Source organism: Rutidosis leptorrhynchoides, chromosome 2 (assembly GCF_046630445.1).
Source record: "Rutidosis leptorrhynchoides isolate AG116_Rl617_1_P2 chromosome 2, CSIRO_AGI_Rlap_v1, whole genome shotgun sequence".
Lineage (NCBI taxonomy): Eukaryota > Viridiplantae > Streptophyta > Magnoliopsida > Asterales > Asteraceae > Rutidosis > Rutidosis leptorrhynchoides.
Window position 1 is genome coordinate 496,314,658 of NC_092334.1, and position 72,089 is coordinate 496,386,746.

Here is a 72,089-nt window from a genome sequence, read left to right on the forward strand (position 1 = left end):
TCCAATGAGGAATTTCTAACTGTCGTAAAGACCCATACGGTTTCTGATGTTCTGCTTTAACTTGTGCACAAATATGACATTTTTCAACGAAACTTGCAACATCTGTCTTCATTGTCGGCCACCAATACAACGTTTTCAAGTCTCTATACATCTTTGTACTACCTGGATGAACGGTCAATCGAGATTTATGCGCTTCAGTAAGGATTAAATCCCTCAAATCTCCAAGCATAGGCACCCAAATTCGGTCTTTATAGGTCTTTAATCCTCTAGAATCATTGCATAGGTCAAATTTTCTTTTCTTCATTAGCTCAGTCTTTAGGTTTTCATCATTTAATGCTACTAACTGAACGGTTTTCAAACAATCGATCAAGTCTGAAACTAGCTCAATTCTCATAAATCTGACATTTTCGACTGTTTTCTTGCGACTCAGAGCATCTGCAACCACATTTGCTTTACCCGGATGGTATTTAATCTCACAATCATAGTCTTTAATCAATTCTAAACCTCGTAGTTGACGCATATTGACTTCCTTCTGCGAAAAGAGATATTGAAGGCTGTGATGATCTGTATAAATTTCACAATGTGTACCATAGAAATAGTGTCTCCAAAGCTTCAAAGCAAACACAACTGCAGTTAACTCTAAATCATGAGTAGGGTAGTTTCGTTCATGATTCTTTAACTGTCGTGAAGCATACGCTATAACTTTATTTCTTTGCATCAAAACACATCCCAGACCTGCACGTGACGCATCGCAATAGACTACAAAATCTTCTGTTCCTTCTGGTAAAGCTAAAACTGGCGCTTGACATAACAACTGTTTGAGAGTCTGAAAAGCCTTTTCTTGTTCATCAGTCCATCGAAAGGCTACATCTTTTCTGGTTAACTTAGTCAACGGACCTGCTATTTTAGAAAAGTCTTTGATAAATCTGCGGTAATAACCTGCTAAACCCAGAAAACTCTTAATTTCTGTTGGCGTTTTCGGCGAGTTCCAATTCATTACAGCTTCTATTTTTGACTGATCTACTTTGATACCCTGCTCACAAATCACATGACCCAGAAACTGTACTTCTCGTAACCAAAATTCACACTTGGAGAACTTAGCGTACAATTGTTCCTGTTTCAAAAGCTCTAATACTAACCTCAGATGCGTAGCATGATCTTTCTCGGTTTTCGAATATATCAAGATATCATCTATGAAGACAATCACAAATTTGTCAAGATACTGACGACACACCCTGTTCATTAAATCCATAAACACTGCTGGCGCGTTTGTTAACCCGAATGGCATAACTAAAAACTCATAATGACTATATCTAGTTCTGAACGCTGTTTTCGGTATATCGTTCTCTGCAACACGTACCTGATGATACCCTGAACGTAGATCAATCTTTGAAAAGTAGGAAGCACCCTGTAACTGATCAAATAAATCATCTATTCTTGGTATCGGATACTTATTCTTTATCGTTCTCTTATTCAAATCACGGTTATCTATACACATACGAAGCGACCCATCTTTCTTTTTCACAAACAGAACAGGAGCACCCCATGGTGAAGAACTTGGTCGGATAAACCCCTTATCTAACAGTTCCTGAATCTGAGACATCATTTCTCGGATTTCTGACGGAGCTAATCTGTAAGGAGCTTTTGCAACTGGCGTAGCACCTGGAACCAAATCGATTTTATACTCTACTTCACGTACTGGAGGTAACCCGGGTAGATCATCTGGAAACACTTCGGGAAATTCTGACACAACGGGAATATCGGTCACCTGTTTCTTTTCTTTCTTAACATCAATCACATAAGCTAAAAACGTATCACACCCTTTCGATATCGCCTTCTGAGCTTTCATTAGGGAAACCATAGGGAAGTTAAATCCACTGCGCTCTCCCCTAGCTATCACTCGGGATCCGTCGGCCAAACGGAAAGAAAGCATCTTCTTATCACACTTAATATTAGCCCTATTAGCTCTTAACCAATTCATGCCTATGACTACATCAAAGCTAGGTATAGGCATCAACAAACAGGTTAAAGGAAAAGAATGGCCGTCAATCTCGATGGTAAGTCCAGACACAGATGATGTGCATGGAACCCTCTTACCATCAGCTACTTCTATTCCCAAAGGTTCATCTAACTTCCTAACAGGCAACTTCAACTTATCACAGAAGCCTAAGGACATAAAAGAACGATTCGCTCCTGAATCAAACAACACACGAGCTGGCAAGGAGTTAACCAAGAACATACCGGTAATGACGTCATCGGTAGCGGTTGCAGCGTCTACCGTCATCTGAAACGCCCTCGCCTCTGCTGTTGGAGGATTCTTTCTCTTCTGCCCGGCAGTAAAAGCAGAAGATCCCCCAGAAGTAGCCGACCTCGCCCCTGACCCTGCCCCAGAACCGGATCTTGACGCAGTTGGACAATTTGCTGATCTATGCCCCTCTTGATGGCAACTCCAACAAATATTTGACTTAAAGGAACAAGCTGTTGATTCATGACCTAACACTCCGCATTTCAAACACTTTCTAGTCATTGGAGAACACGGGCCTGTATGGGTTGACTTACAAACATTGCACCAACCAGACTGAGTAGAACCCGATCCACTCATACCAGATTTACTTTTCTGTTTAAACCCACCTGACTTTTTACCACGAAAACCAGATTGTTTACTTGATTGTTGAACAGACTGACCACCTGATTGACTTTCTGATTTTCCCCCAATAGATCCACTTTGTGAACTTTCTCTTCTTGCTGCCATTACATCACCTTCCGTAACCTTAGCCATTTCATGAGCCTGTGCCAAGGTTGTTGCAAATCTCGCAACTGTTCTATATTCTGGTTTAATTGCCCGCATGAAATGCTGAATCTTATCCTTCTCAGTTGGTACCCATTACTGAACAAACCTTAACTTAGATGTGAAGTCTCTGAAAACTTCATCAATCGTCATACTTTCTGTCATCCTCATATTCAAAAACTCAGTTTTCAACCTTTCCATTTCATACTCAGAACAATACTGCTCACGAACTTTAGCAGCAAATTGTTCCCAGGTAATCTGACTGATCTGTTCCCTAGGCAAGTATGCTGTAATAGAATCCCACCACTCCATCGCTTCACCCTTGAGAAGTCTACTTGCAAACAGTACCATAGATTCAGGTTCACAGAAACACGCTTCTAATGCTCTTTCTACTTCTCTTAGCCAATTAAGTGTCACGGTAGGGTTTGTGTGACCATGATATTCTGGAGGTTTGCAATCAATAAACTGTTTATAAGTACACTTCTTTCTTGTTTCAGGAACTTGGAATGGGTACATCATTTGGTTTGGAAATGCCTGGTTAAACGGGAATGGCATTTGGAGATTTTGGTAAGTGTTTTGTGGAAACTGGGATTGGAAACTACCACCAGCTTGGTTATAATAGTTTGGAGGAAAAGTTGTGTTTAATGCAGTGGTATTAGGGTTCCATTGCGCCCGTTCTTGTTCTAGTTCCTTTATTTTCTCCTGAGCTTCTAATAATCGACTCTGTAGGTTTATAACTTCTTGGGAGGTTTCTTCCTCTGATGAAACGTGCCCATCTTCGTCAGGGGCTCTGAATGTACCAGTTTCGGGGGCGGTAGGGCCAGTAGCGTTAGCTTCATTATCTGCCATTACTGCACTACCACAACACTCACACCAAAGCTTAGTATAAACTCGGTTAGTAGTACCAACTAACACACAACCTGTCCTAGTACTCACTTAACCCATCCCCGGCATGTTATGTTTGACATGACTTTACTAAGTTTGGGAACATGACATTCAGATCACAATGCACATGCTGCCAAACTCAGCTCTGATACCAACTTGTGACACCGCTGATTTTTTTTTTTATAAATACGTGGCGGAAGCATTAACGTTAATTAAACCATTATAATAATATAAACATATCATAATTACATAACCAAAATAGTTGACAGCTAGCATTTAACTAATACATATGGTGTCACGTGACGTTTCAACAAAAGTTTAGTTTTATAGGAAAAGACACATCAGAGTTGGCTCCTGTCAAACATAACATCAGCATGCCCTGTCTTCTCCCCAAAAGCATCATCTCTACAAAAGCTAATAACCTACAGGGAGGAGATGGAGGAGAATTAGCACGAAGTTAAGTGAGTACGACTAACCACAGGCAATAGTATACAGAACAGTTATACTAATCATGTCACAAAGAGCTAACACACAAACATCACCCAAGTGCCGTCTACAGAGACTCTGGCGGCTCGGCCAAACCATTAACCACCAGTTGATCGGGCTGGGGCTTACCAGAAGTTCCTCCACCACCGTATGTATATATATAATCCACACGCGACGGACGCGTCATTCACATATATATACACCACGGTTGTCTAGGCTACCACAGAGGAACCCAACCCGCAGGTTGATCTCTCCTACCGAGGCTACCACACAATAGGGACGCACTGGGCTCCAGCAGACAAGCATCAACTAACATGCAGTCATCACAGCATACTAACTAACTGTATCAATAAGTACAACTAACTAGCATGGCAGTCATAATATAACATGCTACTCTATACTATATTCCACAGTCAGTCCCACTCACCGATTACCAGCAAACGAGAAGGTGTTCACCTATCTAATCACTGAACCTTCTCTTTCTCCTTTTCTCCTGAGAAATACATATACACGAGTTAGTTTATGTCCATAAACACCAAATAACACAAATATAGAAATTTTGTCGGAAAATCTGTCCGCTAAAATTTTTCTGTTTAACACTTATGCACGAGAAGGTGTTCAGCTATCTAATCACTTAACACTTATGGACTACACCATCGGTCGATCGTTAAATTTTCAACCGTTCGTCGAAGGACTTCCACCATCGGTCGATCGTCTAGTCCGTCGACCGATCGTCTCACTCCATCGGTAGATGGTCAGAGACCATCGGCCGAGGGTAGTTCATCTACAGTAGCAGCTACCAAAGTGACGGGTTTCAACCAAATTCATCCAATTCTCGATCTAGAGCTCGTTTTTAACCTCAAAACTTACCAAATCTGATACACTAATCATTTAGAAACACAAACCCACAAGATTTTGACACTAACAACACCAAATCAACCCATTTTGACCCAATTTATACTTTTAATAAAAACTAACACAAAAGCTTCAATTTCTCAAAGATTAGATCAAGAAATGATACAAACCTTACCTTAAAAGAATCAATAAATCGTAGAGAACACAAAGCTATGAACGATTTGAGCTCTAGTACAAGAATTTGGAATTAGGGTTTGATAGGTGGAGAAGGTAAAGTACGGGTTATTTTGGGAAGGATCTGGAAATGAGAAGAGAGAGACAGCACACTAGTCACTTAATGGGTTTAATTCCTACACTGTGTGGCACACGGGTATTTATCAGTTATCTAATATCTTTCGTACATCATTTGGCGACCCAAACGAAGTCCAAATTAAATAAACAAACCTGTTCTGTGACCCTTGTCACAAACTGGTCCTAACCTCATCATTAATTAATAATAAACATTAAATAAAAATAAAAGCATATAATAACGCAACACCAACTTAAGGGCAATCTAGTAATCTTACATCTAGGCCCACTTGAGGATGTTACATAAGTATTTCGGGATGAGAATACATGTATTTTATGTTTTACGTTATGGACACAAGTAACTGAAAAATATATTCTACGTTGAGTTGTACCACTGGCATACTTCCCTGTAGCTTGGTAACTATTATTTACAGCGGTATTGTAAACGCGAATCCTGTTGATAGATCTATCGGGCCTGACAACCCCAACCGGACTGGACGACCAGTATTCAACGGTTGCACAGTACTTCGTTTCGTGACTACACTTGGTACGGTGTAGTAAGATTTCATAATAAAGGGAATATGCGACGTGATTAAATGTTAAGTATGGTTACCAAGTGCTCAACCACTTAGAATATTTTTATTAAAATGTTTACATATGAAATCTTGTGGTCTATATTTATACCGCTGCCGGCATTAAACCTATATCTCACCAACTTTATGTTGACGTTTTAAACATGTCTATTCTCAGGTGATAACTAAAAGCTTCCGCTGCAACATGTTGAATTTAAGCAAGATCTTGAGTGTGCATATTTGTGTCAAAAATAAAACTGCATATCCGTGGAATTGTAATGTAAAATATGCTAGAAATCGTATTGTTATCATCACATGTAAAGTTTGTAAGTCTAAGATTATCGCTAAACGATAATCATCTTTATATTGTCTAAAGCTTGTATTAACATAAGAGTTATGGTTTGTAATGTAAAATAAATGCAGTTGTTCTTTTAAAAATGTCGCATATAGAGGTCAATACCTCGCAATGAAATCATACGTTATCTAACTCGTTCTTATGGTTAAGGACGGGTTATGACATGTGGTATCAGAGCGGTGGTCTTAGCGAACCAGGTTTGCATTAGTGTGTCTAACCGATAAGTCGTTAGGATACATTAGTAAGTCTGGACTTTGACCGGGTCTGATTTAAAAACCATTGCTTATCATTGTTGGTTAAAATTTATATGTAAATATTATGTAGTACTAATGGGTTAGTTGTTGTGTGATAGATGTCGGGCTCAAAACTTGTTATCACATTCAGCGACTCCGAACCAGAATCTTCAGATGGTGTTCCAGTCATTAACCTATCCGATGACGAAAATGATATCTTTGGGGAAGACTCACAAATTCCGAATGAACCAACTATAGGGAACCCGAGGAGGAAAGTGAACCCGAGGAGGAAAGTGAACCCGAGGAGGAAAGTGAACCCGAGGAAGAAATACAGGAAATTACGAAAGACAAGTTCGAACTAGGAAAGAAACGAAAGGCTAATGAATTAGAAAATTCAAATCCCGAGTTTAGTAAGGATGATGTGGCACCAACTCCACTAGACACTACCACCCCTTTTCCCGCTATTCCTATTCGTTCTATCCCGGCATCCAGTTCTTCAGTCCCACAGCCAAAATATAGGCAGACAGCTAGGATAAGTGTTAGGCGATTCATTGAACCTAAACGTCCTAGAAAATAGACCAAACGATGCGCTGCCGTATTAAACCATGGGATCATATAATGTTTTGTATAATATTATTAGTGTGGTTTGCTTAATGTTCGATGTAAGATAAGCATATGTAAAATAGTGAAGTATGAAATGCAATAATTTTCCATGGTTAAGTATTATTTAGATTGTAGTAATTGGTTCTGTACTAAGCTATTAAGTATGAACATTAACGGGTAGGTACTACCCTAGATATAATTATAAAACGCTAATAAGAAGAAAAGGCTTTTATAATAATACCTGGTTCATATTATTAACAAGCTATAATGTACTATAAATACACACTACATCTATAATATTCCATGTGAATAATTATTTTCTTTCATTAGGAAATGGCGCGATTGAATCGAATGACGGAACAAGAAGTCGAAGAATTCATCAACCAGCGAGTGAATGACCGAATGTTATGGGTCGAAGCTGCAAGAGCTGCTGCAGTTAACCCAAATCCTCGTGTAGGATGCACCTACAAGACTTTTCAAGCTTGCAAGCCCTCATCATTCAGTGGAACGGAAGGACCGGTCAGTTTAACCCGGTGGATAGAAAAGATGGAGACTGTGTTTAAAATCAGTGGTTGTATTGAAAAGGACATGACCAAGTATGCATCGTGCACTTTACAAGATAGTGCACTCACGTGGTGGAAAAATTATGTGAAGGCTGTAGGAGGAGATGTAGCTTATGATACTCCATGGGAAGAATTCAAAATAATGTTAATCAACGAGTATTGTCCAAGGAACGAGGTTAGGAAGTTGGAAGATGAGTTACGAAGCCTGAAGGTTGTTGGTACTGAAATCACCAACTACAATCAGCGATTCATGGAATTAGTTTTGCTATGTCCTGAATTGGTTCCAACCGAAGAACGGAAGATTGAAATGTATAAAGATGGTTTGCCCAAAAAGGTCAAGGCAAATGTTACAGCATCGAAACCTAAGACAATTCATGAAGCTATAACCATGGCAAACGAGCTAATGGATCAGGTCATCATGGATAAGAAAGTATCCAATACTGATGTGAAGGTATCAGGTAACAAAAGAAAGTGGAATGGAAATTATGATCGAGGTAACCAACAACAATCTTTTAAGAAACAAGAAATCACGCAAGGTGCGGGTAGTGGTTTAAGCTTTGGTTACAAAGGACAAAATCCTTTATGTAACCGATACCACAAATATCACTCTGGCTACTGTAATGTGGTATGCAACAAATGTAATCGAAAGGGTCATCTTGCTGAAGATTGTAGGGCTCTCGTTACAAATACAAATGGTACCAAGACTCCTACCACCAATGCAAATAGAACTGCTTTGGCTACCATTACTTGTTATGGGTGTGGAAAACAAGGTCACTATAAGAGCCAGTGTCCGAATCCAGAGAAGAATAATGGATCTGCACGTGGAAGAGCATTTGTTATTAATGCTAGAGAGGCGTATGAAGACCCGGAGCTTGTTACGGGTACGTTTACCATTAATAACTTATCCGCATCTATTATATTTGATACTGGTGCCGATAGAAGTTACGTGAGTGGAGGCTTTTACGCTAAATTGAATTGTTCATCATTACCTCTAGATGCTAAGTACATGATTAAGTTAGCTAATGGTAAACTAATTAAAGCCGATAAAATTTGTCGTGATTGTAAAATAAATTTAGCCGGAGAAACGTTTAAAATTGACTTGATACCCGTAGAATTAGGAAGTTTTGATGTAATAGTCGGCATGGACTGGATGTCCAAAGTAGGAGCTGAAGTTGTGTGTGCCAAGAAGGCAATTCGCATTCCTTGTAAGGATAAAATGCCGGTGATGATTTATGGAGAGAAGGGTAACTCAAAGCTAAAACTCATTAGCGGTTTGAAAGCCAAGAAGTGTTTAGAAAAGGGATGTTATGCTATTCTAGCACATGTTAATAAAGTCGAAAAGAAAGAAAAAGAGAAGTGCATCAACGACGTGCCTGTGGCAAGAGATTTTCCTGAAGTTTTTTCGGAAGAGTTGCCGGGATTACCTCCATTTAGATCTGTAGAATTTCAAATAGATTTAGTACCAGGAGCTGCACCAGTTGCCCGTGCTCCATATAGACTTGCACCGTCCGAGTTAAAAGAACTTCAGAGTCAGTTAAAAGAATTACTGGATCGTGGATTCATACGACCAAGTACTTCACCATGGGGAGCTCCGATTCTATTTGTTAAAAAGAAAGATGGATCTTTTAGGATGTGTATAGATTATCGTGAATTAAATAAGTTAACTATCAAAAATCGGTATCCACTACCGAGAATTGATGACTTATTTGATCAACTCCAAGGATCATGTGTGTCCTCGAAAATTGACCTAAGATCGGGCTATCATCAATTACGCGTCAAAGAAGAAGATATACCGAAAACTGCTTTTCGGACACGTTACGGTCATTACGAATTTTTGGTCATGCCGTTTGGATTGACGAATGCGGCAGCTGTATTCATGGACCTCATGAATCGAGTTTGTAGTCCATATTTAGATAAGTTTGTTATTGTTTTCATTGATGACATTCTTATCTATTCCAAGAGTGAGCAAGAGCATGAGCAGCATTTAAGGTTAATATTAGAGTTGTTGAGAAAAGAACAGCTATACGCTAAATTTTCTAAGTGTACTTTCTGGTTGAAAGAAGTGCAATTTCTTGGTCACGTTGTTAGTAGCAAAGGAATTCAGGTTGATCCAGCTAAAATTGAGGCCATTGAAAAATGGGAGACTCCTAAAACACCAATGCAGATACGCCAATTTTTGGGTTTAGCCGGTTATTATAGAAGGTTTATTCAAGATTTTTCCCGAATAGCTAAGCCGTTGACAGCATTAACGCAAAAAGGGAAGAAATACGAATGGACGTTGGAGCAGGAGAACGCATTTCAATTACTGAAGAAGAAGTTAACTACGGCGCCTATTTTATCGTTACCTGAAGGGAACGATGATTTCGAAATATATTGTGACGCTTCGCGACAAGGTTTTGGTTGTGTTCTTATGCAACGAAAGAAAGTTATTACATACGCATCCCGACAATTGAAGATTCACGAGCGGAATTATACGACGCATGATCTAGAACTGGGAGCAGTCGTGTTTGCATTGAAGATATGGAGACACTACTTATATGGGGTAAAACACACTGTGTTTACTGATCATAAAAGCCTTCAACACATTTTTGATCAGAAACAATTGAACATGAGGCAACGTAGGTGGGTCGAACTGATAAATGACTATGATTGTGAAATTCGCTATCATCCCGGAAAAGCGAACGTGGTGGCCGATGCTCTAAGAAGAAAAGAACGAGAACCAATTCGAGTACGAGCGATGAACATAAAAATTCGCATGAATCTCAACTCACAAATCAAAGAAGTTCAACGAGAAGCACTTACTAAAGAAAACACAGGAAATGAAATAATGAAGAAGTATGAGAAGCAACTCGTTATACGGGAAGATGGAATTCGATATTTTGCAAATCGTATTTGGGTACCGAAGTTGGGTGGATTAAGGAAGTTGATATTGAACGAGGCACATAAGACAAGATACTCGATACATCCTGGAGTTGGAAAGATGTATCAAGATCTTAAGACACATTATTGGTGGCCTAATTTAAATACAGACGTTGCAACATATGTTGGGGAGTGTTTAACTTGTTCCAAGGTCAAAGCAGAACACCAGAAGCCGTCAGGGTTACTTCAACAACCAGAAATCCCAGAATGGAAATGGGATGGTATTACCATGGATTTCATCACGAAATTACCAAAGACTGCCTGGGGATACGACACCATTTGGGTGATTGTTGATCGTCTCACCAAGTCTGCACATTTCTTGCCTATAAAGGAAACGGATAGAATGGAGAAACTATTACGATTGTATATAAAGGAAATTGTTTCAAGGCATGGAATACCTATTTCCATTATATCCGATCGTGATAGTAGATTTACATCAAAGTTCTGGCAATCGCTACAAGAGGCCCTAGGAACTCGTTTGGATATGAGCACCACATATCATCCGCAAACTGACGGGCAGAGTGAAAGAACAATTCAGACTCTTGAAGACATGCTCAGGGCATATGTGATCGATTTTGGAAACGGATGGGATAAGTATTTACCGTTAGCAGAATTCTCGTATAATAATAGTTATCATGCGATCATTAAAGCTGCACCATTCGAAGCACTGTATGGAAGGAAGTGTAGATCTCCTATCTGTTGGAATGAAGTAGGAGATCGACAATTAACTGGTCCCGAGATCATACATGAAACTACTGAAAAGATAGTACAAATTAAGGAGAGATTGAAAACAGACCGTAGTCGCCAAAAGAGCTACGCCGATGTTCGAAGGAAACCATTAGAGTTTCAGATCGGTGACATGGTTATGTTAAAGGTGTCACCATGGAAAGGTGTAATACGTTTCGGCAAAAGGGGTAAACTGAACCCAAGGTACGTAGGCCCGTTCAAGATCATCGAACGCATTGGACCGGTAGCTTATCGACTCGAGTTACCGCAACAACTCGCCGGAGTACATAATACCTTTCACGTCTCAAACCTTAAAAAGTGTCTTGCAAAGGAAGACCTCACCATTCCTCTTGAAGAAATCCATGTCGACAAGAAACTACAATTCATCGAAGAACCAATCGAAATCATGGATCGTGAAATTAAACGGCTCAAGCAGAGCAATATACCGATCGTTAAGGTTCGTTGGAATGCTCGAAGGGGTCCTGAGTTTACTTGGGAACGAGAGGATCAGATGAAACAAAAGTATCCACACTTGTTTCCCGATGACGCAAAATAGGTACAATTTTAAAATTTCGGGACGAAATTTATTTAACGGGTAGGTACTGTAATGACCCGGACTTTTTCGATCAATCTATACTTATAAGATTAATATTTACATAAATTAAACCTTACCAACATGATAAGCAATCCAAATTGTCGAAACTTATGTTTTCGAAAAGAGTTTTACACAACGTTTGACCGTCTAGTTTGACCGATGATATCACGAACTATATAATATATGATAATTATACGTTTATGTATATATATGTATATATACATATTTAACATGATTTATGGATGTTTTAATATCTCATTTTGTATTAATAACAATAAGTTATAAGTATATTTTGAAACTACTAACTTAAGTTTTCAAAACAATAACCATACGTAACGTTTTTTTTGATATAAATACTTATGACCTATAATGTTTATACATATATCGTATATATAATGTATTTAATCACTTTTTAAGGACTTAAATACATAAAACAATATAAGTGTATTCACAAAAGATAGCTATATTTGAATTCTCATTCCATTTTTCACAAGATTTCTATACGTATATCTAGAGTATATGTACTCGTATCATACCTAGCTTCTATACGTATTTACTATTAGTATATACACATAAAATCACCACCTAACTAGCCATTATTACTGCCCTAGATGAGAGGTAATTAGAGTTTGGATGCATGCATGAATTATTACACAAAAATACAACAAAGATCATGTCTTTGTTCCTCATCATTCACGCCACCACCACCACCTTAAGTACTCCATCCATCTTCAACTTTGCTACATCATTTTGCTAGTTAGGAACACCCTTTCATAACCCTTAAACACCTTAACCATCTCAGCCTATCACCATGAAAATCTAGCTTCAAGAACATCACTTAAACACCATAAGAAAACCCTTACAAAAACACTTCAAGAATCCTTCCAAGAACACAAGTTTACTTCCAATCTTTCATCCAACTCCACCACTCTTTTGGTTCTAGGTTTTTACTCCACTTTTACAGAAATCTTGTCCAAGTAACTTGAGGTAGTAACTTTGTTCATAACCTTATTCGATTCATATATATATAGCTATCTTATTTTATGGTATACAATTTTAACAACAAGAACATAGTTTGAATGATTTCAAACTTGTTTGCAAACTAAATAGATCCTTCTAACTTAACTTTTAAAATACTTAAAGACCTGTAATATATCATAAATATATGCTAACTTAACAAGGTAAAACTTGGTTTTTCAAAGAACACCTTAAAAACTGAATTTATGACGTCGGAGTGCAACCGGGGGCTGTTTTGGGTTGGATAATTAAAAACCATCTTGAAATTTGAATTGGAGGTTTATATTCTGGAAAAATGATATTTCTTATGAATATGTTAACACATAAAAATTTCATGATTTAACTCAAAGTATAAGTATTTTTAGAAAAATAATCATTTAAGGTTGTTTACATGATGGAAAATGATTAACTTCATAAGTTTCACCAAAGTTTGACCTATGACCTGTGATTTCGAATACAAACTAAGGTATTTACAGTTCATATTCTTAAAGAGGGACTCGATCCAAGGAAGTGGCAAGTTGAACCAACGAAAACGGAGTTGTAACGAAGAAACTATGACCAAAACAAAATCGGATATCCAAAACTAGTTTAGCCACGAAAATAATTGGAGAAAAATTAAATAAATCACATCTTTCTAAAATAACATGATATTTTATATATATGTACTCATAATTTAATTTTATATATTTCAGGATCACCCGTAAACAATACGAGAAGATTAATCATAAGATCCCATGATTGTACGCAACACGTCATTTGACAACACCGGTACTTTATGTACGCAACACGTCATTTGACAACACCGGTACCGTGGGTCAAGATTAATCCCGACCAATACGAATACGATGGGGTTTTATTTATTTCGAGGGGGGGTTTTATTTATTTATTAAACACCTAAATATGAACTATTAAAATTGAATTGCTAACTACGGACTAAGAAGACATTAAAAGTATTATAAGTATATATATGTGACGATTGTTTAAAATGAAAATATATTGATATATTATATATGGATAGGTTCGTGATATCAATCGGAGACCAAGTCAAAATATATATATCTTCAAGGCAAAAGTGAGTATATAGTCCCACTTTTAAACTCTAAGTATTTCGGGATGAGAATACATGTATTTTATGTTTTACGTTATGGACACAAGTAACTGAAAAATATATTCTACGTTGAGTTGTACCACTGGCATACTTCCCTGTAGCTTGGTAACTATTATTTACAGCGGTATTGTAAACGCGAATCCTGTTGATAGATCTATCGGGCCTGACAACCCCAACCGGACTGGACGACCAGTATTCAACGGTTGCACAGTACTTCGTTTCGTGACTACACTTGGTACGGTGTAGTAAGATTTCATAATAAAGGGAATATGCGACGTGATTAAATGTTAAGTATGGTTACCAAGTGCTCAACCACTTAGAATATTTTTATTAAAATGTTTACATATGAAATCTTGTGGTCTATATTTATACCGCTGCCGGCATTAAACCTATATCTCACCAACTTTATGTTGACGTTTTAAACATGTCTATTCTCAGGTGATAACTAAAAGCTTCCGCTGCAACATGTTGAATTTAAGCAAGATCTTGAGTGTGCATATTTGTGTCAAAAATAAAACTGCATATCCGAGGAATTGTAATGTAAAATATGCTAGAAATCGTATTGTTATCATCACATGTAAAGTTTGTAAGTCTAAGATTATCGCTAAACGATAATCATCTTTATATTTTCTAAAGCTTGTATTAACATAAGAGTTATGGTTTGTAATGTAAAATAAATGCAGTTGTTCTTTTAAAAATGTCGCATATAGAGGTCAATACCTCGCAATGAAATCATACGTTATCTAACTCGTTCTTATGGTTAAGGACGGGTTATGACATAGGCCGTATTCCATACAGGCAGGCCGTATGGCAGACCGTATGGCAGGCCGGTTCTGATGATGGTCAGCCTTGATTCCCTGGATCGTAACTTGATTTATTGTCTTTCACCTTTTTCGCTCTAGAATCTTCATTTTAGCTCCGATTCTCTTGATTCTTTTTGCACCGCCTTCGTAATTACTTGTTCTTCAATTCTAACCGACGAAGTAGGTATTTTTCTGACAAAGATCGAATCTTTCTTGTTTTTGGGCCTCAATACCGGGGTGAAAACTTGACTTTTTAGCCGATATCAAATATCCCACACTTAGACTTTGCTTATCCTCAAGCAAACTCTCATTCTTAAGAATCTTTTTGGTGTTTCTTTTCTAATAACCTAAACGGTTTGCTTTTATTATAAGAGCAAAAAGATAAGGTGAGTTATCTATGTTATGATTGAAATTATCTCTGCAAACATGCGAGGAGGTTACATGACATAGGCTAGCTTTCACGGGTTACTCAAATCACTCTAGTGTTTAGGGTTCCCTATAGATCTAATAAATGAATACCCTCATAGCCAGTCATGCTGCACCCATCGTCATAGGCTTGATAAAGACTCAAATCCTTGCTGCTAATGCGAGAACGGTAGTAATCTCAGCTTTACAGGTCATTTGTCAAAATGGGAAAAGAATTTTGGAGTGGTAGGGAAGTTCTTTTTGAGAGGTGAGAAAAAGGGTAATGTAGTCTTTATACAGACTTTTATTCGGATAGATAGGAGTGCTAAAGTATTTTGAGAAGCACTTTTGAACTTTTCTTCATTTGATAATCATTTTCGGTCGAGTTCTCTTCGGCATTTCTCTTATTTAGGTTCTACTCCTTTTTTCAGAACTATAATTTTTTTTTTTAAGATAAAGGATACTTCATCTCGAGAAATTTTTAGCCGGTAAACTTTTTCAAGACCTTTGCCATGATACTTGAGAGGTTTATAACATCGGGTTTTCGAAAGGAATCTCATTTTCTGGATTTTTCGAGAAATAGTAAAGGTGATATGGATGTGGTGGTGTAGTAGAAGTAGTGGATGTGCGGAAGGTTTATGTTTGACAAATGGCTAGCTATTTTGATTATAACTGAATCCCGCTTCTGCTGCTTGGAGATGTAGATCTAAAGCAAGTTCTGATTCTAGGTACAGACATCGGCACTCTCAACGGAAAATAGTGAAGCATTAAGGATGAATGCTGGTCTTATTTGGGGTGCCTCACCATAATCAATTTAGGTCGATAATAACTTAGTCATGCAATGCTCTATTAGAGATTTCAATCTAACAAGAATTCCACCTTACTTAAGCCTTATTTTTATTGACAAACGTTTTAGGTTTTCAAAAATACTCTTTCGAAAAGGGTTTCTTTTGCAATTTTTTTTTTAAGATAAAGGATACTTCATCTCGAGAAACTTTTAGCCGGTAAACTTTTTCAAGACCTTTGCCATGATACTTGAGAGGTTTAAAACATCGGGTTTTCGGAAGGAATCTCATTTTCTGGATTTTTCGAGAAATAGTAAAGGTGATATGGATGTGGTGGTGGAGTAGAACTAGTGGATGTGCGGAAGGTTTATGTTTGACAAATGGCTAGCTATTTTGATTATAACCGAATCACGCTTCTGCTGCTTAGAGATGTAGATCTAAAGCAAGTTCTGATTCTAGGTACAGACATCGGCACTCTCAACGGAAAATAGTGAACCATTAAGGATGAATGCTGGTCTTATTTGGGGTGCCTCACCATAATCAATTTAGGTCGATAATGCCTTAGTCATGCAATGCTCTATTATAGATTTCAATCTAACAAGAATTCCACCTTACTTAAGCCTTATATTTATTAACAAACATTTTAGGTTTTCAAAAATACTCTTTCGAAAAGGGTTTCTATTGCAAAAATTTTGAAATTTGGCTTAAGGACTTGGAATCTTCGTAATGGGTTATTATAATTCAGCGTAAAAAGATACCAACATCCCACACTTAGACGAACATTGTCCTCAATGTTCCTAGTGTATCCCACACTTAGGAGTTTTAGTTGAAGATTTGGGAGTATTTGTCTAGTGTTTATATTGGGTGTTATCCCACACTTAGTGATAAGCTAGGATGTGGCATAGTTTGAATCTTGAGCTAGTAGCGAAAAGAAAGAAATACCCCTAGCAGATGCGGCTGGCTTCCTTGCTTCTTTATCGGCTCATTTGTCATCCTTTTTTCTTCTACTCTACTTTATTGCACGGGTTGCCTCCCGAGAAGCGCTTTTGTTTAAGGTCGTTGGCTCGACCGTAGTGATGCTTCAAAAAGAAAACATTCCTTGCTGATGGTTGTGATCTTAGTCTTCTCGAGGGAATGTGTGTCTTGGTGGATAAATCCTGAGAAAGTCTCGGACCAATAGTGGTAACAGATCCGGCACTTCTCTTGAAGATCTTCTGAAAGATAAGTAGTGCGCAGTTTCGGCTCTTGATAAGTCTTGAAGTCCGGTGAGGATATGATCCACCACCCATTGGTTGACCCATGAATGTCAATAATAGAAGCAGTGCTGGTGTTGATGATTTCTCTGATGGGATGCTCATTTCGGAGGTCTTCAAACAATGTTAGAAATTGTATCTTTAGAATTTCGAAATCTTCAGAACGGTGATCCCCGCAGTAAGAGTCAGTAGCTTTGCATAGATTTACTAAGAGGCGAAGCTGAAAAGAAGTGAACAGCAACCCTGATCCGAGCATTAATTTCACCGTCTTTGAGTATATCTACCTACATCCAGCTTTAAATGTGAAACTAGGATCCGTAGATTCTTGGAAGATACGTGATAGCTGCTTCGTAACGTAGGTGGCAATATTGACTCTATCTGGTTCAAGATGAGAGAACGGATTGTTTCGCCTTGCTTCCTCCATAACAGCGTCTTGTAACTCTTTGATAATCAGATTAGCGTGGTGATCAATTGTTACGTAAATCACTAGTCTGTCTGGTGTGCTTTCGAAATTATCTCTATCCAAAAGAGCGAAAAGACTGTGAATATCCTCGATCATTTGCAAATCAGAATGATAAGTTGGGCGGCCGGTGGAAAGATCCATATGCTTCTGGATGAGAGTCAGTAGTGCTCGTTGGTTTCGTGAGAACGGAAGTGCAGATCCGGCTAAGGCATTATAAACCTTAGAGTAAATGATCTTCTGATCTCAACAGAATCTTGTTTCGAGAATAGTGCGAACCACTGAATTATGCTCTCATTGCCTTTCTTCGTGATAGATACGATCGTGAAGAGAATTGATAAAGTCTTGAATGCATTCTTCTAGGATTTCAACATCATTGTCTTCTCTTTGGAGATAGAGGTGGTGTTCTTTTTTGATAGCCATGATTCGTGCTGTTAAGCGTAGCGAAAAATCAATGGTTGACTTCTGGATGGCTTCGAGAATGTCTTCAAATTCATCGTTATCATTGATGAAGGTTATCATGTCTGCGTGTGTGGATATAACCGGAATTCGATCTGAAGAAGAGTCCGGCTCCCCTTGATCTGGTTCGGTTGGAGAGTGTGAGTTATTCAGAATGTTTTCATGATGCTCTTCCTCATCATCATCGGTATCTGGTTCCTCTGAGGATGCGTCTGATGAACGGGTTTCTTCAGTATTCTAATTCTCCACTTTGATACTTACAGTATCAATTTCTATATCCTGAACCTCAGCCTTATCGGTCTTTTTCTTGAAGCGAATGATTAAACTGTGATCTGTCATCTCAAGCCTCATTATTTCTTCATGACGCTCAGTGCTTGGAACGGGTATTGTCGCAGTTTCTTTTACGTCTTCCATTTCCTCTTCCTCCTCAGATTCCTCCTCTTCCTTTATTTCTTCGCTGGGATCCTCTTCATCCATTTCTGGGTCGCCTACAGGCTGTGATTCGACACCCATCTCGATATCATTGGCTGGTGGTGAAGACTCATCATCGGAAGTGATCTGTCTGGTGGAAATAGCAAACATCTCTGCATGTCCAGAAAGATCGGTTGGTCGGTCAATTTTGAAGGTAACGCTCTCCCCATGTGATCGTAAGATCAAGGTTTGATTGTACACATCAATGACAGTCCCAGCCGTATTCATGAAAGGTCTTCCTAACACTACTGAGGTGTGTAGGTCTTCCTTGATATCCATTACTACGAAATCCTTAGGGTACAAGAATTTGTCGACTTTCACCAAGATGTTCTCAACTATGCCCTTAGGATATCGAATTGTATGATCGGCAAGTTGGATTGTAATTTTGGTTGGTGACAAGTCTCCTAACTCTAGTCTCTTGTAGAGAGAATAAGGGATTAGGTTGATACTTGCTCCTAAATCTGCTAGCGCATAAATGGTTCCAGATTGGTAGATTGAACACGGAAAAATGAATCGGCCCGTATCTCCTAGCTTTTGTGACGACCCGGGAATTTTCGACCAAATTTTAAACTTATTCTTTGTATGATTTCGACACGATAAGCAAAGTCTGTAATACTGAGTCTCACAGATTACACAAATGCATTTGACCTTTGTCTATACCCGATGATTCACGAACAATTGTGTGTAAATAAATATGTAAAAATAAATATAAAAATAAATATAAATATAAGTGTATATATTTGATGTTTTAAATTAATAATGTACACATTAATTATTTGAATTAAAATGTAAAATCATATATACAATAATTAAGTTACTACCATATGAAATTATACATACATATATACTTTGTTATATTATTATTGCTACTAATAATATTATTATCTGTAATAATATAGATATTACTATAATTAGGATGGTGTTAGGATTTTTATCATTTATAGTATTTTTTTTTATCATTTTTATTAGTATTAAATATCATTATTATTGGTATCATTCTTAATATTATTATTTTGGTATTATTATTTATTTTAAATATTAATATTTCTATTTTTATCCCTACTAACAAAAACTATTTATATATATATATATATATATATATATATATATATATATATATATATATATATATATATATATATATATATATATATATATATATATATATATATATATATATATATATATATATATATATTTTATTAGTAATATTGTTTATTATTATTAATATTAAAAGTATTACCATTATTTATATATAATAATTATAAATTTAATAAATTCAGAAAAGGGAATGCATTTGTTTTAAATTACTATCATCCTATTAATGATTTAGCAAATTCGTACGATTTATACTCCATCCAAAACAGAAAATCCAAAATTCAGTTAGAAGTCTTTTCCTCCTTTTAATTGTTTATATTTTTGTGTGTACTGGGTCCTTAAATCTGTCGACACCAAATTCTCATCTACCACCTTTCTTAATCTTTCTTTTTGGTGAACCATAACCAATAACCTCATCTTCACAAACACCCAGTTGTTACTCATTAGAAATCCAGTTCATTTATTCTTGTTCTTCTTTTGCTATCGATCACTTTTCATAAATTTTTGTTACTCGATCACCGCAAATACCATCACCTAAACCCACTTATAATTCTATTAGTCTTCTTTTCTGTTTTAGATTCAAAACCTCACAAACCACTACTAGCTATTCGTTTTGCTTTGTTGTTGTTGCTTCTACTGCGAGTAAACCCAAGAACCACTTTTCTGTTTCAAATTCGAATTAGTAAACCACCTTTTAATCACCACTAAACCACCATGAATATCACCACCATGCATCACTCTCTTGAAACCCACAACAAACCCATTCCACTGCTACTCGAATTAATCTTGTTGCTCGCACCTATTTCCTGTTCAACCAAACCAAACCCACGAAACTAAGCTGCACCTGCTACGCTTACTCCTTCTGTTTCATATTTTTTTTCTTTTTATTGTCGACAAAACTGCCTGCAAACCGTCACCTAAACCACTTCATTTTTTTTTTTGCCGACAGCTATTTAACCAAACAAACCACCTGCTACTCGTATTCTGATTCATTTTCGGTCAGGAGGAAGTATTTAAGGAAGTCAAGAATGATGGAAGTGGTCGACAAAAATGAAGAATGACAATTATAAACCAAAAACCCCACCTTTTGTCTCCCACTAAATTAGTAAAGAAAGACTAAATGATTAAAACTAGTGAATGGGTAGTGAGCTGTAAAGGAGAAAACATTTGCTTTTATTGTTTCTGAAAACCAGACGAACCCCACCCAGTATATTTTTTTTTCCAGCGACCCACTTGTTTTTGTTTTTCTTCTGTGAACCGTTGAGTTTTAAGAAAACATAAAAGTAATCGAATTATCTCAGCTTTTGTTAGTCTGCCGTGTCCAGCTGTTTTGTTGGGTCATCTAACATAGTTTTCGGTTGGGCGTAGATTGGGTCATTGTTGCTTTAAACGAGTTTAGGGAGTACATATTGAGCTGAATGAATAATGATGAGGAACGATGATAATGGAATAGTTTAAGGTGATTTTATGTTGTTAATATATAAGGGATATTGTGATTTCATGTGTATGAGGTAGATGATGATGCCGAGTTAGATGATATGATTATATGAAGATGAATAAATAAGATGATAATGATTCTAGGGTTAGATTCAGTAGATTAAATTGAAGAAGAAAGAAGAATACAGATTGAATGAGTTATAAAAAGTGAAAGGTATAATAAATCAGAAATGCATGGATAGTGGAATGGTTATGAGAGTAGTGTGTTAACGAGGGGTCCTGAGTTCAATTCCCACCTGGTGCAGTCATATTTTTTTTCTATGTTCCAGCAAGAATTAATTATTCAAGTCAGGCCCATGGAGCTTAAGTAATTATTTATTGGGCCGAATCCTTATCCCATTGCTTGTTGGGTCGAAGAATTGTTGGGTTGAGCTGAGATTAGACGAGTTAAATAAAATCATGGTTATAATAATTTCAATAAATCGTGTTGGATCAAATGGTTATGGGTGCTTGTGAGATAATAGGAGGTCGCGGGTTCGAGTCTCGCCCTGGGTAGCTTATTTCTTTTTACTACTCCTAAGGTATTATTTGTTATTATTATGATTATTATTAACATCATTGATATTATTGTTGTTATCTTTATTGTTAAAGAATATCATTTCTATAAATATCATTTAGGAAAAGTATTATTATTATTATTATTATTATTATTATTATTATTATTATTATTATTATTATTATTATTATTATTATTATTATTATTATTAAATGTTTTGATATTGGTTATAACTTTAAATTATTGGAACTATAGATATAGATTACAAATTTAACATGATGTTATGATAAAATTTATTATTACTAACACTGTTATTATTATTATCATCATTATATTATCAAAGTAAAGTATCATTATATTTTAAAGATTTGAAAGTTATTACTTTTATTAAAACTATCATTTACAGTAAAAATTAATATTTTTACAGTTATAATTATTAATATTATTATTATTATCATTAATAGAATTATTAACATTATCATATTAAGTATTATAATTATAATTATTACCATTTTTTACCACTATTAATATTATTTTGACTACTATTATAATTAATATATAAATGATATATATAAATGATATATATATATATATATATATATATATATATATATATATATATATATATATATATATATATATATATATATATATATATATATATAAAATAGATTTAATACATATAATATAACAAAATTTAATATTTTTATATATATACAAAATGAACATATATATGTATATATATTATTAACATAAAAATGATATAACTAATACATTTATATATATATATATATATATATATATATATATATATATATATATATATATATATATATATATATATATATATATATATATATATATATATATATATATATATATGCGTTCAATTACAACTAAGAATATTAATAAATATACAAATGATATAGGTTCGTGAATCCGAGGCCAACCCTGCATTGTTCGGTTGTTCAAATGACGTCATATGTATTTTTACTACAAAATACAGTATTGTGAGTTTCATTTGCCCTTTTTACTCTTTATATTTTTGGGCTGAGAATACATGCGCAATTTTTATAAATGTTTTTACGAAATAGACACAAGTAATCAAAACTACATTATATGGTTGAATGATCGAAATCGAATATGCCCCTTTGTATTAAGTCTGGTAATCTAAGAATTAGGGAACAGACACCCTAATTGACGCGAACTCTAAAGATAGATCTATCGGGCCCAACAAGCCCCATCCAAAGTACCGGATGCTTTAGTAATTCGAAATTTATATCATGTCCTAAGGAGGATCCCGGAATGATGGGAATATTCTTATACGTATATTGTGAATGTCGGTTACTAGGTGTTCAATCCATATGAATGATATTTTTGTCTCTATGCATGGGACGTATGTTTATGAGAAATGGAAATACGAAATCTTGTGGTCTATTAAAATTATGAAATGATTATTTATGTTAAACTAATGAACTCACCAACCTTTTGGTTGACATTTTAAAGCATGTTTATTCTCAGGTACGAAAGAAATCTTCCGCTGTGCATTTGCTCATTTTATAGATATTACTTGGAGTCATTCATGGCATATTTTGAAAGACGTTGCATTCGAGTTGTTGAGTTCATCAAGATTATTATTAAGTCAATTATAGTTAGATATTTTATGAAATGGTATGCATGCCGTCAACTTTCGATGTAATGAAAGTATGTCTTTTAAAAACGAATGCAATGTTTGTAAAATGTATCATATAGAGGTCAAATACCTCGCGATGTAATCAACTATTGTGAATCGTTTATAATCGATATGGACTTTGTCCGGATGGATTAGGACGGGTCCTTTCAGCTTTGGTATCAGAGCGGTGGTCTTAGCGAATCGGGTCTGCATTATTGTGTCTAACTGATAAGTCGTTAGGATGCATTAGTGAGTCTGGACTTTGACCATGTCTGCATGTCAAAAGTTTTGCTAATCATTTTTGTCAGAAATCATTTGTTTATCATCTTTAGTAAATTACCTGCATACTATTCTCAGTCTAGACACATCTTATTGCATTGACTGCATGAATAGTGTATAGACAAAATTCATATCTTATCATATCTGCTAATTCATATCTTAGCGTATCTGTTATTGTTATCTTTACCTGACAGCTTCCGTAGATTCCTCCGTAACTTATGAGATTTTAGTATTACATATGCATATGTAAATTATGTATTGCAGGATACTAATCTACATCCTATAATCTATTTCTTATCGAAAATCCTTCATCTAATCGTACGGGATGAATTCTTCAACCAGTTCGAGTCCCTCGAATTCCGATAACTATTCTAATAGTTATTCCGACAGCTATTCTGACGTGGACGTTCACCTAAGCTCCGAAAGCAGCGTCACCAGAATGAATCAACCAACCAACCATCCCCAATTCATATGATGAGTTCGTAGTCTACTTAATCATTGGAGACAAGAAGAATCGATCCCTTTCACCCACCATATTGTTCGCTGGACGAAGAACTTGAAACATTCACTGGCGAACCAATCCGAAACACCATCTTCACCCTCATTTCCAGAGTAGCTCGACATGATTATATTCTATCCACAATTTGAAACCTTACTCATCTGCTCGTTTCAACCGACAATTATTCCGGAGTAATATAAGAAGTCAACGAACTTCGCGATCGAGTAATCAATTTGAAAAATATGGTGCAAAATGTACCAGCTTCAGCGACATCATCAACATCAACGGTACCACCAACAACAGCATCCGCATCCCAAGCCTCAATTTCACAATCTGTTCCACGAACATCAACATCATACGCGCCATAGATACCAAGGAGTACCAACAGCAATTAACAATGAAGTATTGATCCATAACTTCATCAATATTCTGCGAAGAATATATGGATCCTAATAGTTTTATAGATTACTTATTCTAGCTCAAACCAAAAATCAAATGAGTCTAATATTATATTGACTCATTAAATCCATGATTACACCTGAAGAAAATATATATGTATATATATATATTTTCATAGGGATTGTGATTAAAAAGTCTTTCGTACAAACTATTAATGATGAAAATATTTTAACGGGTAGGTAATACCCGAGGAATATTTATATTTCACATTAATAAGTTACAATGTACATTCTTCGAATCTGATTTAACAGTCATTTACTATCCTACTTACTCCACAGATATACGTATTTGTTCACCAAAGAAAAATCACTTTCATTCCAACTAAATTTCACATACGAGTTTCTGCCGATCAAAACCCAAGTCAAGATTTGACAAGTGGCATAATGAAGAAAATAATGAACAAAATAAAATTTATTAGTAACCAATTAATTAACTACGTAAAACTTTAAAACTATGTTAACTGTTCCTAGATAATTGTTACTATATGACTATTTCCTTAAAATATACTAGTTTTGGTGGAGCTATTGAACTATTGGACTATTGGACTACTATTATGGACAATTAAAAATTATTAAAAGAGTAGGAAATATTAAATACAACACATTTCGACTTAAAAGATTGTAAATAAAGTTCATCTTCTACAGTTAAATATTTCCTCAAGTTGCCACTTGATTTCATCTTAAACCTCATTTGTATCTTGACGATTTCAATATGCGTTCAAACCTTTCATGATTCTTGAAAACACCTCAATCAATAGGATGAATCAACCGCACTTTATTTATGGAAGGAAAGATTTATGCCTATAGTTATGCACCTGAGAAATTCTCGGCAACTGAGTAAAAGTTTAACACGTAGCCGCGTTAGATCCTTTGGCATTTAGTAGCAAAAATAATTTTGCGATTCCTTTTCAAAGTAGCCAATTTTGTCACAGCTCCAACAAGTCAACTTTGACTTTTCATTCGAAGTAGCCTTACTAAAATCCTGATATATATACAATTACCCTTTTTATACCAGAGAATTCTTTTATATTCCACCATATTACCAGCAGACGTACCAGCAACCTCGTTGCTTCTTGGCCTAAATCTCTCTAACAAATCATTATATTTATTCATTGAAATCCTATCATATACTCATCCGCATCTTGTAACGAGAACTGCCATACCAATTACCGGGAATCAGCAATCAGTATTTTGAAAACTCACATCATATCTACATCAACAGTTATATGTATGACATTTATCTCTTAGAATTATGATCTCTCATTCTGAAATTCTGAAAGGCACTCAGTCACAAATCAATACTATGAATGTTGAAAAAGTTGAATGAAGCAGCAAAAACCATAGACAACCGTAAAAGACCTTAATCATCGGAAGTTTGATGATAAAGAATAGTATGTTGGAAAAGCTCAGAAAAGTTGGAACTGAAAAACGGATTGAGCTAACCACGAAGGAGACCAAGGAAAAATACAAGGACCAAACCCTATATTCAAAGAATCCAGGTAATTCTGGATCTGATGAAATCTTTAGAGAATATCTTGCTATGAAGTCATGTTAAAATCTTACGGAAAATCTTTCTCCATCAACCATCGAACTTAGAAATTTCAAAATATCATCATCAATATCTTAGATATTTCTGAGGATATTTTCAAAAATATTCTCGTCCGAAATTATATACCTCTTCGTGCTCCCTGTGTATCATTATATTGGAAACATTCAAGAGAAAATTTAGTACCGAAAAGCAGATTATGCGAAACTATGAAGAAAGCCCTGGACAAATCACAAAGAATAAGTTTGACTTCAAAGAATCTAAATGATTCAATGTCTGCTGAAATCTTTAGCAAATATCTTGCTCGTTACTCTAAACCTTTGCAGACAATAGTCTCCATCATTCTCTGATTTTAGATATTCAAAGATATTATCGTATCTTTCATTATAAATATCCTCCATATTTCTGAAGATATTTTTATAACTATTCTTATCTGAAATCATTAATCTATTCGTGTTACCAGTGTTACATCATATAGAAACTGTTAGTTTCTATATTCTGTAAACTTTCGAGCTTAAAATATGAATGTTATTGAAGTAATGTTGGGAACTGATGCATGAGATAGTATAATATAATGACACTTGATCAACGTGATTATATTACAGTAAGTCATGCTGAGTTTCTAATGGGACGTGATGATTCACAGATCATAACGTCATCTTGTGCCATGTTACATAACTCTGTCATTCTGCTTAACTTCTGAACATATCAAGAAAATATATTCTTGATAGTTCTAATCTCAGTGAATCTGGTAATTTGACAAATCAAATCGTGCTATTACGTTCCTTCTTATTTAGAACATTAATAATGTTCATTCTGAAACTTATATCTGCGAATTCTGGACCATTACAAGAGATGCCAAATCGCCAGAAGAAGAAACGAAGGGACAAAGCTCTGAAATAGAAATTGGAGTATAAATCGCAGCAAATAGGAGGGGGTATTAACTGTGGATGTTAATGAATATAGGAAACAGAAATGGGGACATTGAAATATAAGGGAGATATAAAGCACGATAACAGCGCATAAATTACAAATCGTGTATATCAATGTTTATCGCAACATAAAGACACGAGAGAATTAAAAGCACTATAACCCCAAGAGCAAAATAGAAGTAAGCAGATTCCTCGGGTAGAAGTTGGAAAAAGAGAATGATTGTTACGATAGTAAGAATAAGGATAAGGATTAGAACTGGAATAAGCATTTCCACAATCTTTTGGATGTATGAACTAAGGAAGGGAGTATGGGAATGGTGAGAATAATGGAACGGAAGAGTTTAATTTATAATGAAAATATCAGACAGAGTAATCGAGGCAGATCATCGTATTTAATTATAGAGATCTTAATTTCCTTATTCGCTGAAGAATCAAATCTTTTAGATTTCAAAGATTTTCTTTAAATTCCTTGAATTCCGGAATTCAACCGAGACAACGTCAAAAGTTAAGACGCACCTTATTTTCTAAAATCAGCAGTGACTACGTCAAAAGTTAAAAACGAACCTCTATTTACTTTATTTCACTATTTAGTGATATCTTCACTCGTACTCTTCGAGTAATCGAATTATCTTGTCCATATTACTCAAAAGTGATAAAACTCTATCTATCAACTCATATTCGTCATGAAAACATTTTTATGGTTAACCGTGACAACCACACTCAAATTTTGGGACGAAATTTCTTTAACGGGTAGGTACTGTGACGACCCGGGAATTTCCGACCAAATTTTAAACTTATTCTTTGTATGATTTCGACACGATAAGCAAAGTCTGTAATACTGAGTCTCACAGATTACACAAATGCATTTGACCTTTGACTATACCCGATGATTCACAAACAATTGTGTGTAAATAAATATGTAAAAATAAATATAAAATTAAATATAAATATAAGTGTATAAATTTGATGTTTTAAATTAATAATGTACACATTAATTATTTGAATTAAAATGTAAAATCATATATAAAATAATTAAGTTACTACCATATGAAATTATATATAATTCAGTTAGAAGTCTTTTCCTCCTTTTAATTGTTTATATTTTTATGTGTACTGGGTCCTTAAATCTGTCGACACCAAATTCTCATCTACCACCTTTCTTAATCTTTCTTTTTGGTGAACCATAACCAATAACCTCGTCTTCACAAACACCCAGTTGTTACTCATTAGAAATCCAGTTCTTTTATTCTTGTTCTTCTTTTGCTATCGATCACTTTTCATAAATTTTTGTTACTCGATCACCGCAAATACCATCACCTAAACCCACTTATAATTCTATTAGTCTTCTTTTCTGTTTTAGATTCAAAACCTCACAAACCACTACTAGCTATTCGTTTTGCTTTGTTGTTGTTGCTTCTACTGCGAGTAAACCCAAGAACCACTTTTCTGTTTCAAATTCGAATTAGTAAACCACCTTTTAATCACCACTAAACCACCATGAATATCACCACCATGCATCACTCTCTTGAAACCCACAACAAACCCATTCCACTGCTACTCGAATTAATCTTGTTGCTCGCACCTATTTCCTGTTCAACCAAACCAAACCCACGAAACTAAGCTGCACCTGCTACGCTTACCCCTTCTGTTTCATATTTTTTTTCCTTTTATTGTCGACAAAACTGCCTGCAAACCGTCACCTAAACCACTTCATATTTTTTTGTTTGCCGACAGCTATTTAACCAAACATACCACCTGCTACTCGTATTCTGATTCATTTTCAGTTAGGAGGAAGTATTTAAGGAAGTTAAGAATGATGGAAGTGGTCGACAAAAATGAAGAATGACAATTATAAACCAAAAACCCCACCTTTTGTCTCCCACTAAATTAGTAAAGCAAGACTAAATGATTAAAACTAGTGAATGGGTAGTGAGCTGTAAAGGAGAAAACATTTGCTTTTATTGTTTCTGAAAACCAGACGAACCCCACCCAGTATATTTTTTTTTCCAGCGACCCACTTGTTTTTGTTTTTCTTCTGTGAACCGTGGAGTTTTAAGAAAACATAAAAGTAATCGAATTATCTCAGCTTTTGTTAGTCTGCCGTGTCCAGCTGTTTTGTTGGGTCATCTAACATAGTTTTCGGTTGGGCATAGATTGGGTCATTGTTGCTTTAAATGAGTTTAGGGAGTACATATTGAGGTGAATGAATAATGATGAGGAACGATGATAATGGAAAAGTTTAAGGTGATTTTATGTTATTAATATATAAGGGATATTGTGATTTCATGTGTATGAGGTAGATGATGATGTCGAGTTAGATGATATGATTATATGAAGATGAATAAATAAGATGATAATGATTCTAGGGTTAGATTCAGTAGATTAAATTGAAGAAGAAAGAAGAATACAGATTGAATGAGTTATAAAAAGTGAAAGGTATAATAAATCAGAAATGCATGGATAGTGGAATGGTTAGGAGAGTAGTATGTTAACGAGGGGTCCTGAGTTCAATTCCCACCTGGTGCAGTCATATTTTTTTTCTCTGTTCTAGCAAGAATTAATTATTCAAGTCAGGCCCATGGAGCTTAAGTAATTATTTATTGGGCCGAATCCTTATCCCATTGCTTGTTGGGTCAAAGAATTGTTGGGCCGAGCTGAGATTAGACGAGTTAAATAAAATCATGGTTATAATAATTTCAATAAATCGTGTTGGATCAAATGGTTATGGGTGCTTGTGAGATAATAGGAGGTCGCGGGTTCGAGTCTCGCCCTGGGTAGCTTATTTCTTTTTACTACTCCTAAGGTATTATTTGTTATTATTATGATTATTATTACAATCATTGATATTATTGTTGTTATCTTTATTGTTAAAGAATATCATTTCTATAAATATCATTTAGGAAAAGTATTATTATTATTATTATTATTATTATTATTATTATTATTATTATTATTATTATTATTATTATTATTATTATTATTATTATTAAATGTTTTGATATTGGTTATAACTTTAAATTATTGGAACTATAGATATAGATTACAAATTTAACATGATGTTATGATAAAATTTATTATTACTAACACTGTTATTTTTATTATCATCATTATATTATCAAAGTAAAGTATCATTATATTTTAAAGATTTCAAAGTTATTACTTTTATTAAAACTATCATTTACAGTAAAAATTAATATTTTTACAGTTATAATTATTTATATTATTATTATTATCATTAACAGAATTATTAACATTATCATATTAAGTATTATAATTATAATTATTACCATTTTTTACCACTATTAATATTATTTTGACTACTATTATAATTAATATATAAATGATATATATATATATATATATATATATATATATATATATATATATATATATATATATATATATATATATATATATATATATATATATATATATATATATATATATATATATATATATATATATATATATATATAATATATTTAATACATATAACATAACAAAATTTAATATTTTTATATATATACAAAATGAACATATATATGTATATATATTATTAACATAAAAATGATATAACTAATACATTTATATAAATATATATATATATATATATATATATATATATATATATATATATATATATATATATATATATATATATATATATATATATATGCGTTCAATTACAACTAAGAATATTAATAAATATACAAATGATATAGGTTCGTGAATCCGAGGCCAACCCTGCATTGTTCCGTTGTTCAAATGACGTCTTATGTATTTTTACTACAAAATACAGTATTGTGAGTTTCATTTTCCCTTTTTACTCTTTATATTTTTGGGCTGAGAATACATGCGCAATTTTTATAAATGTTTTTATGAAATAGACACAAGTAATCAAAACTACATTATATGGTTGAATGATCGAAATCGAATATGCCCCTTTGTATTAAGTCTGGTAATCTAAGAATTAGGGAACAGACACCCTAATTGACGCGAACTCTAAAGATAGATCTATCGGGCCCAACAAGCCCCATCCAAAGTACCGGATGCTTTAGTAATTCGAAATTTATATCATGTTCGAAGGAGGATCCCGGAATGATGGGAATATTCTTATACGTATATTGTGAATGTCGGTTACCAGGTGTTCAATCCATATGAATGATATTTTTGTCTCTATGCATGGGACGTATGTTTATGAGAAATGGAAATACGAAATCTTGTGGTCTATTAAAATTATGAAATGATTATTTATGTTAAACTAATGAACTCACCAACCTTTTGGTTGACATTTTAAAGCATGTTTATTCTCAGGTACGAAAGAAATCTTCCGCTGTGCATTTGCTCATTTTATAGATATTACTTGGAGTCATTCATGGCATATTTCGAAAGACGTTGCATTCGAGTTGTTGAGTTCATCAAGATTATTATTAAGTCAATTATAGTTAGATATTTTATGAAATGGTATGCATGCCGTCAACTTTCGATGTAATGAAAGTATGTCTTTTAAAAACGAATGCAATGTTTGTAAAATGTATCATATAGAGGTCAAATACCTCGTGATGTAATCAACTATTGTGAATCGTTTATAATCGATGTGGACTTTGTCCTGATGGATTAGGACGGGTCCTTTCAGATTTGGTGGTAGAGAGTTTCTGAGTAATGCAGAGAATTCTTCACTTAGTGGAATTTTGTTAGAGTCTGGTATCCTCTCCTTTGTAGAAAGAAGCCTTCGGATGTATCTCTTCTGGTTGGGAACTTTGTACATGGTGTCCAGGAATCTTTCATCAAGTTTGAAGGAATCAACCTTGGATGGTTCTTCTTGTAGCCTTCCAGGGTAAGGTATGCAAACTGGAGTTTCAGGGGTCAGCTTCTGAGTGTATGTCGATTTGTTCTTGAGCCTAGCTTATCTTCTCCTTGGTTCTTCCTCTGAGATTACGGAATCCATTTGCTTAGCTTCTTCTATGTGGGGATTTTGGATAGTATCACTTGGCAATCTTCCCTGCAGTCGGGTTTCAAGGCGTTGTGATAACTGTCCGAGCTGCGTTTCCAAACTTTTGAGTATAGCTAATTGATTTCTCATTAGTATCTCCGTCTAATCTTGTCTGGCCACAGTTCTCTGATTTAGCTGTTGTTGTCCTTAAATGAACTGAGTTAACTGATCATCAGCTCCGAGAGTGGGGTTAGATGCTTTTGTAATCTGGGTGGTAGGGGAATTTTCCTCAACTAGGGAACCAGTGAGTAGAAGTGGTTGATCGTAGGTCAATTGAGATTGTTGGGCTGGATAAGGTGGATAGCGATAGCGGAAAGGTTGATTGCTTCGCAGAAATTGATTAACCCTAGGTGGTTGATTGAATTCGGGATTTGGTGGACGAGCTGGGTATTGAACGTAACAGACTGAACCGTCAGGGTTTTCGTACTCAACTTGATATTCTTCAGTGGGTTGCGGGTTGGTACAATTAACACAAGCCTGAGCTTGGTTAACCTGCTGCGGCTGCATCTTCAATTCTCCGAGTTGCTTGGAAAGAGATTCCATCTTATCCGTGAGGGACTTGATGGCCTCCGTTTGATTGTTAAGTGTAGAGAGTGGGGAAGATGATGAAGTTGTTTCACCATTGTTCCAGTCATGATGATGCATCGTCATATTTTCGAGCAATTCCCATGCTTCGTCTGCGGTTTGGTTCATCAGATTCCCTTGAGCTGTTGCATCGATCGTCGTCCTATGATTTACCGTAAGGCCATTGTAGAAGGTACAGATTTGGGCTGACCGTTCTAACTGGTGATTAGGGCATTTCTTCAGCAGGGTTTTGAAACGCTCCCACGCAGTGTAAAGAGATTCATCATAACTTTGTTTGAAGTTAATGATGTCATTCTTCAACTTGGTTTGTTTAGAAGGAGGGAAATATTTGGTTAGGAATTTAGTAGCCATCTCCGTCCATGGCATGATGGAATCTTTTTCCAATCCTTCAAACCAGGTTTGAGCATGATGAGTGAGAGAATAGGGGAACAAGTATAGCCGGACTATATCTTGTCCTATCCCTGGCTGTTTGTAGGAGTTCGAAAGAGAAATGAATTTATCAAGGTGAGAATTAGGATCAATATTCTGTAATCCATGAAACTGACAGCTATTCCGAATTAGCTGGATGATGTGATGTTTTAACTCGAACGAGTGTCCTTGAGTCTCTGGAAATCTGATTGGTCCTCCTCGACCTTCAATTGAGGGTTTGGTATTTTCTGCTAAAGTAACGCGTAACGCCATTTGATTTCTGATTCGTGCTTCCTTGCGTGCTTTAGAGATTATTGCGTCTGGATCAGGTACGAATAACAACGGCCCTGGTCTAGATCGGGTTTGGGTCATACACTAGGTATGCCTTTTTGTTTTTAATTTTTCGCAAATAAACTTAAAATAAGCTAAGCTAAACTAATTTATTCTAGGATAATCTAATTTAATCTAATTGTAACGTAAGTTAATCTAAGGTAATCTAATCTAAGGTAGTCTAAGGTAATCTAAAGTAATCTAATCTAATTAACTAACTATCCTACGGCGGAATATGTTTTTGGTTCTGGCTACTGATTCCCTGGTATTTCGGTAACAGAGCTCCACACGAACTATTCAACAAACCAAGTGGCCAGGCCGACTACGGAGAGGCAGGATCCTTTTGGTCCTAATATAATTGGTGACTGTTCGGAAAATCCAATAACCAAGTCCGTGTATAATTGTCTTTCTTAGACACCACTAAATGCTTTTGAATAAGTTTGATAGAGAGTAGTATTGCCTGATACCAGTTCCCTGGCAGCGGCGCCAAAAACTGGTATCCTCCAGTGATATGGCCGAAATGGACGGTTTTTATTTGCGCGGTGTCGTCAGGCTGCGGCTCGCCAGGATTAGCCACTCGTGGGAGGAAGGTACTGTTTTAAATTTATATTTAGCGGGGCCTAAATCTTACTACTCCTTATAAGTAAGGGAAGTATGACCTAGAGTCGTATTTTTGAGATATCAGTAGAATCGAACCTATATTTTAGCCTAAGATAGTTAGGGAGTAGTGAATAATTATTTTGGGATTTTCTAATTTATAAGACAGATAAAGTAAATGCGGTAAAATTCGTAATTCAGATAAGGTTAAAGTGAGTGCATACTATGACTTCATCAATTATTCTGCCGAGATTATGGAATGATGGCTCATGAATAGGCAGAGGCCTTGTATTCATTACACTGGTCCTAAATGCCCCTGTCATAAGACATGTCACTGGGTACTGCTCTAGGCTTAAAGATTCTGAATAGACAGCAACGTCCCTTACCCTCGACGCCCGTGCAGTCTGACTACAGGCGTACACGTTCAGACGGCTCATCCAATTGAGCGACTCGGTTGGGTGACGTATTAACATTCCAAAATGGTCTAAACTTTCTTAAGCATAATAGGATACATGGTTTACCATATCCGAGAGACGTGATGTGTTTCAATGGTTTCGTTAATGATTGGTAAAAGATAGCTAGGCCCTTAAAAAGAGTTCAACCATAAAGAACACCATGGCCAAGTCAAGCTAACTTCCATGAACACGTTTGGTTATCCTAACAGTCCAATCCTTTATGTGTCTAAACAAACAGTTCCTTAATTAACTAAGGATCCCTTAAGCGGGGTGCAATGCTTGAGACCGCGTTATGGTGCAGTGTACTGGTCAACACTAACCGTGTTCCATGGCCTTACTTAGCAGAGGTACAACTTACAACAACCGCTGTGCTTCAGCGTGCACGTACGAAGTTTATATGCTTGGTGACTACACTAGCATGGTCTAGGACCAACAATGTACTAAGGGTCTAGTCAGATGTTTCACTACGAAAGAGTCCTTAGTCGGAATCCAAAGCTTGATAGACTTACTACAACTGGTGTGCCTCAGTCGATCTTATGTTGTATCCGATAGACTTCTCTTACCAAGGGGTGACACAGATAGTGTACTCTGAATCGGGGTTCGCGACTTCCCAATAACAGAGCCTATAACTACGTTCTATTAGTTGGAAAAGCGATTAAGTTTAAAGCATAATCGAAAAGCATTTCGACAGCATACACAAACCATAATATTATTTCGGCATTATAACTGCTTACATCATAGCATACACTAAAGATAACTACTCGCTAATCATGGCAACAATATCATAAAACATTATATAAGATAAAGGATAGAAGTACCAGTAGATTAAACGAGTTCTGAATACAAAAGTGACAACTTCAAGACTCCAGACCGCTCCTAATACAATCTTCAGCGTTCTTCTCCGGGTACTAGGTTTCTCGCACGGAGTCGAAGGCCTTGAGAGTATGACTAATTTTGTACAAGAGAGAGAGAGAGAGAGAGAAGTGAATTGAAGTGTGTGTTGGAATGAATGACAAAGAACCTTTAAATAGACTTGGAATTTGCCAAAATACGGCCAGCAGGCCGTTTGGCAGGCCGGATGGTGGCCCGTATTTGGCAGGCCGTATGGCTGGCAGCCCGTTTTCTGAGGGCGTTTGCTGGGCCATGTGGCAGGCCGTATCTCATACAGGCAGGCCGTATGGCAGCCCGTATGGCAGGCCGGTTCTGATGCAGGTCAGCCTTGATTCCCTGGATCGTAACTTGATTTCTTGTCTTTCACCGTTTTCGCTCTAGAATCTTCGTTTTAGCTCCGATTCTCTTGATTCTTTTTGCACCGCCTTCGTAATTACTTATTCTTCAATTCTAACCGACAAAGTAGGTATTTTGTCAACAAAGTTCGAATATTTCTTGTTTTTGTGCCTCAATACCGGGGTGAAAACGTGACTTTTTAGCCGATATCAGTATATAATCGTGACGAGATACTCTGGAAATAAGAGAGAAAATCGCGTTTGGATAGGTTCGTCGGTAAGTGCTTCAGGTTCTTCACCAAGAGGTGAATTCGGTTGGTGGAAAGGATCGCCCTCTTCTCGTCTCCATTGATTAAGTCGATTACGAACCCATCCCCAATTCATCCAGAATTGATGATGGCTGATTGGTTGATCCATTCCGGTTACACTGCTTTCGTAGCTCGAGTGAAACTCCATATCGGAATCCGAGGGACTTAAACTAGTGGAGAGTTCCATTTCATTCGATTGAATGAAAGATTTTTCGATATGAAATGATTTTCCGGCTATCGGATAGTATTCTAATTACATAGAATATCTATATATATATATATATATATATATATATATATATATATATATATATATATATATATATATATAAACAAAAGATTTCGTGGATTACGAAGGAATTTAACGAATATGTTAGGCAAAGTTTACAGTAACAGATACGCTAATATATGAATTTTGTCTATACACTATTCATGCAATCAATGCAGTAAGATGTGTCTAGACTAAGAAAGATAAGCAGGTAATTTCTTAAGGATGATAAGCAGAAAATTTTCGACAAGAAATGATAAGCAAAACTTTTTGACATGCAGACACGGTCGAAGTCTAGACTCACTAATGCATCTTAACAACTATCAGTTAGACACACTAATGCAAGACCTGGTTCTCTAAGATCACCGCTCTGATAGCAACTGAAATTCCCCGTTCATATCGATTATAAACGTTACATAATAATTGATTTCATTGCGAGGTATTTGACCTCTATATGATACATTTTACAAACATTGCATTCGTTTTTAAAAGACAAACTTTCTTTACATAGAAAGTTGATGGCATGCATACCATTTCATAATATATCCAAATTATAAATGACTTAATCTGTCATTTACTTAATAATAATCTTTATTGAACTCAACGACTTGAATGCAACGTCTTTTGAAATATGTCATGAATGACCCCCAGTACTATCTTTAAAATGAGCAAATGCACAGCGAAAGATTTCTTTCAATCCTGAGAATAAACATGCTTTCAAGTGTCAACTAAAAGGTTGGTGAGTTCATTAGTTTATCGTAATCAATCATTTCCATAATTTTTAATAGACCACAAGATTTCATATTTCAATTTCTCATAAACATCATGCATGCATATAGCCATCTACATAAAAATCATTCATATGAATTGAACACCTGGTAACCGACATTAACCATAATGCATAAAATATCCCCACAGACATCGACGTCTGTATAATAATAATCTTGAAGTACTAAAGCCATCCATAGACATGAATGAGAATAAAGCCATCCATACAATATCTATCTTTAGGATTCGCGTCAATTAGGGGTCATTTCCATAATTCTTAGGTTACTAGACTTGAAGGGCGATATTCGATTTCGATAATCCAACCATAGAATGTAATTTCGATTACTTGTGTCTATTTCTTAAAACATTTATAAAAGCAGCGCATGTATTCTCAGTCTCAAAAATATATATTGCAAAAGCATTTAAAAAGGGAGCAAATGAAACTCACTATACGATATTTTGTAGTAAAAAAAATTCATACGACGAAACTCAACAATGCAAGGTTGGCCTCGAATTCATGAACCTATATCATTTGTATGTATATATTAAAACATAAAACTGTAACTGAACAAATTTATTTATTATATCTTAATTTATATATTATGTATATTTAATTTGTGTATATATTCAAAATGATTAATATTTATATAGTTATATCAATATATATATTAAAGATATCTAATTTGTTAAAAATGTTAATATGATTAGTACGTACTTATATGTAATATTACTATAAGTATATTTTTATATTAATAATAGTAACAAAGGTTGTATTCGATTAAAATGGAAATATTAATAATAATAATACTGATAAAAATATTAATTATAGTGATAATAATTATAATAGTGATAAAAATAATAATAATGTCTCTAGAAAATAATACTAATAATAATAATGATAATAATAATAATAATCCTAATAGTAATAAAAATGATAATTTTACTAAAAATTTTATTTTTAATAATATTGATAATTATAATTTTTAATAAAACTAATACTTTTCCTAAAATGATACTTTTCATAATAATGCTAATAATGATAGTTTTAGAAATAATGATATTTATAATAATAATGATAATATTCATAACAATATTGGTTTTAATCATAATGATACTACTAATAATAATAATACTAATAATAATGTTAATACTAATAATAATATTAATAATCATACTTATGCTATTTTTAATTCATAATCATAATATATTAATAATTATTTCTTCATAATCAACATACTTATTATCCTTTAATCATTTTTTATAATTTTAACCATAATAGTAATTTTATTAATGATAATAATAATAATAATAATAATAATAATAATAATAATAATAATAATAATAATAATAATAATAATAATAATAATAATAATAATAATAATAATTAATGATAAAGATAATTAATAATAAAGATAATAATTAATAAAAAAAATATAAATAATATTAATATCAAATTCAATTATTTTAATTATACCCTAAAGAAACCGCGTGGGGCTCTTGATCTCGACAGAAAGAAGGCCATGGCTGCTTCAATTATCAATATCCACATCGACATTAATCCTCATCAATTATCATCTATCGATTTTTAACCATCATCATCATTGCATCTTCATCGTCATTACGATCATTCACCATCGTTATATTGTCATTATCACAGTAACATCATCATCATCTATTATTATCCTCATCTTCGTGTTTGATCACAGTCACAGGTTGTTTATGGATTGGTTTTTTTCAAATAGAACAACAAACGGTAGTAGCAGCATACGTATCAGTAATAGTTTAATTAAAAAGGTGTTTGATTTGGTTTGGTTCGATCCAGAGTAGAAAATGGCAGACACAAATTCAAGATGGTTTGGGTGGGCTTTTACAACAGCAATTATTCATCATCACTTTCGTTCGATATCATCATCTTTTATTATTACATGTCTACATCCCCTTTATTGTGATGGTAACAGGAGCAAAGACGAGCAGCAGCAAAAGCTTTATTCGAAGATGATGGTTTTATAGTGGCTGTAACAGGAACCCAAATAGCAGGTGGTGGTGGCGACGGTTGTAACAGAATTTAGAAAGTAAGTTCGAGTTACAACAATGGAATTCGATGGTGGATGTTGTGATGGTTGAACGATACAGAAATTTCAACAGCAGCAGTAACAGTAAAAGGGGTTTTAGCAAGTGTTTTTAAGATGAGAGAGAGATGAGAGAGAAACAGGTGGTGATCTTCGTGGTGGTTATAGGGTGGTGAAGGTGGGTATTCTTGAATGGGTTTCGAATGGTGGTGAAAGATGGTGGTGGTTCGAATGCTTGATGAAGGTGGTGGGTGTTTTAGATGGTTCGATGGTGATGATTTGGCTGTCGTGAAGGTGGTGGTTGACTTTGGTGATCATGGGTACTGGAATAGGGTGATGATGGTTCGCATGATGGTTGGGGTGATCGGACTAGAACCAAGAACAATTAGCGAGCAAGTGGGGTAATCGTATTTGAGGTGGAGCTCAAAGCAAAGGCAAAGCCATAGCAAGTAATATGCAAGTAATGTGCAAGTAGTAGTGTGACACCCCCAAATAGGGCCTGGGGTATTTGTGTCTAATTATATCAAATCACAGTTGTATAAACGAGAACGACTCTACATGAGACGTTTTGTTGAGTTTTGCAGCGGAAGATAAATATGTCTTTAATTGATATGATATTTAATGAAGACTCCAAGCATAGCAAGCAATCATCATCAAAGCAGTAGATATACAGCGAAAGCAATATTTAAGTACCTGAAAATAAACATGCTTAAAAAGTCAACACGAGGTTGAGTGAGTTCATAGGTTTGTCATAAATAATAATTTCGGTAATAGTGTTAGACCACAAGATTTGTTTTCATAAGTAGATCACTCATATCCAATCAAGTTGATCTCCCGCAGGATCAAAAGTTATGCCAGTGCGTGATATTTAGACTAAACGTTGTTTGCCCCGTGACAAGTTGTTCTGTCCTTGTCGTTTTAATTTCATTATTAAGTAATACAAAGACTTAGTCAAATGTATCGGGGACGTTACTCCCGATAGGCCTATCCCCAATAATTAAGAATGCCGCAGCAATTAAAAATATCACTGTAGGGACTTAGTCGAACATAGCCGGGTATAGCATAGTTTAACAGTTGGTACTGATATTTAGACTAGACTTTTAAGCTTGCCCCGTAACAAGTTATTGTTTATACTTGTCGGTTGGGGACTTGCTGGTCATAGCCCAACATATCACAGTTTAATAGTTGGTACTTGTATTTAGACTAGACTTTCAAGTTTGCCCCGTTACAAGTTATCGTTTATACTTGTCGGTTGGGGACTTGCTGGTCATAGCCCAACATATCACAGTTTAATAGTTGATACGTGTAAAACAGTTATAAAAGTTGCGCATGTATTCTCAGCCCAAAAATGTAAAGAGTAAAAGGGATCATATGAAACACACGATACGATAGTTTGTATGATATGCGTATGATAACACTTGAACAAGTATAGAGATGTCCTCGGATTCACGAACCTATATCAAGTTTATATATTAAAATCTATAATTGTAATTGAACAATTATTTTATTAATGGTGAAATTGTTATTGTTATTTCAATAAATTATATGCTTTATTAAACTATTTTAATTAACTGATTTATTGATAATTGATATATAATAAGTATAATACATATGACTTAATACTTATTTAGTAAAATAATAATAATAATAGTAAATAATAACAATAATAATAATAATAATAATGATAGTAATAATAATAAAGTAAAAGTTTTAATATTATTGTTAATATAGAAATGTAGTTTTAATAAAAATAACACTTTTAATAATAAGGTTAATCATATTGGTGATAATAATGACAACATTAATAATAATACTTATATTAATGATAATAAATAATGATGATAATTTTAATAAATATAATAATAACAAAATGATATTTTTATTAAAAATGTTAATTTAAATGATAATACTAAGGATAGATTTAAAAGTAATAATATTTTTAGTAATAATAATAATAATATTAATTTTAATGATGATGATAATATTAGTAATAATAGTAATAATATAAATGATAATCTTTATAATATTACTCCATTTATTTTAATAATAATAATTAATAATAACTATAATAATAATAATAATAATACTCATAATTATAATAATCATAATAAAAATATTAATATTATAAATGGAAACTACCTTAAGAGCCCTTCTAAAAAAAATGCCCAAGACGGGACTCGAACCCGTGACCTCTCGAAACCCGTCAAGTACCCAAACCAGCTCAACCGATCTATCTTTCTGTTTATATCTCTCTCTGATATATATATATATATATATATATATATATATATATATATATATATATATATATATATATATATATATATATATAAAACCCGTATTTACTAACTCTCCCTCTTCTTCAATCGACCACAACCAAAATCCAATCTAACAGCGAGTTACCCATTTGATTTAAGACTTATAATTGAATAGAATCGACTTGTTGTAATTATTATTGTATTAACAGGAAAATAAAAATAAAAAAAATATAGCAGGAATAGCAAACAGTCGACCGATACTCTTGATGAACATAAACATCAATTTCGAATTTGAGATCGTTTTAAAAGCAACTTTCTATAAGAAATGCATTGCAAATCAAACCTAGAATGTTTCTCAAACATCAATTTGACTGGAATCATTAAAATAAACTCGAATTTTTACCAAGAACAATCGTTTGACTTTTTTAAATAGAAACTTTGACTCGTAAATTTGGATTCGTTTTCAGGAATTGAGATATGGTATTTTGCAGATAGTTTGAATAATTTATTCCTAATAAAACTGCATTTTTAGATTTTGACAATTCATTCGAAATTGAGCTTTTGAATAAAAAAAATGAAACAGAGTTTGCGAGCTTTCAATGGGTTTTTCTGTTTAATTCCTTCGATTAGCTGCAGCGAGTAGTAGTATTTATATGATGATTATGATGGTAAACGACTAATTTAAACAACAAAATCTGATATGATCGATTATATCCTGAGTGGGTGTCGACAATGAATCACAATTAACAGAAATATAAAAATATAAAGTAGATAAATAAAAAAATGCAGATATGATTGATTTAAAAGCAGATATACCTAATTGTTTTTATAGAATAATGAAATCAGATAGGATCACGTTTTAAAAAAATATACAGATAGTGTCTTTACCTAATTTAGGTATTGCTCTCTTTTTCATTTTATTTAATTAAGATTAATAATTAATAATCATATTAATAATAACAAATAATAATGATAAATAATAATAACAATATTACTAAATATCAAAATAATCTTAATAATAAGTATGATATCAAATGATACTAAAAATTGATAATTAATAATAATATCAATAATAATGATAATAAGTATATTAGTAATAATAATACTAATAATGATAGTAATAATAATAATGATAACAGATTATGTTAATGATACTAATAATCATATTAATCATAATAATAATAAATGTTTAATAATAATTTGTCTTAGTTTCATAGTAATAAGAGTAATGATAATTATCAATATCAATAAGAAGATTAATATTATTAATAATAAGTTATATTAATAATGATGATGTAAATAATATATTACTAATACTGATAATAATAATAATGATTGTAATTGATAATATGGTTTAATAATAATACTAATATGTAATAATTGTTCGTGAATCGTCGTTATTTGATAAAAGTTAGGTTTAAATTTTGTCGAAAATTTTTGGGTTGTTATAGTACCTACTCGTTAAAAGAAATTTCGTCCCAAAATTTTAGTTGTTGCCATCAGTCTGCGTTGTTTGTAAACAGCTGAGGATATTTTCGTTTCATTTGGTCTTCACGTTCCCAGGTATACTCGGGGCTTTGCGTGAATTTCAACGGATAGAATATTGTTTTGTTTCGAGCGTTTAAATCTTACGATCCATAAATTCTATTAAGTGCATTTTTTTTATTAATGCGGAGATTTACATAAAGGATTTAACAAGAGTGTTATTTGACTAGGTTATCCTCAAAATGGATGATGACGCTATATACAAGTTTTTCAATATACATGAAATGTGTTATGAATAATAGTGAGCTTATTTAAACCTTGAGCGTTTATGCGACAATATTAGGGTAGATAAAATAGAGAAGAGTTCATGAAAATCATAGTCATGAAATTTGATAGAGATCGTCATTCTTTACAACAAGAATGATGAATATGAGTTGAAAAATAGAGTTTTATCGACATTTAATAATATGGATAAAACGATTCGATTATAGAAAGAGTATAAACGAAGCTATCGTAAAAGAGTGAATGAGAAAATTAAATGTTCGCCTTAACTTTTGACGTAGTTACGATTGATTTTCGGATTTCAAGGAATTAAAGAAATCTTCTAAATCTTTATAAGATTTGATTCTCCGGTAACTACGGAAAATAGAATTTTCTTTAATTAAATACGGTGAATTGCCTCGATTGTTGTGTCTGAAATTTTGCTATAAATTAGCTTCTTCCGTTTCATTATCTTCACCACTTCTATACTTTCTTTCTCAATTCATACTTCCAAAAGTTTTGTTAATATGCTGAATCCAGTTCTTGTTCTTGATCTTATATTGGTTATCACCATAATCATCCTTCTTTTCCAACTCCCACCAGAGGAGTCTGTTTACTTCTACTATGCTCTAGGATTTATTGTGTTTTTAGTTCTCCCGTGTCTTTATATTGCTATACGCATTGATATACACGGTTTGTAATTTCGGTATCGTTATCGGGCTTTATATTTTTCCTTATATGTCGAAGCTTCATGCTTTTGTAAAGCAAGTAACGGTCCAGAATTCGTAGGTATGAAGTTTCAAATGAACCTAGTGTTCTAAGCAGGAAGGAATCGAAATATCACGATTGATTTGTTAAATTACTAGAATTACTGAGGATAGAACTATCAAGAAAATATGTTCTTGATATGTTTAGATATTTAAGTAGAATGTAAGAGTCGTGTAACATGGCAAATGATGATTATAAAGTCTATGAATCATCATCTTCCATTAAAATTTAGCATGACTTACTGTAATATAATCACGTTGGCCTGACGTCATTATATTATACTAACTCATGCTTCAATTCCCAACACTTCTTCAAAACATTTATAACTTGAATTTTACAGAATATAGAAAGTAATACAGTTTCCTTTATGATGTAATAAAGATATCGCAAGGAGACAATTAATTGCGGTCAAGAATCGTTATGAAGATATCTTCAGAAATATAGAGGATATTTATAACGAATGATACAATGATATCTTAGAGTTTCTTAGATCGAAGGATGATAAAGAAGATTTGTCCGTAAAGGTTTAGAGTCAGGAGTAAGGTATTCGTTAATGACCTCAGCAGATACTGAATCATTTGGATTCTTTGAAGGCAGGTTTAATCTTTGTGATTTGTCCACAGCCTCCTTCATACTTTGCTCAATCCATTTTCCAGTCCCAAATCTGAGCTTATACCATTCTTTATCATCAAAGTTTTGGCCCTTAAGACCTTCTACAATGTTTCCTCTGCATTTAATGCAGCCATATTTGAATCATCGGTTATCAATGGTTTCAAGAAATTTTATTTTTAGATGATTAAACGCTAACTGTAATCGTCAACGGATCTAATGGTTGACGAATAGGCGTTATTGATTTGAAAAGTAATGAATGATAATTTCGGTGGTTTAATGTGATAATTCATCATAGAATATGAATGAATATAATTCATGAGAATCAGAATTGAAGAATGTACAATGTAACATATTAATGTGAGATATAAATATTTCTTGGGTATTACCTACCCGTTAACATATTCTTAAAATTAACAGTTTGTACTAAAGAGTTTTAATTACAGTCTTTATGAAAATGTATGTACATATATATTTTCCTTCAGATGTAATCATGGATTTAATGAGTTAATATAATATTAAACTCATTTTGATTTACGGTTGAAGCGAGAATGAATAATCTCCAAAACCTTAGAGATTTCATAATTGTCGCGAAATATTTCGCTAATGAAGTTATGAATCAATACATTCATCGTTACACTTGATTTATTATGAAATGGAGTTTATTGTGTTGAAGCGGTGATTAAGAATTGTTAAGTTATTAACGAAGGGTGTACATTATAGCATATTAGTGAAATGAATTAACCAAGTAGTACATACTAGTTGAGATTCACACGTAATTGCTTAGTACGACAAGATTTATTATTGTTCCAAATCATATAAATATACGGTATACATATATAATTCTTCACGAAGAATGAGTCAATACATCTTAACTCTTTATTGCTAATATTCCTTGGTATCTTTGGGTTGTATGATGTTGATATCTGAGGTACCGAGTGTGATATTGAGGTGTGGGATGCGGATGTTGTTATTGGTGAAGCTGATGGTACTAGTGGTACTGGTCATGCTGCAGGTGCTGCTGCTGGTGTTCGTAGGTTTCGCACCAGATTTTCAGAGCCACTACTCAAGCGCGAAGCTCGTTGTCTTCTTCTATTATTCCGGGATGATTGGCGGTTGGAACAAGGGGGTGAATAAGATCTAAAATCTTCGATATTATATATTCGTGACGGGATACCCTGGAAAGAAGAGAGAAAATGGTGTTTCGGACTGGTTCGCCGGTAAGTGCTTCAGGTTCTTCGCCAAGAGGTGAATTTGGTTGGTGGAAGGGATCACCTTCTTCTTGCCTTCATTGATTGAGTCGGCTACGAACCCATCCCCAATTCATCCAGAATAGATGATGGCTGATTGGTTCGTTTGTTCCGGTTACGCTGCCGTTGGAGCTCGAGGAGTTCAAGAAATTCATATTATGTGTTTGGAATAGGGTTTGATATGAAATGGGTATTGAATACTTACTGATATATTCGTCTCCTTGAATACGTATTTATAGCAAAAAGATTTCCGTAATTTACGGAGGAAATTTAGGAAAAGTGTTAGTCAAAGTCTATTGGGATAGATATGATAAGATATGATGAGATATGATGCGTCCTCCATTTATGTAATAATGGTGGTATGACGTGTTGAGATGATAAATAATAAGTTTGTAACCAGATATTGATTAAAGAATTTCAATTCGTATACTGTGATAACCCAGTGACATTTTCTGGTTCGCAAACCGATGCATAAAGGCATAAGATATGTGAGTGTTTGGAGTAGTAGCAGGAGCTTGTGGACGAACCATTATCTTCAATAACATAAGGGTGTATAGAAGTTTGATAAATCTGATAGGTCATAAGTTTGAAAAAAATTTAAGTGGGATAAAGATGAATATGATATAAACGAAACACTTTATTTTATTAAGAAAGAGGCTTTAAACAAGCCTTCTTATTACACGATTCGGGGATAGAAATAGTTTAAGGCGTAGCCTTTGCATAGATAGAAAATAGGAAGAAAAAAAATAACTAGGAAATATTAAGATTGAAGTAGTCTTCATATTTCTTTTTCTCGTTCTCAACCTTTTTCATAAACTTTTCAACTTTCTCGTTCTTCTCCTTTTGTTCCTCATAAAGATACTCGAGGTTATCATAAAGATTGGAAACATCATTGTTGATTACATGGTACATGTAGTCCCTCATAGAAAGTTGATTATTCATGTGGTCTTCCTCCATCTTAAATCTAAGGTCAACATCTTCTCTCAAATAGGTAAGAGATTGTTTTCCCCAGCGGGTATTGCGTTCTTCATCGTCCTTCACTTTCATCACCTTCTCCATTACTTTTTCTGTGTTATACTTTACAAGTTTTTCTAGCCTTTCGATTTGGGTTTTGAAGGAGTCTATGATGATTTCTTTCAAGATTTTGTTTTCTTTCTCTAGGTTATTTAGACGCGTCTCTATCTGTGCGATGTTTTCACGAGATGGTGAGCTAGCCCTTTTTGATGGACCGGCTTCATCAGCAGTAGCGGTTTCGGTTTGCTTTCTCTTTAGAGATAAGTTTTTAGATGATTCCTCAATAGGCTCTTTTTCGGGCTCGTAGCCTGAGTAGTCACCATTGTAGTTAGGAAGGCTTTGAATAGCTTCCCATTCAGAAGTACTCGTTGGTTTGTATACCGGTGAATGATTAGAGCCCGAGTCAGTAGAATCAATAGGTGTCGCTGTTGAATGTGGTGGCATAATTGGAGAGTAGACAGAGTTCTCAGATTGGCTCAGCATTCTAAGAAATATTAAAGAATTTAATGAGCATAGTTTCTAAGGCATAGTGTAGCATTTAACAGTTAAAGGCAACAATTAAAGGCACTATGGTCAGGGAAAGTTGTAGTCCTACATTGCTAAGGTACCTAATTGTATAAGGCACACATAAAATGCAATCCTGGTTCTCTACAATAACCTGCTCTAATACCAATCTGTGACAACCCCAAATAGGGCCTGGGGTATTTGTGTCTAATTATATCAAATCACAGTTATATGAATGAGAACGACTCTACATGAGACGTTTTGTTAAGTTTTGCAGCGGAAGATAAATATGTCTTTAATTGATATGATATGTAATGAAGACTCCAAGCATAGCAAGCAATCATCATCAAATCAGTAGATATACAGCAGAAGCAATATTTAAGTACCTGAGAATAAACATGCTTAAAAAGTCAACACGAGGTTGAGTAAGTTCATAGGTTTGTCATAAATAATAATTTCGGTAATAGTGTTAGACCACAAGATTTGTTTTCATAAGTAGATCACTCAGATCCAGTCAAGTTGATCTCCCGCAGGATCAAAAGTTATGCCAGTGCGTGATATTTAGACTAAACGTTGTTTGCCCCGTGACAAGTTGTTCTGTCCTTGTCGTTTTAATTTCATTATCAAGTAATACAAAGACTTAGTCAAATATATCGGGGACGTTACTCCCGATAGGCCTATCCCCAATAATTAAGAATGCCGCAGCAATTAAAAATATCATTGTAGGGACTTAGTCGGACATAGCCGGGTATAGCATAGTTTAACAGTTGGTACTGATATTTAGACTAGACTTTCAAGTTTGCCCCGTAACAAGTTATCGTTTATACTTGTCGGTTGGGGACTTGCTGGTCATAGCCCAACATATCACAGTTTAATAGTTGGTACTTGTATTTAGACTAGACTTTCAAGTTTGCCCCGTAACAAGTTATCATTTATACTTGTCGGTTGAGGACTTGCTGGTCATAGCCCAACATATCACAGTTTAATAGTTGATACGTGTAAAACAGTCATAAAAGTTGCGCATGTATTCTCAGCCCAAAAATGTAAAGAGTAAAACGGATCATATGAAACTCACGATACGATAGTTTGTATGATATGCGTATGATAACACTTGAACAAGTACGGAGATGTCCTCGGATTCACGAACCTATATCAAGTTTATATATTAAAATCTATAATTGTAATTGAACAATTATTTTATTAATGGTGAAATTGTTATTGTTATTTCAATAAATTATATCTTTTATTAAACTATTTTAATTAACTGATTTATTGATAATTGATATATAATAAGTATAATACATATGACTTAATACTTATTTAGTAAAATAATAATAATAGTAAATAATAACAATAATAATAATAAAGTAAAAGTTTTAATATTATTGTTAAGATAGAAATGTAGTTTTAATAAAAATAACACTTTTAATAATAAGGTTAATCATATTGGTGATAATAATGACAACATTAATAATAATACTTATATTAATGATAAAAAATAATGATGATAATTTTAATAAAGATAATAATAACAAAATGATATTTTTATTAAAAATGTTAATTTAAATGATAATACTAAGGATAGATTTAAAAGTAATAATATTTTTAGTAATAATAATAATATTAATTTTAATGATGATGATAATATTAGTAATAATAGTAATAATATAAATGATAATCTATATAATATTACTCCACTTGTTTTAATAATAATAATAATTAATAATAACTATAATAATAATAATAGTACTCATAATTATAATAATCATAATAATAATATTAATATTAGAAATGGAAACTACCTTAAGAGCCCTTCTAAAAAAAATGCCCAAGACGGGACTCGAACCCGTGACCTCTCGAAACCCGTCAAGTACCCAAACCAGGTGAACCGATCTATCTTTCTGTTTATATCTCTCTCTGATATATATATATATATATATATATATATATATATATATATATATATATATATATATATATATATATATATATATATATATATATATATATATATAACCTGTATTTACTAAGTCTCCCTCTTCTTCAATCGACCACAACCAAAATCCAATCTAACAGCGAGTTACCCATTTGATTTAAGCTATAATTGAATAGAATTGACTTATTGTAATTATTATTGCATTAACAGGAAAATAAAAATAAAATAAAAATATAGCAGCAATAGCAAACAGTCGACGGATACTCTTGATGAACATAAACATAAATTTTGAATTTGAGATCGTTTTAAAAGAAACTTTCTATATGAAATGCATTGCAAATCAAACCTAGAATGTTTCTCAAACATCAATTTGACGGGAATCATTAAAATAAACTCGAATTTTTACCAAGAACAATCGTTTGACTTTTTGAAATAGAAACTTTGACTCGTAAATTTGGATTCGTTTTCAGGAATTGATATATGGTATTTTGCAGATAGTTTGAATAATTTATTCCTAATAAAACTGCATTTTTAGATTTTGACAATTCATTCGAAATGAGCTTTTGAATAAAAAAAATGAAACAGAGTTTACGAGCTTTCAATGGGTTTTTCTGTTTAATTCCTTCGATTAGCTGCAGCGAGTAGTAGTATTTATATGATGGTTATGATGTAAACGACTAATTTAAACAGCAAAATATGATATGATCGATTATATCCTGAGTGGGTGTCGACAATGAATCACAATTAACAGAAATATAAAAATATAAAGCAGATAAAAAAAAATGCAGATATGATTGATTTAAAAGCAGATATACCTAATTGTTTTTATAGAATAATGAAATCAGATAGGATCACATTTTAAAAAAATATAGAGATAGTGTCTTTACCTAATTTAGGTATTTCTCTCTTTTTCATTTTATTTAATTAAGATTAATAATTAATAATCATATTAATAATAACAAATAATAATGATAAATAATAATAACAATATTACTAAATATCAAAATAATCTTAATAATAAGTATGATATCAAATGATACTAAAAATTGTTAACTAATAATAATATCAATAATAATGATAATAAGTATATTAGTAATAATAATACTAATAATGATAGTACTAATAATAATGATAACAGATTATGTTAATGATACTAATAATCATATTAATCATAATAATAATAAATGTTTAATAATAATTTGTCTTAGTTTCATAGTAATAAGAGTAATGATAATTATCAATATCAATAAGAAGATTAATATTATTAATAATAAGTTGCATTAATAATGATGATGTAAATAATATATTAATAACACTGATAACACTGATAATAATTGTAATTGATAATATAGTTTAATAAAAATACTAATATGTAATAATTGTTCGTGAATCGTCGTTATTTGATAAAAGTTAGGTTTAAATTTTGTCGAAAATTTCGGGGTTGTTATAAGTTGTACTGGGTTTTCAAGTAGCAAAAGTTTGAGTTGGTTGTACATAGTGTGCATGAACTGGGTTTCTTTTTGAAACAGAAAGAGAAACGGACAATTTTATAAATCCATCAATTTGATATAACAATAAAAGTAAAGTAATAATATAATAATTATTATAATATAAAATAATAATAATAATCAACTGAATTCAATATTAAAACAGTTAGCCGCCTATCTGTTGAATTTATATGCCGACAGTTTTCACGGACTACTATTTCGTATCCCGTTGGTAATTAGTGGCGAATAAAAGTGTTCAAAAAATCCCATATTTTTAAATTAACTATATTTATTTATTTTGGTCATTATGGTATAAAATTCGATCATTAACTATTAAATACAAATTACATTAATTATTCACTCCCAACTCCAAGTAAAATATAAAATGTTTTAAAATTCAACAAATAGTTCCTAAATACATTTTTAGTAAGCCTAAAATTTATATTACTCATTTTCGGATCACCGTTTATTTTAAAATCACATAAGTTCATTTATAACTTGTTTATTATCAATCGAATGATAATTGAGTGTTACTATCATTTTCCAACTAAATTCGAAACTATATATATATATATATATATATATATATATATATATATATATATATATATATATATATATATATATATATATATATATATTCAATACACTTTATTTATATATATAGATACTTTTTAAATAATAATTATTATAATATTCTATTTTTATTGTACTTTACATAAATAAATTTTAGTAACAACAACATACAATATTTAAAATTATGTTTCAAATTATTATTTATATATATATATATACACATATCAAGTTACAATTAATTGTTCGTGAATCGTCAGAACTGGTCGAAGGTCAAATGATTTCATGAAACAGTTCAAAAAATTTGAGACTTGATTTAATAGACTTTGCTTATCGTGTCGAAACTATATAAAGATTAAGTTTAAATTTGGTCGGAAATTTCTGGGTCGTCACACTTATTTTCCCACAGTCTTCTGTTTCCCTCCCTCTTTTCCCTACGTGTTGACGAATTGTGAGCTCCACTGAATTTTCCTGTCAACTTTTTCAATCTCAGGCGTCTAATATTTTTGGTCCAAGAATATTCTAAGGGTTGGGGTGGTTGTGCCATTAGTTTGCTGCTCTCACTCTCCATTGTCGGAGTTCTTTTTTTTCGACGACTTTGTTTTCCGGCTACTTTGTTTTTCGGGGTCTTTTTCTAGCCAAGTTACATTATACTTGATCTATGTTCTATCAAGTGCATACCTGATTACTTGTTTTCGGAGTTCAACTGGTGACTTTTGGTCATCAGAGTATGTTTCAAGGTTCGTTTTTCAGTGTTTTGGTTGGTTTACTGCCTTCCGACTCATCTAAACTTTAGTCTCTTCCTGGTGCTGATTGATTTTTCTTCCTCAGCTGTCTGTGTCAGATTCCTTCATCAGCAGTAACTTCCCCCGTGTCGCTGCTAAGCCGACTAAGCTTCTACTTCCCTCTTGTGACGACCCGGAAATTTCTGACCAAATTTAAACTTAATCTTTATATAATTTCGACACGATAAGCAAAGTCTATAATATGAGTCACAAAAATTTTGAACTGTTTCATATATTCAATTGGCCTTTGACTGTTCCCGATGATTCACGAACAACTATTGTAAATAAAAAATGTATAAATAACATATAAGTATAAATATAAGTGTATATATAATAAAGTATACTTTAAATTGGAATTGAAAATGTAAAAAAAAAATAATTAAAATAATTAAGTTATTGTTAAAATATATATAAGTATATATATAAATATATTATATTGAAACCATATATGATTTCTATTATATATATAAAATATGTAAATATTAATTATTCAGTAAATGTTATCAAATAATATAATATTACATAAATAATAAATGGTATTAAATTTAATTGCAAGTTGAATATAATTGTTATATTAATATTATTATCATTACTTTTATTATGGGTAATATTGATATCAAAAATTGTATTTTTAATATTATTATTCATAACATAAAATATATATATATATATATATATATATATATATATATATATATATATATATATATATATATATATATATATATATATATATATATATATATATAATTGTTATGTATAAGCTATTATATTAACTTGATTACTAAAAATTATTATTTTTATTTAAAGTTAGTATTATCAGTATTCTTATTAGTATTATTCTGTTTCCAATCGTTGTCAAGCTGTAGTTGATTAGTTTTCTTTCGTACAAATCTGAATCTGAAACATTAGGAAGAATCCAACATTCTGTCAGAAATCTCATTCTGTCATATATTTTTTTTATTTTTATCTGCCTGCTCAATGATTGTTGTCGACCATTAACATTAGATAACAATCAACTCTACTGCTTCAAATAGTCGATTCATATAATCATTATTGTCTACATATTACATTGTCTTCTGCAATTCAAAAAGGGGGAAAGTAAATTAAAAGCAGAAAAATAAAATTTAAACTTTCAAAGAACATCACTACAACCCAATACCTTTCCTTCTTCTTCTTTGTGATTAATCAAACGAAACCACCATCAACAAACACGAACTCTTGCTCACCTTATCTGTTTCTGTCGAGGAAAAGAACCACACCCTTGATCACCATTTTTCTCCATCTCTCTCTTCTCTCTCTCTCTCTTGAACTTCAACATTAAAACCACCACCATCAAACCATAACTATCATCAACCATCACCAAAACGTTTATGTTCTTCTGTTTCTATTTTTATGAAACAATCACCAACTTAAACCATCACAAACAAACCACCAATTCGATCAACCTGTCGTCCTTGCTTCTATTTTCTTGAAACGCCACATTGATCACCTCCTGCAATCGTGAACCAAACCCACTTAACCCTTATGTTCGAAAACTCACAACTGCTATTATTTTCCGTTGTAGCTGCTGTTACACGATCTGTTTCTAATTGAGCAACTCAAACAAGAACCCTTTCATCACCTTCAACATCACCATGTATATTACTTCTTCGCTTCCTTTTATTAGGTACGAAATTGATAGAATATGATTCGATTTGAGAACATAAATATAGTAAATTAATAGAAACTTTATTAAAGTTAACTAGTGGGATAGTGGACGGTTGGTTGATAATGTTAAAATGGCACGTTCCTTCTTTGTACTATTGAACCGAACTTTACCCAAATAAAATATTGATTGAGCTGTAAAGGAGCTAAAATTTACGTGATTTTTGTTCTAGTGAACCCCATACACCATTATAACCAAACCCCACTTGATTATTATAGAAAAAGGAAACCAGTGTGATTGATGAGGGCTGCGTTTGTTTTCTTTTCTTTTTATATGCTTCAGCCGTTTGAATTAATGTTACCAAGGAGGCCACGATATCTTATCTATTTGGGCCGAGAAGTGGGTGAGTATTGGGCCAAGGTTCATATTTTTATGTTGGGCCGAAATTTTGATTACAAAGATGAGGAATGAGAGGTTAACAAGCGATTATGATGATGGTTGTGATAATAAAAGGATGATGATAATATGAAATCATAACGATGATCGATGATATACGGTTAGGATTATGATGATGGTGTATGATGAAAGGATGTGTGATTTGATAATGATTATGATAATGACATAATATGAAAAGTGATGATGTCGAGTAAACATACTCAAGTTGATAGATTATACATACAGTTAAAGGTTTGGCCAAGTTGATTATGTTTATTACTTTACAGCACATTAATAAATAATTGCATGTGGAACAAGTTGAAAAACCCATGGCCTACCCAATTTGGTGTAACTTGAACGTTTGGCCATATCCTTCTTTCTACAAGATCGAACCAACAAAAATGTATAAGTTATTTAAGTTAGCGGGGGCCATGGAATGATAATTAGACCGTATTTTTTTTTTTTGGGGGCTACTACATGCTAAGTGGACTGATGATGAAATGACTCGTCCATATTACTATAAACGCAGTACGTTTTCATTAGTCCCATAGCGAGTTATTTGACCTCTATATGATACGTTTTAGAAAATATTGCATTCGTTTCATAAAAAGCACATCATTATTATACATAATGCATGTTTTAAACAAGTGGGCGATTATTTAAGAAATAATCCCCAAAATACATCGGTTTCCAAATACTACACACGTGATGTAACAGTCGAATATAATACATGACAAAGGTTTTATTGAATGCAACACTTTATTTAAATAAAAGTATGAGACTCCATGCACAGCTTGCTCAGATAATGCAACAGCGGAAGACTTTCTTAAGGACCTGAGAATAAACATGCGTAAACAGTCAACACAAAGGTTGGTGAGATATATAGGTTTATCATCGATATAAATATAGACCACAAGATTTCATAGTTATAAATATATGTACACTCGCAAGTGTATAAAAGTATTCTATAAGTTGTTGAGCGCTTCGGTAATGAAAGGACCCGTTCATATACATTATAAACGATTCACAATAGTTGATTACATCGCGAGGTATTTGACCTCTATATGATACATTTTACAAACATTGCATTCGTTTTTAGAAGACAAACTTTCTTTACAACGAAAGTTGACGGCATGCACACCATTTCATAATACATCCAACTATAATTGGCTTAATAATAATCTTGATGAACTCAATGACTCGAATGCAACGTCTTTCAAAATATGCCATGAATGACTCCAAGTAATATCCTTAAAATGAGCTAATGCACAGCGGAAGATTTCTTTAATACCTGAGAATAAACATGCTTTAAAGTGTCAACCAAAAGGTTGGTGAGTTCACAGGTTTATCATAACAATCATTTCAATATATTAATAGACCACAAGATTTCCGTTTATAAATATATGTACACTCGCAAATGTATAAAAGTATTCTATAAGTTGTAGGTGTGACAACCCGGAAATTTCCAACCAAATTTAAACTTTATCTTTATATTATTCCGACACGATAAGCAAAGTTTGTTAAGTTAAATCTCAAGAATTTTAAATTGTGTTCATACATTCATTATAACCTCGACCAATTCTGACGATTCACTAACCGTTATATATAAATAAATATGTATATATGTGTATATATATATATTATAACTTGAGAATATTAATAAAGTATTAAACGTATAATACTTTACATGAACGTATTTGTTTCAATATGTTTATCGATGTAATTAGAAGATAATATCAAATGATTGATTTATCAGATACATTATGATATCATTACGGGTCTATGTTATGAGGTCCACTGTGATTTAAGAAATCTATTCTTTTTGACAACATTCGGAAAATGGTAAAGTGATTTATAAGTAAGAACGTGAAGTGTAAATAACTTAGATGTTGGATATCGACAAGTTAAGTAACTCGACATTTTTCATTAAGATGATTTCATACGTTTATTTAACCTTTGAACTTTATCCCATGATTCACCAACAAACTGTAATTTAAAAACTTGAAACCTATTATGAATATATATGATTCTACTTTTCTAAAGCATTTTATGATATAACGATTTCCATTATTTTAACCTTTAAACAAAATGATTCTTAAAAATATATTTGGTTTTGGAAAACAAAATTATTATATTTATTTGATTTAGTTTCAAATGTACAAAAACGTTTTCAGTTTAAAAAGAACTTTATTATTAAAACGTATATAACTTTTATAAATATCTAGAACCACTTTTGACAACTCATTACTTAACCAGTATGATAAAGATAACGATATTTATATTTTATTTTATTAAATATATATAATGATTTAAATTAATATTATATATTTATACGCGTATTATACGTACATAGTTTTATACTTTTACTATACTTAAACTTTACCTTTACTTTATTTTTACTTTACTTTAACTTTAATAATTCACTTTAATAATTCATACTTTAATAATTCACTTTAATAATTCATACTTTAATAATTCACTTTAATAATTCATACTTTAATAATTCACTTTAATAATTCATACTTTAATAATTCACTTTAATAATTCATACTTTAATAATTCACTTTAATAATTCAAAAATCTATTATAAATAGAATTCAATAGGTTTCATTATTTCATAGAAACTTGAAAATATTTTTCTCTAAACTCTCTCAATCAGTTTACATATATATATATATATATATATATATATATATATATATATATATATATATATATATATATATATATATATATATATATATATATATATATATATATATATATATATATATATATATATATATATATATATATACTCTGTATTATTTCAAGATATTATTAGTATACATAAAATATTACGTCAGAGTGCTGTCCGAGTGATTTTGAAATTGTTTTTCGAGTGGGATTGGATTAAGGAAATTATGGGTTATAGCTATGGAGGTGATTGGGTATGGTTCATGGGTATGCTCGTGAGGTCAATATAGTGTTTATCATCTCCGTTGCGTCTACGTACCTTTCCTGCAATATTGAATCTCAATATTGATATGTGAGTACTCATAATTTAACTTTTACATACTAATAGTGTATCCCTGACTAGTGCTCGAGTATATAGGATTATGCATGTTTGTACTTTTGATATTGCCTTTAGTTAGGTTATGTTGAATCCTGAATTAGTTATATATGCGACTGAGATAAGGTATAAGATATGCATGTCGTTGGAAAGCTAGCGAAAAATTAAGAACTTTTTATTTAGATATCGAATGATTTCGATGAACGGAATTGAAGTTATAGTCCATCGAATTTTTGTATTATTATTAAAAATGATTATTATTATTATCGTTATTATCGTCGTTCTAGTTTTATCTTATTATTATTATTATCTTTATCAATAAAAGGATTTATATTTAAAAATTGTTATTTTTTTATTATTACTATCGTTATTATCATTAAAGTTATAATTAGTATTATTATTATTATCCAATTATTATTATTATTATTATTATTATTATTATTATTATTATTGGTATTATTATTATTATTATTATTATTAGTATTATCATTATTAATATATATATCATTATTTAAAAATGGTTATTGTTATTGTTATTATTATTATTACTATATTATCATTAAGATAATTATTAGTATTATCGTTAATAATGTTATAGTAACTATCATTATTAATATTAGTGTAATTAAAACAAATATTTGTAACACCTAATTATTTTGATTACTATTATTATCATTATTACGAACACGATATAAAAGACGATTAAAAGCTATTAAACGAAACGATTAGGAAATAATGGGTAAGAGTATCATAATGAAATTAAAATATTATAAGATATTGATTTAGATAAAATTATCGTTCTTATTATTTTTATCATTACTATTATTATTAAAATTATCGTTAGTATTAAAACTATCATTTTAACAAAAATTATCCTTTTAATAGAAATGTCATTGTTACTATAAAATATCATTATTATTATTATTTTAAATAGAATTATTATTTTAAATATAATATTAAAAATTATCGTAAATATTAAAGTTATCATAATTAGAATTATCGTTTTATCATAATGTCATCTTAGTAATTATAAATATTGATATTTTATAATAATAATAATTATTACAAAATAATACAACTTTTACTTACTATCATTATAGATATTATTTTATCAAATAAATATTTGATACAAATATATTTTACTACGTGTAATAACTTACTTTAATAATACCTATCATATTATCTTTATAATATTAAATAAACCCTATAAATTTTATTACTTAATATATATAAAAGTATATTTTATTATATAAATATAATATAAAATTTTATTTATTAATAAATAAATTATATTATTTACTCTAATAAATCTTTTAAAAATATTTAAAAATATAAAACGACGATATTTAAACTATATATTAATCATGTATAGATTTTTGGAAATTATTTTGAGTCAAATTTACTTTTGTTGACTTTTGCATATTAGTCTCGAGCATTAGGATTGTGGTACACTTTGACTTGACCTAATTTGTTAGACAAATATTGACCAACACATAAATATATATAATTAATTTAGGTTCGTGAATCCGATGCCAACCTTGCACTTGTTCAATGACGTTATATGTATTTTTACTACGAAATACAGTATGGTGAGTTTCATTTGCCTTTTTACCCTTTATATTTTTCGGACTGAGAATACATGCGCTTTTATAAATGTTTGACGAAATAGACACAAGTAATTGAAACTACATTCTATGGTTGAATTATCGAAATCGAATATGCCCCTTTTTATTAAAGTCTGGTAATCTAATAATTAGGGAACAGACACCCTAATTGACGCGAATCCTAAAGATAGATCTATTGGGCCTAACAAACCCCATCCAAAGTACCGGATGCTTTAGTACTTCGAAATTTATATCATGTCCGAAGGAGGATCCCAGAATGATAGGGGATATTCTTATATGTATCTAGTTAATGTCGGTTACCAGGTGTTCACCATATGAATGATTATTTTTTGTCTCTATGTATGGGACGTATATTTATGAGAACTGGAAATTAAATTCTTGTGGTCTATTAAAATGATGGAAATAAATGATTATGATAAACTAATGAACTCACCAACCTTTTGGTTGACACTTTAAAGCATGTTTATTCTCAGGTGTTAAAGAAATCTTCCGCTGTGCATTTGCTCATTTTAAAGATATTACTTGGAGTCTTTCATAGCATATTTCGAAGAACGTTGCATTCGAGTCATTGAGTTCATCAAAGATTATTATTAAATCAATTTATAGTTGGATAGTGGATATTATGAAATGGTATGCATGCCTGTCAATTTTTGATGTAAAGAAAGATTGTCTTTTAAAAATGAATGCAATGTTTGTAAAATGTATCATATAGAGGTCAAATACCTCGCAATGTAATCAACTATTGTGAATCGTTTATAATGTATATGAACGGGTCCTTTCAGTTAGTATCAGAGCGGTGGTCTTAGCGAACCAGGTCTGCATTAGTGTGTCTAACTAATAAGTCGTTAGGATGCATTAGTGAGTCTGGACTTCGACCGTGTCTGCATGTCAAAAGTTTTGCTTATCATTTCTAGTCGGAAATCATCTGCTTATCATCCATAGGAAATTACCTGCTTATCATTATTAGTCTAGACACGTCTTGCTACATTAATTGCATGAGTAGTGTAAAGACAAAATTCATATCTTAGCATATCTGCTAAATCATATCTTATCGTATCTGTTACTTTAAACTTTGCCTGACATATCCCGCAAATTCCTCCGTAATCTATGAAATCTTTTGATCTCTATATATAGATATCCTATGTAAATAGAATACCACCCGATAGCCGAAAAACATTTTATATCGAAAATCCTTTATCCAATCGTACGAAATGGAATTTGTCATCAGTTCAAGTCACTCGGATTCTGAAATGGAATCTCACTCAAGCTCCGAAAGCAGTGTGACCGGAATGGATCAACCAATCAGTCATCACCTATTCTGGATGAATTGGGGATGGGTTCATAGCCTCCTCAATCATTGAAAACAAGAAGAAGGTGATCCTTTCCATCCACCACATTGCCCTCTTGGCGAAGAACCTGAAGCACTTACCGGAGAACCTGTTCGAGACACCATTTTCTCTCTCATTTCCAGGGTATCTCGTCACGATTATATACTACATCAAATTCTAGATTTTATTTATCCGCTCGTTCCGACCGACAATCATCCTGGAATAATAGAAGAAGTCAACGAACTTCGCGCTCGGGTAGTGGCTTTGGAGAATATGGTGCAGAGATTACAAACACCAGCAGCAGCACCAGTAGCATAACCAGTACCACCATCATCAACGCCAACAGTACCATTACCACCTCTAACTACAACCGCGTTGTAAACCTCAACTTCACAATCTGTCCCACGAGCATCAACGTCATACGTACCATAGATACCAAGGAGTACCAACAACAATAACTGACGAAGTATTAATTCATAACTTCATTGGAGAAACATTCCGCGGCGATTATATAATCTCTAAAGTCTTAGAGATTATCTAATCTAGCCCTAACCATAAATCAGTTAAGCGAACCAAAATGATAGAAGGAAGAGTAGAAACCCTGACAAAAATGGTGTGTGATTAACAAGTTAAACTTGTTTTACCAACAGCATCAACAGTACCGTCAACGTCACCAGCATCGTCAGTACAGTCAACATCAGAATCAACAACACCTATAACATCACAAACTCCGTCAGTTCAAGAATCACTGTGGACATCATTACGAATCAATAACGTGTATATTGTATCAACAAGTTATGAAGAATTAACTCATTCCCTCTGAAGAAATTATATATATATTTTATATATATATATTTTGAAATAAAAAATAAATCTTTCCATGCTAAGCTATTGTGTGTGAATCTTAACTACTCAGTTAATTCATATTACAAATATGTAATAATGTACATCCCTCGCCCGCGACTTAACCATCGTTAACTACAATCTCTGTCTCAATTCAACAAATTCCAATTCCTAATAAATCAAGTGTATACTTGATTTTACACTTAATCATTGATGTAACCGAAACTTTTCAGATAACATCATTCGTACTTTGTGAAGTTCACAAGAATTTAACAAAAACCAACATCACATCTCAACAAATAACGAAGTATTGATTCATAATTTCAATATTATTGAAGAAATACTTATGTAACCTCTAAAGCCTTCAAGGAATTATTCAATTCTAGTTCCAACCATAAATCGAATGAGTTTAATTTAGTATTAACTCATTAAAATCTATGTTACATCTGAGGAGAATATATACATATATATTTTCATAAAGACTGTAATAAAATTCTTATGTACAAAATATTAATTGTGAAAATTTTTTAACGGGTAGGTAATACCCGAGAGATATATATAACTTCACAATTAATATGTTACATTCTTTGAATCAGATTAAGCAAATTATCAATTATACTTCCTACTTTCACAATAATATACATTCTTTCATAGAAATCAAAACAACCATACTCATTCAAACCCAATTACATATTCTGCTTTTAAAATCTCAGAATTCTATTTGAGATATAACCGGTACCATCACTTTTAGATTCCTACATCTTTCAAAGCTATACTTTGACTTCAAAAGTGTGTTAGAACATCAAATGTATACAAACGATTACAATCTGTGTTCAAACCCTTCGAAAATCTCTGAAGACACTTCAAATAATGAGCAATCGAGATGATGATCCAACCACATATTACCCACAGTTATGTACTTAAAAAGCTCTCGAAACCAAAGTCATAATTCAACACATATCTGTGTCAGATCTTTTGGCATTTATTAGCAAAAATAACCTTGCAATTCCTTTGCAAAGTAGCAAATTATATCACAGCTCCAGCAAGACAACTTCGATTTTTTCATTCGGATTAGCCTTATCATAATTTTGATATATGTGATTACCCTTTTGTTACCGGAGAACCTTTCATATTCCACCACATTAGCAATAAACTTACCAACAAATTCACTGATCTTGGGCATTCCGAAGAATCTTTATATTTATCGAAACCTCATCATTTACTCATCTGCCTCTTGTAACGAGAATTGTCATACGAATCATTGGGAAATAGCAATTAGTATTTTGAAATCTCACAGCATGTTGACGCCAACAGTTATACATAACGTCTATTTCCAAGGCTTACATACTTCGAATGTGAAGTTTCTGAAAAACACTCTGAACCGCGAACTAGTTCTCGAAATGCTGATGGAGCAACAAAAACTGTAAACGACCTTAGCAGTAAAAAGTTTGATGATAAAGATTAGTGTGTTAACAAAGCTCAGAAATAGAGAAGTTTTGGAACTGGAAAACAGATTGAGCAAAGTATGAAGGAGGTTATGGACAAATCACAAAGACTGAACCTGCCTTTAAAGAATCCAAATGATTCAGTGTCTGCTGAAGTCATTAACGAATACCTTGCTCCTGACACTAAACCCTTACAGACAATATTCTTCATCATACTCTGATATTAGAAATTCTAAGATATCATCGTATCTTTCATTATAAATATCCTCCATATTTCTGAAGATATTTCCATAACTATTCTTGTCTAGAATCATTTATCTCTTTGCGCTATCTGTATTACATCAAAAAGGAAACTGTTTAGTTCCTCTACTCTGTAAACCTTTGAGTTTAAAATATGAATGTTTTTGAAGTAGTGTTGGAAACTGAAGCATGAGTTAGTATAATATAATAACACTTGATCAACGTGGTTATATTACAGTAATTCATGCTGAGTTTCTAAATGGAACGTGATGATTCACAGATCATAACATCATCATGTGCCATGTTATACGACTCTTGTATTCTATTTAACCTCTAAAATATCAAGAAAATATTTCTTGATGATACTGCCTTTTCCAAGGTATTCTAGTAATTTGACAAGTCAAGATCGTGCCATCACAATTTCCTTCCTAGAACATTAACAATGTTCATTCCGAAATTCATATCTGTGAATTCTGGACCATTACAAGCGGTGCTTAATCGCAAGAAGAAGAAACGAAAGGACAAAACTCTGAAATAGAAATTGGGGTATAAATTGCAGCAAATAAAAGAGAGCATTAACTGTGGATGACAATGATTATAGAAGATAGAAATAAAGACTTTGAAATATAAGGAAAGATATAAAGCCCAACGACAAACCAAAAATTATAAACCATATATATCGATGCATATAGCAATATAAAGACACGGGAGAACTAGAAACACTATAAACCCAAGAGTATAGTAGAAGTAAATAGATTCATCCGGCGGTAGATGAAAAAGAAGAATGACCGATATGAAAGTTATAAGTATATCGAGAATCATAACTGGATGGAGCATATTGATGAATACTTTAAAATATGAGTTGAGGGGGAAAGAATAGAAGGTGATGAAACATGACTAGGAACTTAGAAATCAACAGATTTAACTCACACAATGACGGAATAAGAGAATCAAACCCTCTAGTGAATAGGTTAAGCTTTTTTGGATTAATTTAGTCATACCACAACTAAATCAAGTGTGATTAGATCAACACCTAGAGCTATTATTCACCACCTGGGTGATTTGGGTTGAGAGAGAATCGGAGGAGCTCACCAGATCTGAGTGTGTGTAACAAATGAGAGGCTTAACCTAAAATGAAGAACATAAGACTTTATATACCCCTGCTATTGACTCACCCGTACGATTCATCCATCACACATACGAGTTGGCTTCATCAGCCGTACGGGTGATCACTCACTTGTGTCTTCTCATTTAGGTGGTAATTGTGACTTAGCTCAGCATCAACTGTGCCTATGAGCCTGTTAGCCGTACGAGTGAGGCTTCACTCGGACGTCTGACTAAGTCTAACATAGTCAAACATCCAAATCTCGTTTCTGCAGTTGCTGTAACCACATACAAACACGGATAGGATAATAACGAACGATCATGGTGGCCTGTAAACTGTTGTACCTGCAATAGACGTGGGTAGATGTATAGGGACTTGCATAAAATATATCAACAAAAGGTGTGAGTTGTAAGAAAACGAAGGAGCTGAATTTATAAGAAAATCTCCGACAGAACAATTAAAATGGACGATCGCATTTAAAGCAGATCCTAATTCCTTTTGTTACCGGAGAATCAAATCTTATTACAAAGATTTTCTTCAAATCTGGAAATCAATCATATCTACGTCAAATGATAAGATGAATCTACACTTACTCATTTCACTCTTCTATGTTAGCTTCATTCGTACTCTTCATATAAATGGATTGTTTATCCAAATTATTCGATGATGATAAAACTCTAATTTTCAGCCTGTATGCATCATGAAAACATACTTATTATCATTCACGACCTTTCCACTCAAATTTCGGGACGAAATTTCTTTAAAAGGTAGGTACTGTGACAACCCGAAAATTTCCAACCAAATTTAAACTTTATCTTTATATTATTCCGACACGATAAGTAAAGTTTGTTAAGTTAAATCTCAAGAATTTTAAATTGTGTTCATACATTCATTATAACCTCGACCAAATTTCGACGATTCACGAACCGTTATATATAAATAAATATGTATATATGTGTATATATATATTATAACTTGAGAATATTAATAAAGTATTAAACGTATAATACTTTACATGAACGTATTTGTTTCAATATGTTTATCGATGGAATTAGAAGATAATATCAAATGATTGATTTATCAGATACATTATGATATCATTACGGGTCTATGTTATGAGGTCCACTGTGATTTAAGAAATCTATTCTTTTTGACAACATTCGGAAAATGGTAAAGTGATTTATAAGTAAGAACGTGAAGTGTAAATAACTTAGATGTTGGATATCGACAAGTTAAGTAACTCGACATTTTTCATTAAGATGATTTCATACGTTTATTTAACCTTTGAACTTTATCCCATGCTTCACCAACAAACTGTAATTTAAAAACTTGAAACCTATTATGAATATATATGATTCTACTTTTCTAAAGCATTTTATGATATAAAGATTTCCATTATTTTAACCTTTAAACAAAATGATTCTTAAAAATATATTTGGTTTTGGAAAACAAAATTATTATATTTATTTGATTTAGTTTCAAACGTACAAAAACGTTTTCAGTTTAAAAAGAACTTTATTATTAAAACGTATATAACTTTTATAAATATCTAGAACCACTTTTAACAACTCATTACTTAACCAGTATGATAAAGATAACGATATTTATATTTTATTTTATTAAATATATATAACGATTTAAATTAATATTATATATTTATACGCGTATTATATGTACATAGTTTTATACTTTTACTATACTTAAACTTTACCTTTACTTTATTTTTACTTTACTTTAACTTTAGTAATTCACTTTAATAATTCATAGTTTAATAATTCACTTTAATAATTCATACTTTAATAATTCACTTTAATAATTCATAGTTTAATAATTCACTTTAATAATTCATACTTTAATAATTCACTTTAATAATTCATACTTTAATAATTCACTTTAATAATTCAAAAATCTATTATAAATAGAATTCAATAGGTTTCATTATTTCATAAAAACTTGAAAATATTTTTCTCTAAACTCTCTCAATCGGTTTACATATATATATATATATATATATATATATGTATATATATATATATATATATATATATATATATATATATATATATATATATATATATATATATATATATATATATATATATATATATATATATATATATATATATATATATTATTAGTATACATAAAATATTACGTCAGAGTGCTGTCCGAGTGATTTCGAAATTATTTTTCGAGTGGGATTGGATTAAGGAAATTATGGGTTATAGCTATGGAGGTGATTAGGTATGGTTCATGGGTATGCTCGTGAGGTCAATATAGTGTTTATCATCTCCGTTGCGTCTACGTACCTTTCCTGCAATATTGAATCTCAATATTGATATGTGTGTACTCATAATTTAACTTTTACATACTAATAGTGTATCCCTGACTAGTGCTCGAGTATATAGGATTATGCATGTTTGTACTTTTGATATTGCCTTTAGTTAGGTTATGTTGAATCCTGAATTAGTTATATATGCGACTGAGATAAGGTATAAGATATGCATGTCGTTGGAAAGCTAGCGAAAAATTAAGAACTTTTCATTTAGATATCGAATGATTTCGATGAACGGAATTGAAGTTATAGTCCATCGAATTTTTGTATTATTATTAAAAATGATTATTATTATCATCGTTATTATCGTCGTTCTAGTTTTATCTTATTATTATTATTATCTTTATCAATAAAAGGATTTATATTTAAAAATTGTTATTTTTTTATTATTACTATCGTTATTATCGTTAAAGTTATAATTAGTATTATTATTATTATCTAATTATTATTATTATTATTATTATTATTATTATTATTATTATTATTGGTATTATTATTATTATTATTAGTATTATCATTATTAATATATATATATCATTATTTAAAAATGGTTATTGTTATTGTTATTATTATTATTACTATATTATCATTAAGATAATTATTAGTATTATCGTTAATAATGTTATAGTAACTATCATTATTAATATTAGTGTAATTAAAACAAATATTTGTAACACCTAATTATTTTGATTACTATTATTATCATTATTACGAACACGATATAAAAGACGATTAAAAGCTATTAAACGAAACGATTAGGAAATAATGGGTAAGAGTATCATAATGAAATTAAAATATTATAAGATATTGATTTAGATAAAATTATCGTTCTTATTATTTTTATCATTACTATTATTATTAAAATTATCGTTAGTATTAAAACTATCATTTTAACAAAAATTATCATTTTAATAGAAATGTCATTGTTACTATAAAATATCATTATTATTATTATTTTAAATAGAATTATTATTTTAAAGATAATATTAAAAATTATCGTAAATATTAAAGTTATCATAATTAGAATTATCGTTTTATCATAATGTCATCTTAGTAATTATAAATATTGATATTTTATAATAATAATAATTATTACAAAATAATACAACTTTTACTTACTATCATTATAGATATTATTTTATCAAATAAATATTTGATACAAACATATTTTACTACGTGTAATAACTTACTTTAATAATACCTATCATATTATCTTTATAATATTAAATAAACCCTACAAATTTTATTACTTAATATATATAAAAGTATATTTTATTATATAAATATAATATAAAATTTTATTTATTAATAAATAAATTATATTATTTACTCTAATAAATCTTTTAAAAATATTTAAAAATATAAAACGACGATATTTAAACTATATATTAATCATGTATAGATTTTTGGAAATTATTTTGAGTCAAATTTACTTTTGTTGACTTTTGCATATTAGTCTCGAGCATTAGGATTGTGGTACACTTTGACTTGACCTAATTTGTTAGACAAATATTGACCAACACATAAATATATATAATTAATTTAGGTTCGTGAATCCGAGGCCAACCTTGCACTTGTTCAATGACGTTATATGTATTTTTACTACGAAATACAGTATGGTGAGTTTCATTTGCCTTTTTACCCTTTATATTTTTGGGACTGAGAATACATGCGCTTTTATAAATGTTTGACGAAATAGACACAAGTAATTGAAACTACATTCTATGGTTGAATTATCGAAATCGAATATGCCCCTTTTTATTAAAGTCTGGTAATCTAAGAATTAGGGAACAGACACCCTAATTGACGCGAATCCTAAAGATAGATCTATTGGGCCTAACAAACCCCATCCAAAGTACCGGATGCTTTAGTACTTCGAAATTTATATCATGTCCGAAGGAGGATCCCAGAATGATAAGGGATATTCTTATATGTATCTAGTTAATGTCGGTTACCAGGTGTTCACCATATGAATGATTATTTTTTGTCTCTATGTATGGGACGTATATTTATGAGAACTGGAAATGAAATTCTTGTGGTCTATTAAAATGATGGAAATAAATGATTATGATAAACTAATGAACTCACCAACCTTTTGGTTGACACTTTAAAGCATGTTTATTCTCAGGTGTTAAAGAAATCTTCCGCTGTGCATTTGCTCATTTTAAAGATATTACTTGGAGTCTTTCATAGCATATTTCGAAGAACGTTGCATTCGAGTCATTGAGTTCATCAAAGATTATTATTAAATCAATTTATAGTTGAATAGTGGATATTATGAAATGGTATGCATGCCTGTCAATTTTTGATGTAAAGAAAGATTGTCTTTTAAAAATGAATGCAATGTTTGTAAAATGTATCATATAGAGGTCAAATACCTCGCAATGTAATCAACTATTGTGAATCGTTTATAATGTATATGAACGGGTCCTTTCAGTAGGCACCCGGTAACAAGCCTTAACGTTCATGTTTTACCCTCTGAAGTACACCAGATCAGGTGTGTTTAAAATAACCTCGAAGTACTAAAGCATCTCATAGTCAGGATGGGGTTTGTCAGACCCAATAGATATATCTTTAGAATTCGCGCCTACCGTACATAGACAAGTAGTTTAATGTTACCATGCTAAGGGTATATTTCTGGTTTAAACCCACGTAGAATTAGTTTTAGTACTTGTGCCTATTTCGTAAAACATTTATAAAAACAGCGCATGTATTCTCAGTCCCAAAAATATATATAAAAGGGAGCAAATGAAACTCACAATACTGTATTTTGTAGTAAAAATACATATGACGTCATTGAACAAGTGCAATGTTGGCCTTGGATTCACGAACGTATCAATATTGAGATTCAATATTGCAAGAAAAGTACGTAGACACAACGGAGATGATAAACACTAGTTTGACTCACGAGCAATACTCTCGATCAATACCCATAACCTCCATAGCTATAACCCATAATTTCCTTAGCTTTATCCCGTTTGAAAACTTATTTTGAAATCGTCTGAGTATAACTCCATCGTAGTATTTTATGTATACTAATAATATAATGAAATAATACAAAGAAAATATATATATGTAATTCGATTGAGAGAGTTTAGGGAAATATATTTTCAAGTTTCTATGAAATAATGAAACCTATTCAATTCTATTTATAATAGATTTTTGAATTATTAAAGTATGAATTATTAAAGTGAATTATTAAAGTAAATTATTAAAGTATGAATTATTAAAGTGAATTATTAAAGTGAATTATTAAAGTATGAATTATTAAAGTGAATTATTAAAGTGAATTATTAAAGTATGAATTATTAAAGTGAATTATTAAAGTGAATTATTAAAGTATGAATTATTAAAGTGAATTATTAAAGTGAATTATTAAAGTATGAATTATTAAAGTGAATTATTAAAGTATGAATTATTAAAGTGAATTATTAAAGTTAAAGTAAAGTAAAAGTAAAAGTAAAGTAAAGGTAAAGTTAAAGTATAGTAAAAGTATAAAACTATATACGTATAATACGCGTATAAATATATATAATATTAATTTAAATCGTTATATATATTTAATAAAATAAAATATAAATATCGTTATCTTTATCATACTGGTTAAGTAATGAGTTGTCAAAAGTGGTTCTAGATATTTATAAAAGTTATATACGTTTTAATAATAAAATTTTTTTTAAACTGAAAACGTCTTTGTACGTTTGAAAATAGATTAATAGAATATTATGGAAACCAATTCTCCACTAACTTTTGTCTAACTTTCGCAAATGACACTTTTTTTATATTTATAAATAGCTTTACAAATTATTCTAAATATCGTTAAGAGGAATAGATTTTCTCAAATCATAGTGGACCTCTCAACAGAGACTTTTAATCATAATTCAATGTTTCTAATAATTTAATCATTTAATATATTTTTTTTAATTTCGTCGAAAATCATATTGAAACAAATACGTTCGTGTAAAGTATTATACGTTTAATACTTTATTAATATTCTCAAGTTATAATATATATATATACATATACATATCTATTTATATATAACGGTTCGTGAATCGTCGGAATTTGGTCGAGGTTATAATGAATGTATGAACACAGTTTAAAATTCTTGAGATTTAACTTAACAAACTTTGCTTATCTTGTCGGAATAATATAAAGATTAAAGTTTAAATTTGGTCGGAAATTTCCGGGTCATCACAGTACCTACCCGTTAAAGAAATTTCGTCCCCGAAATTTGATAGAGGTCGTCATGACTAACAATGAGAATGTTATTATAACGATTATAGAGTTTTATCATGTTCAAGAAGAATGGATAAAATAATTCGATTACTCGAAGCGTATGAGTGAAGTTATCGTAAATGAATGAAATAAGATAATAGTGATTCGTCGTATCTTTTGACGTCATCACGATTGATCTCCGAAAAGAAAATCTTTGTAATCTATATTGGATTTGATTATTCGACGATTAAGGAAATTATAATCCTCTTCGAATTAATGCGATAATCCATTTTGATTTCTCTGTCGGATATTTCACTATAAATCCACCTCATTTGTTTTCTTACAACTCACACCTTCTCAACTCATATTTTAAAGTATTTGTCAATATGCTTCATCCAGTACTGATTCTTGATATACTCCTCACTTTCATATCTGTCGCTTTTCTTTTTCATCTGCCTCCGGAAGAATCTATCTACTTCTACTATACTCTTGGTTTTATAGTGTTTTTAGTTCTCCCGTGTCTTTATATTGCTATATGCATTGATATATACGGTTTGTGATTTCTGGGTTGTTGTTGGGTTTTATATCTTCCCTTATATTTCAAAGTCCTTGCTTCTTCTATAATCATTGTCATCCACAGTTAATGCTCTCTTCTATTTGCTATGATTTATACTCCCATTTCTAGTTCGGAGCTTTGTCCTTTCGTTTCTTCTTCTTGCGATTAAGCACCGCTTGTAATGGTCCAGAATTCGCAGATATAAATTTCGGAATGAACATTGTTAATGTTCTAGGAAGGAAATTGTAATGACACGATCTTGACTTGTCAAATTACCAGAATACCTCGGAAAAGGCCGAATCATCAAGAAATATTTTCTTGATATTTAGAGATCAAAGAGAATACAAGAGTCGTGTAACATAGCACATAATGACGTTATGATCTGTGAATCATCATGTTCCATTTAGAAACTCAGCATGAATTACTGTAATATAATCACGTTGATCAAGTGTCATTATATTATACTAACTCATGCTTCAGCTCCCAACACTTCTTCAAGAATATTCCTATTTTAAACTCGAATGTTTCAGAATTTAGAAACTAAAATAGTTTCTTTTATGATATAATACAGATAGCGCGAAGAGGTAAATGATTTCAGATAAGAATAATTATAAAAATATCTTCAAAAGTATGGATGATATTTATAATGAAAGATACGATGATATCTTAGAATGTCTAATATCAGAGGATGATGAAGGATATTGTCCGCATGGGTTTAGAGTCAGGGGCAAGGTATTCATTAATGACTTCAGCAAGTACTGAATCATTTGGATTCTTTGAAGGCAGGTTCAGCCTTTATGATTTGTCCACAGCCTCCTTCATATTTTGCTCAATCCGTTTTCCAGTTCCAAAGCTTCTTTTTTTCTGAGCTTTGCCAATATACTATCCTTTATCATCCAACTTTTTACTGTTAAGGTCGTTTACAGTTTTTGCTGCTTCATCAGCATTTTTCAAAATTTCGAGAACTGGTTCGCAGTTTAGGGTGTTTTTCAGAAATTTCTCATTCAAAGAATGTAAGTCTTGGAGGTAGACGTTGTGTGTATTTGTAATTGTTGATGTAGACATGCTGCGAGGTTTCAAAATACTGATTGCTGATTCTCAATAATTGGTATGACAATTCTTGTTATAAGGTACGAATGAGTATATGATAGGGTTTCGATAATTATAATGATTTTTTTTTTTGGAAACTCAAAGATCAATGAAGTTGTTAGTAAGT

At 32.1% G+C, this 72,089-nt stretch overlaps 1 non-coding gene across 1 annotated transcript; it reads left to right on the forward strand.

Moving 5' to 3' along the window:
- Positions 1-32,880: 32,880 nt before the first annotated feature.
- On the forward strand, positions 32,881-32,987 carry LOC139894951 (small nucleolar RNA R71). Its single transcript, XR_011775424.1, has one exon. It is a non-coding gene; the product is annotated as a small nucleolar RNA R71 (small nucleolar RNA).
- The last annotated feature ends 39,102 nt before the right edge of the window (positions 32,988-72,089 follow it).